This window comes from Acartia tonsa, chromosome 2 (genome assembly GCF_053477335.1).
Source record: "Acartia tonsa isolate MP-2025a chromosome 2, ASM5347733v1, whole genome shotgun sequence".
Taxonomy (NCBI): Eukaryota; Metazoa; Arthropoda; class Copepoda; order Calanoida; family Acartiidae; genus Acartia; species Acartia tonsa.
Window position 1 is genome coordinate 40,095,253 of NC_137261.1, and position 72,089 is coordinate 40,167,341.

The 72,089-nt window shown below is 33.6% G+C and overlaps 1 protein-coding gene across 1 annotated transcript; it reads right to left on the minus strand.

The window, feature by feature from the left end:
- Positions 1-16,583: 16,583 nt before the first annotated feature.
- Positions 16,584-54,801, minus strand: LOC145312551 (uncharacterized). The gene is made up of 2 exons (XM_080151805.1): positions 53,712-54,801; positions 16,584-16,705 (listed from the first exon to the last, which is right to left on the minus strand). The coding sequence occupies exons 1-2, from the start codon at positions 54,799-54,801 to the stop codon at positions 16,584-16,586; spliced, it is 1,212 nt and encodes a 403-aa protein (XP_080007931.1).
- Between the last annotated feature and the right edge of the window lie 17,288 nt (positions 54,802-72,089).

Genomic DNA, 72,089 nt, shown 5'->3' on the forward strand with positions numbered 1-72,089 from the left:
ATACATTTATTGTCAGAAACAGCTCAATATTAAATGTTTTTGTCTAATTTACCTATCCTTTTATTCCCGGTGTTATATAACAAGTGTCTATAGAAGGCACCGGCTAGAAACATTAGAACAATGCCTAAATCATTTTATTGCCTGTCCTTTTTAGCAACATAACAAAGCTTCTCTATAACTATCTTAAAATTCGTCAAATTTTTTTTCAAAAACCTTGTTTTATGATCTAAAATATGATGTAGCACGTTTTTTTATCTGAAGCAAAAATTATCTAGGAATCTCAAGGGATAATGTTGATGAACAAAATTAACCCTTCTGCAAATTACAATTAATGTTTGAAAAGTTTGGACACTACAAGATTGAAGTAACCAATGCGGATTTAATAAAAGTACTCAAAGATTTTAAGCCATAGAATGAGAGTGCGTATTTTTAGCACTTTTGGTACCAGAGTTGTTTACAGTCTTATGGTCCCTACCTTCCTAAAGATATCAGAAATAGTTTAATTGGATCATCTTCCTATGGACCTAATTGTTCTTGATTTCCATACATGTAAATCTGTTACATATTTATGTCCATTTCAGAATGAATGAGATTAGGAAAACCATTATTTTACACAGAAACATCACATAAACAATAATAATAATGATAATAAGCATGGGGTGCACGCGCACGCACACAAAAATAGACAAGGGGTGGTGTCCTAGTGGGCTTAAGGGGGGGAGGGGGCGGAAACATCATGAAAATCAACAATTTTTGCATTTTTCTGTCTTTGTATTATTTAATGAATAAGGAGATAGAGAGAGAGAAACTTAGCAAAATAAGAGAGAGAAAAGGGAAATTTAGAAACACAGAAAGAAAGGAAGGAAAAAGGGGGGATAGGAAGGGAGATGGGGAGTAACTAACTAATGGTCAACTAATTGGAAAGGTTGATATCCAACTGTGCTCACTATAAGATACTTTAATGCAGAGTATTTGTGAAAGTATTCCAGAAAAAATGTGCAAAATCACTACCATAATATTTTTTACTTCAGAGTAAAGAAGACAAGAATGACAACATCCATAAAAGCGAAGCTATATAATTAGAAGGCAGGACAAATGAACAGAATGTCAGAACTTAATAAGCAGAACAATAATTTGTAGTTCTAGACAAAATTGTATGTAAATTTGCTGCGAAATTGAATACATACAGGATATAGTAAAAGGATATACTTTCATTTATAGGATTTGATTATAGAGTTGCCTTGCTAAAAATATTGTACCTTGTTCTACTAGGAATCATCATTTCAAAAATCAGATGAATAGAATAATTATATCATACAAAAAGTTGTTGTCCAAAAAGTAAAAAATCATCATAATAATCATCATACTTTTAGAATAACTTTGTGTATGAGAAGGAGAGTTCTCTAATAAAGTTTTGATTAACAAAAGTTTAAGGAATTGATTTAATCTGGTTTTCTGCTCTACTGGTCATCAATACTAAATATCTATCCCCGAGGACAGGGAAACATTTGACCAAAAATATTAGAGCAACAGGTTTGATTCTCACCTATTTCTGACAAAATTATTCCCTTCGAAGTCAGTAAAAATGTTTTACTTTATGGATACGAAAACTCAATGGTTTATTTAAACCTTATAATTATAGTAAAAGTGGTTATAGCCGTCATGCCATTAAGCAATTGTCATCATGGGCATTTTTTTTGTGTCTCGCATTGATCCAGTATGTTTAACTCAATGTTTGTAAAAGTCCCTGTTTTCCCTGGTCTCGAATTGAGCATGCTTGTCTTTATCCCTGATATAACCAAAGTTTTTCAAGAGAGATATTGGTATCAGTATCAACGTTTATTTGGGGTCAAAATTATGAAGAAAATGAGGAAGGGGGGGGGGAGGCGGGGGGCAAACAAAGACCATCTATCAGTTTGATAATAATCAGGGATATAGGGAGAGGTTAGGTAATAAATATTATATTTTATTTTCCTGAGCTGGATCTTTAAATCATTTCAATGGTGCGCCAAATCGGGGTGAGCCAACTTTCCACCAATGAGAGCACAGCATTTTACGAAATGTCGCGCTGTGATTGGCTGAAATTCGGCGCACCCTGATTTGGCGCACCATTGAAATGATTTAAAGATCCAGCTCTGTAAAGTATACAATTAATAATGGCTAACCAATTGCAAATGTTTACCTCATACTGTTACTCTTGTTGTCACGTGCCTAACATAGCAGCTTTAAGAACTATTAATTTGTTATACAATGGGGGAATAGCAGGGAGGGGGGGGGGGCATTCGTCTGTTTATTGCACTAGTACCAACAGTTTTATAATAACGTTTTTTTATTCGTTAACTTAGCAATTTTAAAAACTTTATATGAATTTTGATTGGTCAGTTCATTAAAGTGATTGTCAAAACGATTAAACAAATAATTGTATTCTATGTAAGCTGTAATTATGTGTATTATTATGGGGTATGTACATTAATTTATCGACCATTGTCTTATCCCTTAAGACCCTTGGGGGAATAGAGTATCTAAGGTTAAAAACAGTTCTCCATCCCTTTATTTAAGGATAATACTGTATAATGTGGCCAGGATTCTTAATCATATTATACCAGCCTTTATAAATTAAGCACTGTCTTTGGTGGGACAATCTTTAGTTTACAATTATAGAAAAGGTGCACTTCGCCAGGGATCTAAAGGGATAAGACAATGGCCGATAAATTGATGCACATCCACAATGTTAATACACATAATTACTCTTCTGTATATTACAATTACTGGTTGGAACGTTTGAACACTCAACTTAATGAATCAACCAATCAAAATTCACTGAAGTCCCCTCTCTCTCTGAAAAAATATGGAGGAAATTTAAATCTTTATTTTGTCAAATCGTTTGAGGAATCTTATTACAATTAAATTCATAAAATACATAAGGTTACCTTTAACATAAACTATTATTTCTAATAAATCTAGATATCGAAGTATCCCTTTAATAAGAAGGCTAGTATATTGTATAAATTATAAAATGTATGAAATGAAATGAATCAAATTAATTTATTCCAACCATTTGTCATAAACCTTTTCATTACAAACATTTACTGTATTATATTATGAAAAGATTTTATTTCTGCATTCAAATTTGTTAAAATAGGAAGCAGTTTTGTTTTATAAAAATAAAAGTAAGTTTAAAATGCTAGATTCTTCTTGATTATGGCTGATTTTTGGAATTTATCGAAATTGCATCTATCCTTATAACTTTTAACTTTTAAGGCCCAAAACAATTGTATCTTTCTGTAAAACTATACATGGAAAATTTATATCCATTTAAGATGCTGTTATTGTTGCAGTACTTATGTTAAAGATAATTCTAAGGTACAATCGTTTTTTTTGCTTTTCTTTCAAGTGGGTAGCCTTCCGATTTTGCAAAATAAAATACTAACGCATCTTTTTCAATGAGATGAAAGATTTATTTATACGCACTAACTTAAGTTTTTGATTATGAGGATTTATTTTCAAATTCTTAAAAAAACTTCCTTGCAAATATAATTTTTCTACCTAGCACTTGAATTTATCTCTAGTACCTGCTGCTGCTTAGGGGTGTTCTAGAGAGGGAGGGTACAGCGGGTACATCAAAGCAAAAATGTTCCCTGATGGTGTAAAAATGTCCAGGTCCATGATTTACTCAATATTTGACTCAAGCCTCATGTGATATAGACAAACAGCATAAGCTAATGATAGAGTAAACTTAATGTTCAATTCAAAATGCAAACAGATTTTCAAGTATTTATTATATTGGATTAAATGCAGTTTTTGAGTAAATAAGATTATATATTGATACTATATTTAGAAATGATTAAATATGTTAATAAGTCAAAACTACTGATTATTCAAAGCTGGATAGTTCTGAAGTAGCAGGATGTCTGTCTGTATATCAGGACACCAAACAACAGGATGACTGTCTGTTTAATTAATACAACGTATTAATTAACTATGCACTTTGAAGGGGTAGAATATCTGCCTATGCAAACTATCTAAAGTAGTAGGATGTCTGTAAATAGCTGTATTGGTCTTAATAAAGACTCGAACCCAAACCAGATAATGTTCTGCGTTAGGACTCTCAATATCAACTGACTTAAATATATTTTCTCTTTATTCTTTCTGAGAGCAATTAAAGAGCAATTAAGAGTAACAATTAACATATGGTCTGCAAACTTAAATATATGACATCACAACATAAATATATGACATTTACCCCCTTCTGAAACCATCCAGCTAAGCATGGTTTCACCATCCATCAGGTTGATCCAATAAACTAGGATCAATGTCTTCACTGGGTGAACCTACATCGAAATTAACCCCGGCCTCCAGTCCTTCCTCTCCTTCACCCACTGGAGGAGGAGTGTTCAGCGCCCCTCCACCAACCTCAGCCGAAACGCCCACTGTTGCCGCTATGACAGCATTACTCGCTGCAGCAGTTACAGGCCCTCCTACAGCCATCATCACAGCATCATTTACCGCTGAGGCGGTATCATTCGCAACAGCCACCTCTGCAGCAACCGCTGGCCCATCTGCCGACATTGCCACTTCCATCTCAACGCCACCAGTGACCTGAACACCTCCCGAGACCATCATCACTCCGTTGCCAGCCCCAGCACCGTCAGAAGTTCCAGCCTGCTGCAACTGCCAATATGACGCCGCCGGTAAGTCATTGTTTATTCTGCGCCGGATCTCGCTAAGCTCACTAAAAATATTGGACAGGTGCCTTTGCACTTCAGCCTCTTTTTTCGCCATCTCAGTAATAGCCTCTTGAACCTTAGTTCCCTGTCCTGCCAAAACACTTTCCACTTGTTGGCTCACCTGCTGTCCCAACTTGGCTGAACTACTTTCCCAATTATCAGTCATTGCTGTCTGTACACTTTGTACCATATAAGAAGTCTTTTGCTGTGCAGTAGTAGCCACCATTTGCTGCATCTCTGTATCTACCTTCCTTATACAGTCCATTAGATCCCTCTTATGCGAGGCCAACATATCTTTAATCCGATTATGACTGTCCGTCTGCCAAAGTTTCTGTGCAGTGTTCAAACTTTTGACTGATTCTCTTACAGCTTCACGAATTTTTTCCTCAATCATAGGCTTTAGAGTCACAGCAACAGAATTACTGATTTTACCTATATCTTCATCACAGAGCGGCGCCAAGCCACGTTTGTCATTCTTGCGCTCAGCCTTATTTCTCTCAACCTCAGCACGTAAATCTGGTAACTCCCTCTTTTGTTTAGGCCCAAGAGAATCTGCCCCAGCAGGCCGCTTGACCACGCCCCTTCTGGAAGTACCTTCCCCAGCATCATTATAAGCATTGCTGGCTCCCCTTCTGGAAGTACCTTCCCCAGCATCATCATAAGCCTTGCTGGCTCCCTTAGACCTGACCGACCCAGCAGCCTGATTTGGCACAAACTTACCAAATCTACGCCGTCCATCACCAGAACCAGTATCTGCCACCTTTTCAGGCTTGTCCGTAGTAGGCTCAGTCCAACTGTCTATCTCCGAACCACTCTGATCACTGGGCAGACGATCCCTGGAATCAAGCTCAACTTCAAGACTCACGTTGCCAACATCGTCCTCATCATCATATCCAGGCTCATACCTGGGGGATTCTACATCATACTGCCTCCTGTCATCTCTTCTATACACAACATGCCGCCGATTAGATCTGCCAGCTTCCAACATCTCAACAGACGGTTCACGCTCCTCCCGCCGAGGTGGGGCAGACGGCCGCTGATACCGCCTTTCGTTTCCATCTCCATTTCCTGATAATAATCAATAATTAAATATTAACATTTTAATATTTTAATATTTTAACATTTTTCATATATAAGACGACATTCAAAACGAAATACTTTACATAAATTATATTTATCAGGGATGCCAAATTTTAATTACTGTTTTCCCGATAACGCGAAAATTTGACGCAATTACACAGTCTGCCTAGACAACCAACACACAGCAATCCAATAACCACCCCAGCAGCACCCATCACCGCCATAACAAAATGCTGCCAACTATTAGTCAACCAATCAATTGAGGAATTATACAAATGTACAAACCAATCTTCTGTCACCTCTACAACAAACGCATTTGAATTAGCAGCCAATTCCGAAAGTTTAGCCTCTTCCACAGACTCCAACACCTGTCCTTTCTCTCCCTTATCCAGCAGATACTCAAAATTCAATGGTACCTTCAACCAACTATCCTCCAACCGTTTAGTCTGAACCAGCTGCATTCCTGCCCCCTTATTGCCTAGATATAATCCAGGTTTAACTCTCACGAATACTGGATTTTTCCTACACTCGACAACCATCAACAAGGAAACATTTTTAACCAATCTTGTGAATGGTTCTACAGCAACAATTCTATCATCCATAAACAGAGAAAAATGACCAAGATAACACGGCAAATCTGCTCCTATAGTCACATTCAACCATCTTTTTTTACATACAGACACAAGCTCCATCTCCCCCAGATGTTGTACCAACAAATTTCCGACTTGCTTGATGTTGGAATGAAACAAATTATTCTCCCAACACCCCTGTTCTGCCTGTAAAATCCTTTCCACTTGATGATAGGAAGAAGTTAACTGTAATAATAAAGCACCATCCTCCTCTTTTTTTCGCATCCAAGGAAAGAAATTCTTTTTAGCAGTTGTAATCCACAAAACTACATCAGGAACGTTGGTATGAAAATAATGCAAATCAGTCAGAAAGTCAGAAAACTCCACTTTTTTCCCCAGTTTTAATCCCAACGAAAACTGTGGAGAAATCGCCAACCAACTTTGGCCACCCTGATTATTAGCATCATCCGCCATATTAGAAAATGTAAACAAAGTTAAATTCACAATTTCAACAGTCCGAAAATAACTAAAATAACGTCTATCTTCCTATGATCTATTGTGAACTATCACTCGATCAAGCCCAAGCCGCAGATCAGACTCCAGACAGTGTGCCCCAATGAACTGGTCCTCAAGAAAACAACTGTTATCAGGTAACATTGAAATTTGTATATTTTTCAAATAACTTGTAATCTGAACTTCTTGAAAAGTATTAGGCACAAAGGTATTATTTAAATAAATACCATCTCCTCTGCACTGAGGGTCAATCCCATACGTCATCATATCATCATACAGGATGCTACCATTTATGAAATAAGTCAGTGACCGGTCATAAAACGCTACAGGCAACCGTCGTCCATCTATGTCTAACACCCTCTGTTCCTCCATCCTTTTACAATCTTCACTAGAAATTAACTCATCACTACTAACAACAGCTGGTGCCCCTAAATGTAGATGGCTATATTTGCCGCAATACCAGGTGTGAACCGTTCTGTCGACGTGACATTGTACCGCGGGCAAAAATCTCACTCCAACTTTTTTTAACAGATGACCGCTGACTGTTCCATTAAACTCATGCTGACCAAATACTGTACATTCTGAAGCCCTCAACTCAGGACCGTCGCCAACACACTCCTTTACTTGCACAGATATCACATCAGCACCACAAGGTAACAAACACAATCCCCAAATTAAAAAATATTCACCTGATTTAAATTTATTATTATGACCAGACATTATTAGCTGATAACTGTTCACCAATTCACCCGCAAATATCAACTGATTTAGCCTTTCATTGCAGGGCAACTTTCTACCTACTAGCTTTGTCAGCACATATTTGTTATTAAAATAATCAAATAACAATTCATGAACTCTTATTATAATATATTTTTTTTAAAATATTTATATGTATTTTAATAATATTTTTTTTTTCTCAAAAATAATTATTATCAGCTCTCCTTTCCCTACTTTCTCCGTCCTCGAGTTCCTATCTGAACATGTACCACAGGACCCCCTACCTGAGATCTTAACCTCCTCCCAGTGTCCCATAAATATTTCGCCACCCGTGATCCACTTTTCTTAATTGTAACTAATTTTTCAGGTGAAGATTGTGGCGGCGCCGTAGTCAAAAACGATTGTTCCGATGGAAGCTCAACCTCGTCAAAATTACCCTCAGCTACAGGAGCAGGCACCACAGATTCATCTGTCACTCCCACCTCTACTCCTTCACCTACAGGTATAATTTCTCTATTCTCATTCTCTGAAACTCTGTCATTATCAACCTCAACCTCACTCTCCTTCTCCTGAATCTCGTCACTCTGTCTTTCCTCTGCCAACTCAAAACCATCATTTTCAGATGACAAATACACAACATCTTCACTCTCTCTCTCCTCTACAGTTTCTTTCTCTACAGGCATATTGTCAACCTCCAAAAATATCTCATCGGACGGACAAATTTCAGGTAAAGGAAAAACGTTAAAATTAACCTCCTCCCCTAGAACTTCCGTTCGAGCATGAATTTTTCGAATTTTATCCCTAGCTACAACCTGATTTTTCTTGATGGGATTATTCCCAAAAGGTGCCAACTCATACAATGCATCCGAAAATTTCTTAACCACAATAAAAGGCCCTCCATAGAAAGACTGTAATTTCTTGGACACGTCAGTTTTTACAATATTAAAGAAAGCATAACAAACATCTGTAACTCTTAATGCTTCCCTCTGTACTCTGTGTTTATTTTGAACCTCTAAATATAACTTGGATTTTGTAGAAATTCTCTTAATTACATCCTCCATATTTTTCAGAAATTCCAAATACGACCGCGAGGATGAAGATTCAGCAGACGGAACTGGTGATAGGAAATCGAGAGGAATACGTGGCTGCCGACCAAAAACCAGAAAAAATGGAGAATATCCAGTTCTAGTACTCTTGGAACAGTTAATCACTAACGTAGCCAAAGGTAATTTTTTAGCCCAGTCCTTTGTTCCATGATTTTCATCTACTTTCAAAGCAGCATACAAACTTTGATTTTGCCTCTCTACAGGATTCGAATTTGGATTTCTGGGGGGAATTAGAACAGTATCCACCCCCAATCCTTTCATCACGCCTTTAAACACATTGCTTGTAAAATTTGTACCTCTATCCGATCTCAAAGCTCTAAATAAACCATAGGTAGGTACAAAATTTTCCAATATAGCCTTTACAGTTGTTTCAGTTTTAGCATCAACCAACGGACATGTAAAAACATATCTAGAAAATAGACAAACCATGATTAGGACAAATTTAACCGTCTGTCCCTGATGATAACATGGAGTCCAAGGTCCAACCAGATCTACGGACATATTAGCAAACAAATTTAACCGTCTGTCCCTGATGATAACATGGAGTCCAAGGTCCAACCAGATCTACGGACATATTAGCAAAAACTTCACTACTTTGAACAGAATGAGTTATAGGTGAAACATGTTTAGGATTACTTCCAGCCTTTTTCAAACATGTAATACAACTTCGTATTCTCGATTCCACAAACTTGTTCACGCCAGGCATAAAAAATCTCTCATTTATTTTACGTATTGTCTCCTGCACACCTCTATGTCCAGAACCATATCCACCATGAGCTGAATCAAATATATCATTGTATAAAGAAAGAGGCACTACAGGCCTCTCGACGAAACCCCCTTCGGCCAAAGGCTGTCTGAAAATTACAACCCCCTCTAGCACATACATGTGGCCAATAAGATTGTACAATAGTTCTTTTCTGCCCGATAACTCCGCCCTCTCATAAGACGACAACTGTCTCCTTTCCAATATCCATAACCTTATTTCATTTAGGATCTCGTCCTGCTGAAGACTACTTTGCCAGACAAACTCAACATCCGCCTCATCCTCTGCAGAATGTACCTGCATAATAGAGTAGATTTGATCCAGAAATGGTGAATCATCCAGGTAAGGATCCAAAATTTTATTATCTGTCTCTCTACACTCCTGACAATCCTTCAGTCGATGATTCTTACAATCTAACTCAGTTCTCGACAAATAATCTACGTTCACATGCTTAGTCCCCTGTCGATGGATAACTGTAAAGTCAAAACTTTGCAAGAAAGTTATCCATCGATAGGTGACACCGTTTATTGATCCTTTAGCCCAACGTTTATAATGCACCAGTGAAATACTGTCTGTCCGAACCAAAAACTCACGAAACCTACAAAAGTGTAAAAAATTCTTTAATGCATATACTAATGCACCTAATTCTCCTTTATAGGAAGGATAATTTTGTTCTGCAGCATTACACTTCTTACTACAGACACCAAACACTCTCTCCACACCATCCTGTTCTTGCGAAATAATCCCTGCAAAATACTGAGAACTATAATCTACATCCACAATAAAAAGATTAGGATTATCCCATTGAGGATAGCCTTTACACATTTCAGTCTTGAACATTTCCATAAATTCAGTCCATACTCTGTTCAACTCTTCTGTCCACTTTATTATAGTGTCATTCCTGTGACTATCCAACATGCACGACCTCTTGGCATAATCAGCAAAATATCCTCTGTAATAATTAGTAAATCCCAAAAATTTCTGCAACTCCTTCCCTGTTCTAGGCTTGCCCCAATCCTTAATCCGTTCCAGATATGCAGGATTCATTTTCAATCCATCGGCACTAATAATATGTCCCAAATAATGGCATTCTCTAGTCAATAAATCACACTTATCTAAATTTAATTTCAGGTTGACCTGCCGAAGAACTTGAAACAGTGCCTGCAGATGCTCTACATGTTCCTCTGGACTTGATGAAAACACGATCAGATCGTCCAAGTAGCTGATACAGAATCCATACATACCTGGCAAGATAGACAGCACCTTATCCATCAGAGCACAGAACAGGCTGGGTGCATTACACAACCCAAATGGCAACCTGTTAAACAAATACATCCTGTTTGCTGCACTAAAAGCTGTTAACGGTTTAGAGTCATCATCCATAGTCATCGAATGGTAGGCAGCTGTCAAATCAAGAGTACTGAACACCTTGCCAGAACCCAGCTTCGTCAAATTATCCGAGATCAGTGGCAGCGGCCACGCCACCCGCTTAGTCACGTTGTTGAGGTTGCGGAAATCGATGACAAACCTCAACTTAGCCTCTGCTCCAGGTGCAGCCTTCTTTTTCACAGCAAAGATAGGACTGGACCAATCCGAGAAACCCTCCTCAATAATGTCAGCATCCAGCCATTTGGTCAACTGTTCCTTCAATTTAGCATCGTACTCTGGATTCAAAGGAATATTTCTGGCCTTCACAGGTTCAGCTCCAGGTAACAATTCTATATTATATGTCATTAATCTACAATCACCAATATCTGAATCATTCATTGAAAAGATATCAAAATTTTCCAAACAAATTTTAATAATCCTGGGTTTCAATTCTGGATTTTCCTTAATCATCTGGTTTTCATCTAACTTCAATTTTTGAATAATAAACTGTACCCGTTCATGCATTTTTTGCCCCGACAACTTTTCTGGCTTATCCAATTCATTAATTGTTTTATTACAGGTAACATCTTGATTATCCATGATGAAACAATGCCCCATCTTCACATTTCTCAGCAAGGTAATAGGTTTTATTGACGCATTAACCACATTAACCACACAGGACCCATCTTTCCGTGGCTGATACACCCCCTCAATAATCATAATCCCATTGCCACTTGTCATCTTAGAAGAATTAGGGGACACGTACCAAAGCCCATCATTCTTTAATCCAGTCACATGCACCACAGCGGTAGATCCTCCAGGATAAAAAATAGTTTTATCCAGCAACTTCACATTATACTTCGTTGAATATAACTCTCCAAACCCACCCCCCTCCTTTATCCCTGGCAAGGTAGGTTTAGATGGAATTTCAGAATTCATTCGTCCGGACAAAATAGGAATTTTCTGTATCTCTGCCACCACCTGTTTCTGTAAACAGGAATTAATAGGAACAGATTCCCCACAAAATTCAAACTTATCTTCATCCAAACAAATATTAATTTTATTCTTTTTCAGGAAATCAGATCCAAGATTTACCAACCTACTCGTCACCTCAGGTACATAAAATATCTCCGTAAACACAGCTTGAGTTCCAGCAAATCTAAATTTCAACTCAACATATCCAATAATATTAACTTTCTTTAAATCTACTGAATATGCTGATAATTTAGCAGGACAAAACTCAACTCCATGTTTATCAAGAATTTCTCTAGATATCAAAGAATTAAAATTATTTCCTGTATCAATAATTCCTAACTCCTTCACCGGAATATCAGCCCCAGGCACAAGAAATTCTAAATCCGCACAAATAGGCATTTTCGTTATCTTCAAAAACTTCACAATCTCTTGAAAACACTAGTCATTATAATTAATATATCCATATATTTTAGATATACATCATTCCACTACACAGCAGTCAGCCCCTCATCTGTCACCAGCCGCCAACATACTGTTCAATTTATGAAATCCTGTACATCTCCCAAACTACCAGCATCACACAGCTACACTCCAAGTTTTTTTTTATACAGGTAAGTACCTCTCGAAGTATTCAACCTTGCATAGGTACTTATCAAAAAATAATATATAGTAGATATATATATATATATATAAATATATATATATAATGTTTTCATTAACACGATCACACCTTGACTGACGAATAAACAAGACAGTAATGCTTTATAAAGTTGAAAGCAATAATGTAAATACAAAACAGCAAAATTAACTATTTACAGTACTATAGCCTATATAATGAATATGAATAAAAGAACGATCTATAAATTTCATCCTAGAATGAGATTTATACTTCAAATCAATCATATCCATTACATAGGATATTGCTGGAAATTGTTTCTGGCTATGTCAGCAATCATAGCCTCATACTGTTTCTCATCTCTGCTCTTTTCAGAATCCACAACAGGCCCCACCTGATTGACTGTCTTCTTCAGAAACTGCTCAGGTATTACCCTATTATTAGGCACTCCAGGACCCTCTTTCTTTTCGCTACCGGATGAGAAAAACTTAGCTTTGGTCTTTCCTATGCGAGAATCAGGAGCTGGCGGCTTGCCATCTCTCTTCTGCCAGCAACTAGCCACTACATGACCTTTTTTCCCACAATACCAACAAATCATAGTTTTAGCCTTCGAATTCAGAGCCCCAATCACGTTCTCAACCTGATCCCAAGGAATATCATCATCCCCTTCAATCCACGCATTATTATCGCCAATCTCAGTCCTGCCCTCCATATCAGATACATGCACTTCACTGATTACAGGCCTAGCTTTCACCTCCCTAGAATCCTCTAGCCTCAACCCTTCCATAGCCTGAGAATAACAGGACGTTACATTTTCAGGTGATACGTGTCCAGAACGAGCCCAGCTTACATAATGCTGACCTCTGCGAATCAAATAAGTCAAGAAAGCACTGTAATCTTCCAGGTAATGCATAGATTCAATGAAATTAGCCATATCTCTAGCTAAATCAGAAAACAGCAAATTCTTAGCCACATTATTATAGAAATCACGCCAAGATTGTCTAGAAATTTGACCAGGATGCATAAGCCTAAACAGACGCAATTTAGCATTGAAAAACACATCCACATTCTGACCACTCTTTTGTTTCAGGGCGTAAAAGAATTCGGTAGCCGACTCTGTATCAGCAAAGGGTATCACCAACCTTCTTATCAACAGGTAATAACCTAAAGCACTTAAGGAAGCATTAGCCTCCGGCGTAATCAACCTCCCCATCTTCTTCCCTTTGCACTCAAAAATCCTATTGTACAGGATGTCCTTGAAAAGCATAGGATCCTCCAACTTTGCGAACCTAGCAACCCTCCATAAGGATAAGAAATAATCCTCAAAATCAATGTTTCCATCCCAAAATGGAGCATCCCGCACAAAATCACTATCCCACTTGACTCCTCTTACAAGACAAAACTCCTTAAACTGCTCCTCTACAGTCTGTTGGCTTACACTACCGCCGGCCACCTTTTTATAGGCCTTAAGCACGTCAGCCCTTTCCTCAATTAAAGGAAATATATCCAACAATTGATTTTCATATTCGGTCAGACAACTCTCACGAACATTCATCCAATTTCCATTCCCAACAGGACCTAAAAACTCAATCTGCGAAAACTTCAAATGTCCAGGAGCACTTTTCCCTCTTTTAGCCTCAAAATTTGTAGAATCCAATTTAGCCTCCACACTCAAACGATTAATGAAAGATGTATTAAACGAATCATCCCCCGTCGCCTTGACTGCAGATACACTAGCCCCCATACTTGTTTCATACAAAAAACCGCTAATATCCCCATCCACTGGCAATTGCGCCACCTTTTTCTTAATAGTAGCCAAATCAACATCATAACCTAACTTCTTATGCTCATCAGAGTTCTTAAACTCTTTCACCTTATTCTCCAGCCGTTTATTCGCCGCCGTTAACTTATCCACCTGATCTTTGACAGTCGTATGCTCCTGCAACATTGCCCTAACATATTTTTTTATGCTTTCAGGCACAACGTCATTCTCCACCTCGCCCAACGCCAACTCCACATTCGCATTGGCACCTGCACCAGCATCCTCAGCCGCAGCATCCTCCTCCTCCCAATGTTCGGGAGTTCCATCATCATCCTGACTGTCATTCTCCCGAGGACGTTTAGGCGGCCGTCCACGCTTGCCTTCAGTTTTACCCCGCTCTCCTTTTTCTCCATCAGCCATATCCGAGCACTGGAACTAGATCCGCCGTGAAATTTAGATCAAAAGAGTTAAAGAATGAAATTCCACAGAAACCTGAAATATAAATCAAGTTAGAAATATAAAAACTAAAACAAAACTGTGAAAAATCCGAGATAAAAAAATATCTCAAAAAGTGAGTGACTTCAAATTAAACACCACTTCCCCCACCCTTAACTCAGCAGCAGGTCTAAATAACACGTAGCACAATAAGACTGCGCCAAATGTGATATAGACAAACAGCATAAGCTAATGATAGAGTAAACTTAATGTTCAATTCAAAATGCAAACAGATTTTCAAGTATTTATTATATTGGATTAAATGCAGTTTTTGAGTAAATAAGATTATATATTGATACTATATTTAGAAATGATTAAATATGTTAATAAGTCAAAACTACTGATTATTCAAAGCTGGATAGTTCTGAAGTAGCAGGATGTCTGTCTGTATATCAGGACACCAAACAACAGGATGACTGTCTGTTTAATTAATACAACGTATTAATTAACTATGCACTTTGAAGGGGTAGAATATCTGCCTATGCAAACTATCTAAAGTAGTAGGATGTCTGTAAATAGCTGTATTGGTCTTAATAAAGACTCGAACCCAAACCAGATAATGTTCTGCGTTAGGACTCTCAATATCAACTGACTTAAATATATTTTCTCTTTATTCTTTCTGAGAGCAATTAAAGAGCAATTAAGAGTAACAATTAACATATGGTCTGCAAACTTAAATATATGACATCACAACATAAATATATGACACTCACTTTGGGTTCATTCCTTAAAAAGTTGAAAAATCTAAACTCATTTTGAATGCCTGTTGTTATTTCGATTTGAAACTTTAAAGTAAAAGAATAAAGGGGGCATAAGCTATATGTAACTCTGACTACAGGCCGAGGACCTTGTCTTGTTTTTGTAATGGTTCTTCAAAATCAGCCAACAGCGTTGGAAATATACATACAGCTTAATGCCTACAAAAGAACAGAAAGTATTTTGCTAGTAGACGAAAGGGGTCTCCATCACTTATGTAAGGTATTTGTCTGGATTATACATTTATTATTGAAATAAACACAGACATGGTTCACACAAAATAAATTACACTATTTTAGATTTTTAAACGTATTTAAGAATTAGACCGTAAAGACAGTTTGTCTCTAAATCTGCATTATAACCATTAGTAAATTCATCTTTGCAACGGCCAGCACTGCACAGGTTATGAAAGTACCAAACAATGCATATAAATTATTTGAATATGTGCAATAATATTATTTTTTGTATGCTCAAGTTGAAATATATATCTATCTATCTAACCAGTTATCAAAAATTGAAAATTCTAAAAATATTTAAGAATCAGACCCTATATTGAGAAAGACTGTAGATCTGTAATATAGATTGTCCTTACATAGTAACCTGACCAATAAACATTCAAATTTAAATTCACTGAATATTAAACACATCCGCTAGTTGTTAGGGAGGTTATGTGTTCTAGCCCCGGTGTATATACTATATAGACAGGCAAAACATCTAGATAGAATAATAAATAGATTTACATTCATAAGAATTATAATGTATATTAAATGTTATTTGATTTTTAAAAATTCTTGCAAATAATTAAGTTCCTGATTTTGATTCTATTTCTTGTATTATTTTATACACAGTTTTTTTTGTTGAAATAAGGACAACTAACTGGCCCAAGTGGTGGGGACCTTTTGCGCCGCTACCAAATAGCTTTCTGTTGTTTTGTAGTGAGTTGGCTGTGTCAATACTTCCGATGCTATTAGCTGATATTCAAAGACCCAATTGAAAGTCGGCACAAGGTAACACCCCATGGACTGAGTTACATATAGCTTGGGCCACCTCTATTATTTTTTTAAAAATGATACATACTAAGTTAACTATAAAGAAACGGGTTGATTCCCTTGGAAATTAAGCAGATTCTTGGCCATCTAGGAAATATTTTTACATCTGATCCCTTGCAGCTCTGGATTTTTATCGTGAGAGCGAACTTGCTGGTCTCCTAGGGAGCTGGAATGTCCTGACCCATGTTCTACACCGTGTTCGCCAACACCTTTAGGGTGTTTCTTTAGATATAGCCAAAATTTAGAAAAATTTATTCACTCTATAAGTCTGTCAATCGATAGAAACTTATTTTTACTTTACCGTGATTAAATTTAAACCAGTCTATAACTTATGTGAAGCTTCTATAAAAAGAAGAACTCAATCGGTTCATTATTTATAGAAATCTTAAGCTACAGAAAAAAACCTTACTACTTTTTATAATAGGATCAAGAAAACTTAGTCATCATTTTTTTTTTCTTTTAAAAAAAAATTGTTGGTTGGTTGGTGAAAACATTCATATGACTAACTTGGTTGTTAAAGTTATTGAGTATTAGGTATTAGTTTTATGTTTATTTATAGTGTAGTTGCTAAATAATTAGGTTCTGTCCGACTGTCCAACAGAATAATTCTAGCTCACCGTGTTAGATTAGTAAGATAAATATGAAATTAATGAAATACCTTGGCCTATATTTAAGCAAAAATTAAAATTAAAGAATTTAAATAGTTGGAACCTTCATGCAAGTGACTTGCAATCAAAGGATTAGTTGTTGTTACTTTATTTAATTCCCTATGCGTTTTTTGGGAATCTCCAGGAAAATAGCATAAATCCATCACATGACCAAAAGGTATAAATCCTGAAAAGCAAAACCTTATAAGTTTATGGCTTGCAAAAAATTATTCACGCACGAACGGACAAACGAAATGAAATATATCATTCAACTTTCTAGTGCAGATTTTAATTTCCTTTACTTAGGTGATTTTTGTCAAAGGGAAAAATAATGGTATTTTAAATTTGCACTAAAAATTTATTGGCTGAATTCTTACGCCTAAGGTGTGAATCAGTTACCCGTTGAACTTTAAGAGTCCATACAATGTAACTGAGTTTTCTGTTTGAAAATAGCACATTGAATATGGAAATCTGAAAAAAAAAAAAAAAATAGGATAACTATTGAGGAAGGGTGCATTAGACAGTATATTTTACCGATTTAAAAGTTATATTGAAACGTTCTTTCATTTTTGACTTTGAAGCTTTTTTTGTACTTTTATTAAAACTTGATTGTTCGGTTTAAACTACTACTGTCCATATTTTTTAACCAATAATTTAATCTATTAATTTAATTCTGTAAATCATCATTGGTATTATCTAATCTATTATTCTATCCCTGAAAAGGCGCTCAATTAAAAAATTTAAGGATGCTGTCTAAAATGGTGCAAAAAATGGGGACAAATTTCAAATTGTTTTGGCGTGTGACGTCATACCCCCATCTCTTTTCTAGGGGGTTTCTTTCCTCCTTCCCTTTTCTTTCCCCTCACTTGTGACGTAAATAAACACCCCCGTCAAATCAATTTGAAATTTGTCCCCATTTTTTTCACCATTTTAGACAGCATCAATTTAAGCTAGTATGCAATTATTATTTTCATTAAAATTATTACTAATAAATATATCATATATATACGTATAGCTACTTTACTAAAAACTATAAAATATTTGCTTAATCAAGGAAACATTGTTTGCAGCCTATGAGCAAATGGAAATGTTAGAATTATCTACAACCTAAAGGTGGGAAATTTTAAAGGGTTAGACTGTTAGACACCCACCCCCAGAGTGAGACAGAGGCGGGGGGTCAAACACGTCTCCTCGTAATCAAAGTTGTTGCCCCGTGGGGGTGATCAGTGCCCCGTAGAGCGGGGTAATTTAGTGTATGATATAAATCAATGGTTCTGATTGTTGTAAGTGTTAGTTATATCTACATACATCCATAGAATTCATTTGTTAACATGTTCAAAACCATTTGTTCCACCTTTAGATGTATTAGAAAGGGTTTCATTTGTAATTTTTGTTTGTTTTATCATTAGTTTTGCAGGTAATGAATACATCTAAATTATACGTAATAAATAGATTTTGTTTAATAGATCATTTTCATGTGAATGACAAAAGTTCTAATGGATGTAGAATATACGTGGATTTTATAATTGGGGGGAAATTTTTGTCCATTCAGCTGGCTAACATAGAAATAGTTTATTGGTCAGTTCGTTCAACCAGTTGTAGAGGAGGGGGAAGGCGATATGTTCGAATCTCGGCTAAACACCGCATCTTAACTAAAAACGTTAGAAACTTCTACTATGTCAGGTGCGCGACATTAATAGTTAGAGAAGGGGGAATGCCTTGGCTCAATACAGGCGCAAAACTCATTACTATGCACAGTTAGGACATCTCAGACAAAGGACGTGCAATCAAATGGTTGGTTGTCTGATGGATGTTATTCAACCTAATAACCCGGGTGTATGGACAGAAAAGGACACATTTGGCTCCCCTTGGTTATCCTGGGTTGCTGAACCAACAAATCTTTAGATTATGATTTTTGTCTCTAAGCTTTGCAAATTAATTAATATCATTATTTGTCTTATGCCTTAAGATCCCTGAAATTCAAGCGCCTGACAAAGAAGCAGTAGGCATGCATTTATATTTGAAACACTTGTTTCTGAGTTATAAGTGGAATAGTATCTTCTCTCTCTCTCTCTCTCTCTCTCTCTCTCTCTCTCTCTCTCTCTCTCTCTCTCTTTCTCTCTCTCTCCCTCTCTCTCTCTCTCTTTGGTATCTAAGATTGGCCAAGAGATGGTGTCACCGATTAGATTCCATACCAGAGTAATTCTATATATTGTCCTTTACACTTCAACTGGACTGTATAAATCAAACCCCCCTATTCTGGGAAACCTAGATAAATCCAATAAAAATGAGGGATAATAGACTGGTGATAGATAATGTACATACACGATTATGATAAACAAAATTATCCATTCTGTGGATAAAAGTTATTATTAGGATAGTATTAACGCTACTGGTTTGTACCAAGCAATCTATTCATGCAAAGCTGTTAATCCTTTTAGGTATCTTCTTTCATTTCTGAAACTATCATTTCTTAATGGATATAAAATACATGGATATTGTGAGAAATTCTCCTGAAAAAATGTTTCTCCTAGCTGGATAATATAACAATACCTTCCTCCCCCCCCCCCTTACCACTTATGTCTTTACCTCATCATCTCACCTGACCATAGAGGGAAGCATTGAGGACTATGTTAGCAACATAAATTGAAGACAAAAACTTCCCTGTCACAATATTCATTCATTTCTTATTTTGCTAAAGTAAATTTATTCTTTTATTTAAGGCTTTTATATGGTTCATAAAAAATCACTAGGAAATTGTTTTTGTGATTCTATAATTCTAATTCCTTACCCCACACCTTACTACATTCCTTTTCCCACCTTACTTACAATATTATATTATAAAACAGAATACAATAATCATAGAATGTCATAATAAGTTGTTAAAGATTAGCAGCTGGGCCCCTAGCACCTAGGGCTTTGTATTCGAAGGAAAGGGAAGGCCAAATAAAGTCTAAAACCAACCTTAGACTGGAATAAAAAAATTAAATAGCCTAATACAACCCCAGGACCTATTTGAAGATTTCTTAAAATGGAGAACTCAATTGGTTCCGTACTAAAAAAACCTTACTACTGCAAATATTAAAAAAATGTTTTAAAAAATAACCTGTGTTTATAAACATACTTTGAATATTAGGATAAAAATATCATTCATCATTGGCTAATTTTGGAATAAGTCAATGGATTATTATAAACGAGCAAAATTTTTTGCAATTGATTAGAGCTGGAAATTGACTGTAAATTATGCTTAATAAACTGGTTTTTATTGAATCTTGATTGATTGGTACAAACTTGGATCAAGCTAATCCAAAAATAAATGGGGATGTATATTGTATATCAATTTATCGGTCATTGTCCTATCCCTAAACATCCATGTAGATAATTAGTACAAATTTGCCTTACGATGTGATTGGTTGGTTCATCTGAAAATCATAAAATTGAGCTTTCTATGTAATTGTTTAAATACCAGAGCAAAGTATGCTTAACATTTTATCTATCAATGTTTCAGAAATGACCTGCAAGCTATTTACCACCTTTACGTTTACATATAAACAGAGATTTAAAGGGATAAGACAATGGACGATAAACTGATGTATACCCATTTATAACGATTAGCAAAGTTAGCCATTCTGAAGATAAAAAAATGTTGCTTTTATTTGTTTATATTTAAGATTACTAATAATTTAAAAAATATATTTTTTCTTATTTTCTCAAGAGTAATACTTTCATTGACAAAAACTTGTAAAATGTTACCTATGTAATTTCTATCTAATTTTCTTATCCATGGACATGGATAGTTCAAACAAAAAGCAGTTTAATATATTCGCTAGCTATCATAATGGATTTATTATTACTTGGATCTTACACCAGATTATCAAGAACTTAAATAAAGTGAAACTTGTAGCTGGTTAAACTATCGATACCTCCCATCCCATCCCCTTCCATTCCTATTTGATGACCAATGACAAATAAATAATGTCGATGTTAGCAACTTAACTTGACGACAACTTTTTCCTTGTAATAATATAAGGCCAATAGCGTCTGAAATATTAACACAGCCAAGTCGCCAAAAAAGAGCATAAAGCAATTTGCTAGCAGAAGAAAAAAGGTTCGCACCAATGTAACCAGTTATTTGTCTGAATCTATACTTAAACATTTAGAAACTATTTTCTTTTGAATCTAAATCGGTTTAATAAAATGTATTTTTTTTTCAGAAAAGCTTTCCTTGTTTGTATCTGTATCTATATGACGGATGGTATTAATCATGTATAACAAAAGCCATAGCAATAAAATAATAAAAATTCAGCCTGGAACCACAGTCAAACTTGGGATTTGTTATTTTATCGACAAGACTGTAGTAATTAGGTCGTCAGTAAGGATCTTGATAGTACACATAAGACAAAGGTTAATTGATAAACACCTCTAATTAGAATTTAGAAAATAAACCTTCTTAAAGCATTAAAGCCATCCTAACAAGATTCAATCAAATTCTCTAAATATTCTCTAAAACCTACAAATGAAAAAACGTGTTTATAAAAACTTGGGTACTAGTATAATCTAAAGTCAAATGTTTTACATCTTTCTTGGTAGTCGGGCAAGTTTAAAACAGCAGTCATAAATCGAAAAAATACAATTATCTCAATATTGAATGTCAACAAAATACCCCTAAGTTTAACAGGGAACTTTGGAGCATCCGGGTCAATTGGAAAAGTATTAAATCGTGCCTGGTAATAAAGATGTAAGGTAGGTTCTAGTCCAGGGATCTAAAGGGATAAGACAATGGCCGATAAATTGATGTACATCCTCAATGAACTTACACAAAGTTACCCCTGCTGTAGATTACAATTGGTGGTTGAAACGTTTGGATACTCAACTTTAAGAATCAACTAATCAAAATTCAATAAAAAAAAGGTTGTTAAGAACTTTGATACTAGTTTAAAAAACAGCCTAATATCCCTTTCCTCCCTGGTTCTAGCTACAGTTTTATTTTTATCTCACTGAAACAATGACATCCAACACAAGCAAAACTTTAGAGAAAGAAACAAAAACTTACACAAATAAAAATACATTTTAGCGAGGATATAAGCCATACCATTGCAATTTTAGAATTAATATAAAACATAAAAAAATGTTATCTTTTTAATTTATTCGGTCAGAGATAAAGAGATAAGTTAAATGGTTAAGATATGCTATATTTTTCATTTAAAACAAACAACAGTCTCTTTTATGGTTAAAATAAAGCAATCCTATCTCATCTTTTTTAAAATTCATTTGTACATCATTCAATTAAATCGAACAATTTTGATATTCATTCGATTTTTTCTTATGTAATGGGGAAAACAAAAATCAATTAATATTTATTCCTATTCAGTTGTTTAAAGCCTGCCCTGTATACCTGTATACCATCCTTCCTTTTATCCCTGGTTATGACATTGCTGTCAAAGAGTATTTTTCTTGGTAAAAAACCTATCACTATTTCACTGCACGGAGGTTCTGAAAGATATTTTCTTGGTAGTGTGTCTTCAATCTCGCAAATTTATTGATCCTCAGAACCACTTACCATTACAACAGCAAAAACTGTACCTTAACCTTTTTCTAAATCTCATAATTTAACCCATCGTTTTTATTTGGATATTTGTTTAGGGGTTTTCTTTCCCACTTCTCCTCCTTTTTAGACAAATCTTTATGACGTCACGCTTGACATTTTCAAGCACTCCTCCAGATGGGAAAATATGCAGCATTGCAGAGACACATGCCTTGGTGCATTGCATATTTAATTCGTGAAAACCCTGGCTGTTGTAAGTAATATTATAAAAATAAAGGAGCACTCGCAATGCAAATTTAAAAATAGTTTTCTTTATATCACTCGAAATGTGTGTATCCTTTGAAACATTTCCAAATATATTGTACTTGGTTGTACTTTTCAGGTATGCTTTATAGATATCTTGTGGTGGTTTTAAGCCATTTTCTGAGCTCCCCCGCTTTCCCCTTAAAGCTACTGAAGTTACTAGTATTTTTAAAGCCACGGTAAACGTTTTTTTATGTTTACAAAATGATCTGTATAAATTGTTTAATTATTGCAATAGCTTTTATATATATATTAATTTTATTAATAAAATGAAATAGTAGAGAGAACTTTTAAGCCTTGCCTATAGTATTCATAAAACTGCGAATCAAATTCACTATCTCAAAGAGAAAAAATCATTCAATATTATTAAAACTTTATCTCAAGGACAAATGCCCATGGAAAATTTTTATTAAATATTAAAGTTTCTTTTAGATAGAATAAAAACAATATACCAATTTCCTGTAAATAATACATTTTCCTTAAATTAGTTACTTTATAAAAATGAACAAAAGTAGAATGAATGATTATTTCATCTAGAGCCTTTGAATATGAAAAGATTGTTGTTTGAATAAAATCATGAAGGAAGGGGACAATAAAATAGTTTGACGCAATAGTGTTTTATATTCTGCTACAAAAAACATCTCTACGTCGCTTTCAACCTTGTCCTGGGGTAATACTCGGCTTCTAAAAGCAAGTACATACTAGTTACAGGTTGGTTTCAGGCTGTTTTTTTTTATATCTGCAGTTTTTTTCCTCGTGGGAATTGTCCGTGATTTAATTGGTTGTATATTATTGTAAAGCTTATCAAATTGTAGGCTCAAGAGGTTGGAACACATATTCCAGTATAACTACAAAACAGATTTATATCGCTGGATAAGAACGGTTCTCAGCCGAAAATCATAAAAAATAATACCAGTTTTCACGATTCTATAAGTAACTATTCCAAAATTTCAATGTTAAAATGTTTTAAAATGTTTAATTTTAGATTATATATCTAATTTGTTAGTAGCGAGTCTTTTCTACAACCACACCTTTAGCTGCAAGGAAGTGACTAGTTACGGCTGCGGCAAAAGGAGACTATGGGTGGCTTTCGCTTTGAGTAAGCCGCGCTGCTGATATTGACTGTGGCTTAGTCTATCGAGCCCTGTTTTTTCCAATTCTTCCTTCTCAAGCTCTCTCAACAGCTTCATTATTGGACTTAATACTTCAGCAAGACATTTACTTACGCAAAACCATATAAAGATATTTAAATGTTGTAATATTAGTACCTGTTTCTTTAAATGCACTTACAATTCATGACTTATCTTTATCACGGCTAAATTAGTTTATAGCGCGCATGTGTGTGTGTGTGTACGTGTGTATGTGTGTGTGTGTGTGTGTGCAAGTTCAAGATTTGTATTTTCAATTAAGGATAAAGATTACATATAATTTTTTTTTTATCTATTTAGAACATATTTACATGTGTTACCATTGAGCCTTTAGAAGTTTGCAATTATAAAAATGGGTTAGTATTTTGGGGGGATTTAACAATAACATTGGTTAAACTAATTTTTATAAATAATTATGACCTTTCCTTTTTGTATTATTTACAATTATATTATAACTATTTTACATGTGCTATATAGCAACCTAACCGCTTCAAGACTGGCGTGCACAGGTTTTCATTAGGTGACCAGACGAATATGTGGACTTTGAGAATATGAATGTCCATTAATATTTCGGAAATAATGAAACTAAAAGCTAGGGAAGAAGTAGCTTATAGTTCAGTTCAGTTCAGGCGCGTCTCTCTTTTGGACTGTGGAGTCCAGAGAATACGGCCACCCTGCTCCTCCATGAATTCCTTTTTTTGGCAAGTGCTTCAGCTTCTCCCCATGTTAATTCCAAATTAAAGAGGTCCTTTTCAGTGCTTCGCCTCCAGGTCATTTTTGGTTGTCCCCGTTTACGTTTACCAGTGCACATAGGGGCAACAAGGGGCAACAATTCACCACCCCCAAATCAAGTTTTAAACATTCTATGAGTATTATCATACCCAATGTACATCAGATTTTAAAGGAATCGTAAAAATACGCTTTTTAAGTAAGCATTCTAATGCATGGAAGTCAAGAAATGCAAAAATTTTCTTACAGAAAAAGGCATACTTTTTGTGTTTCACCAACAATTTTAAAAGTATTATAAAATCTCTTAGAATTAACGTAATTGGACAAAATAACTTCTGACGAGTCATGTATTACATATATTTTGACAGTATAAAAGAAAAAAACACAAATTGAAGAAATTAGTCCTAAATAATTCTAGTTGAAGTCAAGATTTTAGTTTTTATTTGTTTGTTTTTTAATCAACATTTAAGAAGAAAGTAAGAGGAAACATGTTTTCACCGGTTGCCACTGGCTAAAAAAACGATATTTGATTACCCAAAGACATATTTTAATCGCCAGTACTGGTTTCATTTACCCCCCCGCGCCCCCGTAGGGGTTTTTAGTCCGTTTTCTGAACGTGGGTGCACGAAAAGCTTGTAAGAAAAGGCGTTTAAATGCGCTTTTAAAGTCAAAACTTAAGATATAATTCCAATAAATAAAAGACACAAAAACATTGGGAAATATTTATTCTGACTTAGAATTAAAGTTAATAATAAATATTTTCAAGTTCTATTGCACTAAATGATGGGGGGGGAGGGGGGGGGGGCTAAACCTAAATCTAAACCTCTTTATGTTTGATGTTTTAATGTAACTAAATAATCGTTTCTATAGATTATTACAAATATCAGGGATCTAAAGGGATAAGACAAAGGTCAATAAATTGTTGTACATCCCCAATGATAATAAACAAAACTACCCCTTGTGTAGATTAAAGTTAGTAGTTAAAACGTTTGAACACACAACTGTAAAACGTTGGGGACTAGTGTTATAAACAGCCCAATGTCCCCTACCTCACTGCGGAAAGGTAAAAATAATATGCAAATAACGTGAGGTTCTTATAATCATTCTAAATTGGAATTAGCAAGTAGTCTTCTGTCTGTCTATTGGTAATGCTTTGTTTTTAAATTATGTAGTTACAGGGTATTCATGTTTAAAGTCAGCAGTTTTATTTAGAAAGGGAGGGTACTGTTAATTACACTAGTCCCCAAACTTCAAAGTTTTATAATAACGTTTTTATATTCGTTAGCATAAGAATTTCAGGAAATTTAATTGATTTTTTATTGGTTGGTTCATTAAGATGAGTGTCAAAACTTTTCAACCACTAATTGTCATCTACAGACAAATAATTTTGTAATATAATTTATTAAATATGTATTTATTAAATATGTATCAATATTGGGGATGTACATATTAATCGGTTATTGTTTTGACCCTTAGAGACCTAGGTGTTAATATATAATACAAAGTAGCTTGATGTCTGTTTGTCTGTCCGCCCATCCCTTAAGATCTCGCTAACCACTAAACTGATTAGATTATACTCTTCAAGGAATATATCTACTGGTCCTGTGGTTGTTTAAAGATCTTTTTCAAAAATAAAAATCCCCCTCAATTTTTTCATATTTCTATAATTAGGGTCGGTCCGTCCGTACGTCTGGTACAGTTAGCTCTTTTACTTAACTTAAACAGGCTAGAATTGTCCTATCGATCTCAAACTTTTCATGCTGATTTCTACAACAGTTAGGTACGACTTAGAAAGCACAGCAACTCTATAATCGTTACCAGAAAGTCCGTACATCCATTTATAACAAGCTGATTTTTACTTTTTTGACAACAAATAATGGTTTTGAATGTTAAAAATATCCTTTTCATCTGATTTTTTGAATACTGATTCCTATTTCAACGTCTATTGTTATAAGCGAAGCATCTCTATAATCAAGTCCTAAAAACGTCAGTATGTCCTTAAACAGTAACATGTATTTAATCAGTTTTAATTACAATTTTGTATAGACATGCATTAATATTCAGTTCTAACACTTCACAAGTGTTAATGTTCGTTTGTCCTTCCATTTCAGAGCTTCGCTTCTTTCATGGATGTTGTCATTCTTGTTTAATTACCTCTTGGGGCAAATCCCCTAGAGGCTAGGGGCGAAGCCGCTAGTGTACATATAAACAGTAAACAAGAATCATAATATCATTATAAATATAGATATTAGTTAATAAAAATTTATGTTAATCATGCCCACATTTATAATGGATTTATTAAACATAAAAATAAAGTGAAACTTGTAGCTTGCTAAAATAAGGATCCCCATCCACCCCCATTTACACCATCCCCTCCCCTCCTACTGAAATGAATTCCATGACCCCAAATTTGACACTTTGAACACTAAAATCGGACTACAATTAACCTAGTTACACTTTAAAGGGCCCAAAAAGCTAGTGATAGGGTAGCTGCGCTACTAAAAAATTCTCATATTGCTCTGATAACCAAAACCCCTAATTAGACATTTTAAACACGAAATTCAAGATAGTTGATGGATAGATAGATGGATAGATAGATGAATAGGTAGATGAATAGATATATGGATAGATAGATGGATAAGTAAATGGATAGACAGATGGATAGATGAATGGATAGATAGAGGGATAGATTGATGGATGGATAAATTGATATTTGATGGATAAAGAGATGAATAGTTGATGGATAGATAGATGGATCGATATATAGATGGATAGAGAGATGGATAGAGAGATGGATAGAGAGATGGATAGATAGATGGATAGATAGATGGATAGACAGATGGATAGATAGATGGATAGATAGATGGATAGATAGATGGATAGATAGATGGATAGATAGATGGATAGATAGATGGATAGATAAATGGATAGATAGATGGATAGATAGATGGATAGACAGATGGATAGATATATGGATAGACAGATGTATAGATAGATGGATAGATAGATGGATAGATAGATGGATAGATAGATGGATAGATAGATGGATAGATAGATGGATAGATAGATGGATAGACAGATGGATAGATATATGGATAGATAGATGGATAGATTGATGGATAGATAGATGGATAGGGTAAGGGGGGGCTATTTTCGGGAGGGGTTAATCTGGTAATTTTCTATCTACCTTCATAAAATGACCCTTATCTCCATGTTCCTTTCAAATGATAGAAAAAAATATAAAAGCAAATTTGTTTGTTGTTAAATTACCTACAAAAAAGTATAAAATTAAATTTTTGTGAGATGAATTTTAAGGTTACTAAATAATTTAATCCCCTTTTTGGTTGATTTGCCCCAATGTGCAGTGGTGGGGTTCCATTTTAAGCACTTTTTTTGAAACCTATTTTGTTCCATTCTAAGCACATGTCCTAGCCACCTTAGTTTTTTAAATTTCACTTCTGCTTCAATACTATTGCACTTGGTCTTAGCATACAGCTCAATGTTTGATATTTTGTTTGGCCAGAATATTTTGCAAATTCTTCTTAGGCAGCTATTGTGAAATGCATTAAGTTGATTTGTTTCAGTTTTCACAGTTCTCCAGCATTCCGCTCCATAGAGAAGAACTGATTTCACATTACTGTTGTAAAGTCTGATTTTTGTAGCTTATAGTGCCTAATAAAAATGACGCCATACAATACAAATGACCAATGATAGGTCAGTATACATTTTACCATTGGTCAATTGGTCATTTTCATTAGGAACTTTAAGGCTTAAGCTGCTTCGCTATTACCCCCCCCCCCCCCCCTCCTAATCTATTATCAATTAACTAACTACCTTCACCCATCTTGTATACGCTGTTGTCGCTCGGACAATGTCCATCCTAAATCTTAGTTTCCTGTTCAACCAACTTTGCACTCTAGGCTTCATTTTCTGACCTCGGTTGGAAGGATGAATATACTTTTCCTGTCTTAAATAAATGGGAGGGAGAGATTGAATCAAACTTTTAATTTCAGATTTGAAAAAGAAAAAAAACTCAGGGATAAGGGATAGGAAACCTGGCCATTAATTAGGTCCCGGCCTAGATTCTAAAGGGATATTGCAACTATTACAAATTCCTATCAAACTGGCGGACGCTCCCAAGTAGCTATCGCTCTAAACCAATAAGAATCGGCCTGTTTTTAACAACCAATCACCAATTGGAGGAAATTTTAGAAGCAGACAATTCTAGAAAAAATAATGATTTCGTCTGCTACTAAAAAATAAATATAAATGGTGTTAGATCACATTAGCTTAATTATTAAATCTGCTTAGAGTTAAACATTAAAAAGGGCCATATAGAAAAAACAAAAATAACGGGATTATTTTTTGGAAAGAAGGTAGCTACGAATTTTCATTTGGTAGTTTTTAAATTAGATGTTGTTTTTGAATTTTAAAAATTTAATACGGAATTGATACAACACCTTAACCCTAATATATGTACAATACAACACAGTACAAATATATCACTACATAATAGTATCCAAAGAACTTGATAGAATGTTACCCAAGTGCATATTAATTTATTTATTTTGAATTTTAATTAGCAATGAAATTTTCAAATAAAATTTTTACTCATTAATAAAAATGCAAATAATACAAACTAAAATCTGTCTGAGGGAAATCCAACAATAGCTTTCTGACAGTTCAAATTACCAAAGTAAAAGATAAAAAAATTTTGGGAGAGAAAAAACTTCATTTTAACAAAAGCCATTAATATATAAGTTTATAAAAAGTTATGTTTTTTACTTTAAACTAGCTACCTGAATTTGATTCTATACTTTATCTACACACACCCACACACACACAGCTTTTATAACGAACCACTGCGCCATCTCAAAACTGGTTTATTAGGCTAGAAATAGGCCTAGGCTTGAAATAGGCCTGAAATAATATTTTCCTACGTTTCCCATCCCTTATCCCTGAAAAAACTAAATTGATTTTTTTTTGTTTTCAAGGGCGAATTCTCTTTTTAGGGTGCTGGACCCGATAACCTCCCAAAGCTTCAATGAAAAGGAGAGCCATATCGGTCAAGTAGTTAACAAAATCTTTTGCTACAGACACACAGGCAAACACACGGACAGACATGTTACTTTTATGTAAGTTGTGTAAAGTTAGAAAATAAAAATTTTTTTAAAGTAAAGTTTTAATTTTAGGATTATTTTATATAAGAATATTTATAGTATGGAAAATATGGCTATAAAATAACATATATGTTTATCGAATCTTAATATATTCAACCTCCAGATTGAAAACACATTTATTTTTGACACTTTTGTAGAATTTTGGTTGAAAAACTATTGTGAACTACATTCATTCGATGTGCTCACGTATTTTACATGTTAAATTTCCTAGCAAAAATTTTTGCCCAGACTTATCAGTGCAAAGTTGTAAGGAAGGAATGGGACTTTGGACTGTAAAATATACTAGTTCTCAAGGTTTTATTAACACATTTGTTTATTATAATTGGGATGTATATCAATTTATCCTCGAAGTTGTTCATCAAGCATTTTCATAAGGTATGCATTTAATTCATTTATATATGGAAATCTTAAATGGTAAAGTAGTTGTCCTTCTACTATTATGTTACTTAGAATCTCTAAAATGACCGGACTGATTTTAAGAAAGCTTGGTAATTTTAACAGGCTGTATGTCACAACAATAACACATGGTGAAATATAGGAAATCGATCCTGTAAAAATATTGTCGTCCATTTTACAATTCATGGTTCCGTTCTAGGCAAATACATAATTCCCACAAATCTTAGGACTCATGGATAAAGGATATGCAAAGTCAAAGTTCCATTATTTAAGGGTTTGAAAAAAACATCAATGCAAATTGGTATGATGAACTGAGGTTCATTAGAATTACTTTTAAAAAATACCTCTTCTGTAAAACTGATAGTTAAAATCAACTAGTGAAGATTTAAGGAAAGTTCCTAAAGTTTTTAAGCCAACTAATTACAGAATTTGTTTATAAAACTTTGGGTACCTGTATAATTTCCAGTCCAATGTCTTCTTTGCTTGACATATTTTCTCCTAGAAATAAAACCCCGTCAGGACCTAAACAACTGAATAAACTTTTCCTTCCTGAATGAATTAAAGTAATGCAATAAAGTGGGAGAAGACATTAAGTAACTGTATGTTCCCACCCCGTGGACCCTGTGCCGACTTTCCTTTGGGTCTTTGAATATCAGCCAATAGCGTCGGAAATATGAACGGAGCCAAGTCGCTACAAAATTGCAGAAAGCAATTTGCTAGCAGACGAAAAGCGCCCCCCAGTACTGGATCCAGGTAGTTGTCTATCTCAGAGATTTATTCTATTGAGACTCTATATTTTTTCAGACTTTTTACTTTTAACAGTGTACCTGAAATTTAACCGGCCATGGATATTATATTTAACCATCCATCTTGGGACATCTGATATTTGTACAATATTTCCCACATATTCAGGTTTGCAGTTACAGTTTGAAAATTTTGATGGGAAAATGTTTATTGTGATTTTAAAATGTTTTGTGAATGACCGATTTTAATAAAATTTATGGATCATTTGACCGTAAATTAAGTAACATTGCACAAGTTTCAGCCACAAATAAAAAGTCATTACTTTGTTGTTTATAAGATTCAACCTCTTATTTTATTGTAAATTAACGGCTGCTCATGTAGAATCAATGGTATCTGTATTTAAAGGGGCCAAAAAGGGCTGAAAATAGCTTAAAACCATCCCAAGACTTCAATCTGAAAATGAAATAGCATATATCCATCGAGGGACCTAAGTGAATCTTACCTAAAATACAGAACCTTATCAGTTCAGTGCTGCTTCGGACAAAATACCAGTACTACCTTATATAAAAGGATTAATATTGGTAGCCACATATACAGCTGTAAATCTATATTGGCTCCACTGTCATGTAAATCAACCTAAATGGCAAAACTAGAAATGCTACGGCTGTCAGCATAGCCGATTGATTAAGATTATTTAAATTATCAGTCATTCAAACAATAATTTGAAAGTTTTATGGCTAAATTCATTAACAGTCGTATCTTGTCACAAACTGCCAGACTCAAGTAATTTGCTTTCAAATATTTCAGTCGCCAAAGCTGCCAAAGTCGTTTATATGTAATCTTAAAATGCTTTAGTTTGCCACAAATATATATTTGAAACACAACCTTGAATAATAAATGCTTAAAATTAAACTCTTTCTTAACAACCTAAAAAGCATCCAAATTTTCTAAGCTTTAAAATCACAAAGCCAAAAAGTCCAAAAAGAATTTTAACAAACTAAAGCCAACCCAAAAAATCTTTTTACAAAAATAAAACAATTTTATTTGAAATTTTGTGAATACAAACTTAATGATTTTTTACAACATACAATGACAAAATGTAATGTTCTATGTGTGTGTGTGTGTGTGTGTGTGGTGTGTGTGTATGTGTGGGGAGGGGTTGGGGAATGTCTTTACGAGTTGTAACATGGTGTGAAAAAAGCATAGTTTCTAAAATTTGTAGAGTAGAAAGGATGGCAACATCCATAAAAGCGAAGATAAAATAATCCAAACAAGATAACAAGCAGATATCTCAATGAAATATAGTTTTTGTTTGATCTAAACTGGTTGCATAGGCGTCCAAGGGGGGGGTGGTAATGGGCCATTTGGCACCCCCAAAATTTTGTGAACAATACCCCCCCCCAAAAAAAATTACCCCTACCTTGGGGGTGCCTACGGTATTTACCCCCCCCAAACCATTTTGGGGGGGGTAATTACCCCCCCCCCCCCAAAATAAATGTTCTTTAAAAAAATTTTTTGGGGGGGGTATTTATCCCCCCCAAATTGAATGTTCTTTAAAAAAAAATTTTACTGATAGTTTATTTTAGGATAGGTTATATTGGTTTAAGTGATTGCCCCACATGGTTAAGCAATTGGCCCCCCGCAGGGGCTAGAAATAGGAGAGAAGCTTGTGTGAAAAAAACGAAGAAACGCCCCTTAAAGAGCGTTGCCACAAAAGGGACTATACCCCAATATAGTCCAACCAGTTAAAACAGTTCTTAACCATGATAACAAAAAATTTAATAGTTTGATCATGTTTTATTTGCTTGGGCCTTTATAAGGGCTAAAACCATCCCGGGGATCTATGATGTAATTGTAAAGCACTGAAGATTCCATAAAATAGATACCTAACTAAATTAAATATTTCATTAAATAATGAAAAAGAATTTCTATAGGCGATTTCTTTTGGGAGGATGTCAGGGTGTCTCAAAACTAGTTATAAAACTTACCAGGACCTAAAAGACGCTTCACTTTAAAGTATAATCATATTGGTTCATTGGTTAGTGAGTTAATTATTGTATTTTTATGTTCTAAAGAATGAGATACTACTATATATTTGAATAGTAGTGGCGCCCTTAGCATCTAAGAACTCGTGTTTTCTAAAGGGTAAAAAGGGAGGAGAAAAATAGCCTAAAACCACTCAAAGGATTGACCTATAATAGTGTGGAACCATCATGGGATCTATGTGAAGCTTTCCTAAAAAGGAGAACTCAGTATTAAAAGTAATGAAATCTGAAGCTATAGTCAAATAAACCTTACTTACTACTTTATGTTATAGGATAGTACTTATTAACTTAATAGATTAGGTAGCTGCTTTTTTTACATAATTAAATTACCCCCCCCAAAAATTTTACCCCCGGGGTTAATTAGTTTGGGGGGGGTAATTACCCCCCCCCCCAACAGATTTGGGGGGAGTATTTACCCCCCCCCCCCAACAGACTTTAGGGGGAGTAATTACCCCCCCCCAATCAAATTTTACCCCCGGGGTAAAAATTTGGGGGGGGGTAAAAAAAAATTTCGGCGCGCTTCGCGCGCCATTTTACCCCCCCCAAACACGAATTACCCCCCCCCAAAAAAAAAGCTTGGTTGAATGAGTTACGGTGCTTAATCATCGCAGGAATGATTACCTTAAAAATCTTATGGTAGATATAATGTTAATTGTATAAAGTTTCGTGTCTTAAAAGAAATTTCAAGTAATGTAGTAGTCCTATGCTTTAAAGAGTACAATTCTATGACTATTTTGGTAGTAAAAGAAAAGAAAATCTGTTTTTTGGAATTGAAATTTAACATTTTAGAAAATACTTATCAAAATTTATTTTAAATTATACAAATGATAAATTAAAATTATAAAAACTGTAGTGACTTTTTTGTCACAAGTCTTTCTTAAAGAATTCTTAGTTAGATGTTTGAAATTTACGCTAAGAGCTGTATTTACGTTACAGATTGACATACAAACCCCAAGTGCAGAAGAGCCTTATTTTCAAAAAGGTATTTTAACGATAGTAAGACCCAGTCGTAAGGTTATATACACAATATACATATCTAGTGAGCTTGGTTCATTTGTTATCTAAAAAAATACTTGATCAGGGCTGTTTATTTCTTACTACAATTTCTTTGCTATAAAAAATATTGAACTGACAAAAATATCTACAAAAAGAAAACGTGGAAATTTTAAAATTATGGAAAATACCCAACCCTGTAAACTTGTCGCCAAAGTGTCTGGTCGGACCAACAAGAAACCCTAAATTTTAGACAAGGGGGCGTCTTATAGTTGGGGGCGGGGCGCTCAAACATCATTAATTAATTTTTAATAGCTTTACCTTCATTTACTATTTTTAGAAGATTAAACTTTAAATATTTTGTTTATCAAATTCTTTACAAATCAAAATTTATTTTTAATTAAGCAATTATTTTTAGGTTTGGATTTTTAAAATCTTGTAAAGTATTTGATTTAAAAATTATGTTAATTAACATTTTTAAGATTTTAACGTATGGCATATGGGAAAGTTAAAGAGTTGCTTTTCCTCTCTTTTTTTAACAATACTGAGTATTTTTGTGGCATCCGAGTAAAAAAAAGAGTATTTTTGTCTTTTACTGACCTTTTTCTTTAACTGTCACAAAAAAAGTTTTCTTAAGCAGAATTTATTACTATTTTGAGTAGAGTAGCATTACTATAATTCGAAAATTCCGTCAGTAACATTGTTTTGTTCTATTTTTTACAGATATGTGTTTGAAATTATTAGTGAAGATTCCCTTAACAATATTGTTTTCCGTCTGTTTCATTACTCTGCAGGGCTGTTTATTAAACTAGTCCCCAAAATTTTATAATACTTTTTCTTATTCGTTGGATTAAAAACTTTAGGGAATATCAATGAATTTTGATTGGGTAGTTCATTAGTTTAAATGTTTCAACCAATAATTGTAATCTACAGAAGTGGTGATTTTGTATATCATCATTAGGGATGTACATCAATTAATCGGCTATTGTCTTATCCCTTTAGATTCATGATTACACTATATTATGGGTATGAAATTCTACGAGAGAAATGAGATTTGCTTGCCTTCTGTTTAGACTGTAAATTCACATAATCAATTACCATCTACTTTAGTCCCTATATTTCAATGTTTTCTTATGCTTTTACCTACCTATGAAGGTTGTCATCCTTGTTTCTCTTGTTGTGTTTAAGTGAATGTTAGAAAGAATGAATAAAAATACAGGCTAATGAAGGGAATAGAGGCATAATAGATGAATGGATAGATAGATAGATGATTGGATTGATACATATATGTTCTAATGGATAAATAGATGAATGGATAGATAGACAGATAATTGGATTGATACATAGATGTTTGAAGGGATGTAGTGATAGATGACTGGATGGATGTATAGATAAATATATGATTGGATTGATACATGGATTTATGAATAGATAGATAGATAGATGAATGGATGAATAGATAGATGAATGGATGGATTGAAAGATGAATGGATTAATAGATAGATAGATAAATGTATGGATGTGGATTATGGATATAATGGAGGAATGACTAGATAATTACATGAATGGATGCAAAGATAAATATAAAAGTATAAATAAATGTTATTTATTGTGTTTTGATTAAAGTGATACATAAATTAAAATTTAAAATGTTCTTCAACTAGTGATTTGAAATAAATAAAGACTTTTTGAATAAACTGTTAGATGAACAGATATTTCATTAGAAAGTTTAAAATTACATGTAAGAAAATTAATAGCGAAATGGATAAATAGAAAAAAAGAATGCATTTTTTTTATGTTATTATTAGTGGAAAATAGATAGATTTATTTATGATAAATTTTGAAATAAAACACAATTAAACTTTCTATTTACAAAAATGCTATTTTTCATAATATTTAGGTGAACCATAATTAAAATTTTATTAGTTTAATGTATTTTAATAAAATACAATATTAAAAATATTAATTTTGAGAAACTTTTGATTGTTTAAAGAATCGTGCTAAAGTTAAAATAAGAATACAATAATATTTTCTATTGTAGGAACTATAATGATAAAAAAACAAAGCAATAACAATATTCTTTGTTATAAAGTTAAGTTATCCTAAAATGAACCCTGCTAGACACACAGACAGACTTCAGGGCGACCTGTCAAGTCTTAGAGACATTCAGTCTGGTTAATCCTGCATTCCAAGAGGGGTGGGGGGTAATGGTTTGAGTGGTTATTTAGAGGGGGGGGGGGGGAGATTAAAGATTGATAATACCTCAAGGGGCTTAACCCTGAAGAAAATTGGGAGGAGGAATTTAATTGTTTTATGTTGGGGCAAGGGTTAATCAATTGTGTACGGGCACCAAACTGTCTCATATTTTGAAGCGTAGCTTCTCTATAATGTTGGTTGGTATGTCTGTCTGTCTGCTAACATTACAATATATATGCATATAATTAGACTTATTCTACCATGTAAAGTATTCATATTCAACGAAATACTGTTTTCTTTACAAGATTTTAATGTACATCTAGATAACTTGGTATAGCTGTGATACTAATGGACGCATTTGTTCTAGTTTAGATACAAGCAGTGACACTTTACATGAAGGTTTTTTTTGCCAGAAGTTTTATACTGGTTTATATAAAATAGAATAGAATTAAAAATTTTATAGAATCATATGATAAACATTATTTAATCCTATTTTATAAAGTAGTAAGGTTTTTGTTGTTGTAGGTAGCTTAAGATTTCGATTACCACTGAACATATAGATTTCTCCATTTTAGGGAAGCTTCACATAGGTCTCGGGGTGGTTTTAAGCTATTTTAATTTTAGATTTAGGTCTTAAGTTGGTTTAGGATATTTTTTTTGTCTTCTGTACCCCTTCGATTACATTACAGAGCATCTAGATGCTAGTGGCGCTTCCGCTAGTATATTTAAAAATATTTGCTTAAAATATTAAGGCAATCAAAACCTTTCTGATTTTAGCTTAATGAAGAATGATGGTTATTTTAGTCCTTGGGGGTGGAAGTAAGGAGGGGGGGGGGGGAATAAAATGGAAGCATGAATAAATGAGAAGGTTGGCCGTGACCAATGTTGAACAAAGCTTATGTCCCAAAATGAATCTGGTTGACCGACAGGGGGATCATCAGCTGAACACCTGCCGCAAGTAACCCCCCCCCCCCCACCCCCTTCAAAAAAACCCTATCCTCCTTCCCCCTATTTTACCTAAAATTCACAAAAATTCTTTTCTCTTTAATACTGACAGAGCAACCGCTCTTTTATCCTGACACCTTCAAATCCCCCCCCCCCTCCCCCAATAGTTTACCTTTTAAATAACCACCTATCAAATTCGACACCTCCTCCCCACCAGAGCCCCTCCCCCCACTTTTCCGCCATTAATTCTCTGTGGCACAAAGGCTAATCCTTTTTCTAAATATATCCATTGTATTACTGCTTATTGTCCTGTTTCTATTTCAATATTAGTTTCCTTTCTTTACAAAACACAAGAAAATACACTCCACTGGAGGATTTTTTTTTTGTAAAATACAATGAATTTTGTTTAGTGGGAGGTTTCTGTTTATTTAGTCCTTTTTTGTTTTAGTATTGTTTCTTTTAATAAGAAAAACATACAAGAAATTATGGAAAAGTTCATGCTTTTGTAACTTTAATTTGATAATTTACAATTTACAAATATTATGAATTTTGACGAAAACTATAAATATTCTTTTAAATGAATAATGTTACAAATATAAATTTTTAGCAAGATTTAAATATATCAAATCCATGTAAATAGAATATTATGTTTGAAATCCATTTTTTGATTTTCTGAAAATTTCTTACAATTGAATTTTAAGCTATAACCAAAAGATTCATTTTGCTATCCTTTAAATGTTATTTTATTTAACGTTGTTTTTTGACCAACAGAGAAGTAAGACGTAAAATAATTTTTCTACCTGAATCTACTTTTTACTTTTTGGGTTTATCATCCTTGCTTAATTTGGTTTGATATTATCCTTGTTTAATCATATATTTGGTTTAATATAATCCTTGTTTAATCATATATTTGGTTTAATACCATCCTTGTTTAATCATATATTTGATTTAATATCATCCTTGTTTAATCAACCTTTTGGTTTGATATAAACCTTGTTTAATCATCTCTTTGGTTTAATATCATCCATGTTCAATCGTTTTGGTTTAATAACATCCTTGCTTAATCATAAATTTCGTTTAATAACATCCTTGTTTAATCATATATTTGGTTTAATATCATCCTTGTTTTATCATATATTTGGTTTAATATCATCCTTGTTTAATCATATATTTGGTTTAATATCATCCTTGTTTAATCATCTTTTTGGTTTAATATCATCCTTGTTTAATCATATATTTGGTTTAATATCATCCTTGTTTAATAATCTTTTTGATTTAATATCATCCTTGTTTAATAGTCTTTTTGGATTTGTATCATCCTTGTATTTTGTATGAATATGCATTGCAATCTCATTCAATTTGGCAATAGATTATATCATATAGATTAGTACCAGAGTAGGATACAAAACAAGGATGACAATATCTATCAGAGCAAAGAGTCTGAAGAATTAACAAAAATTCTTTTAATGTGGAGAGTTCTATAAATTGCGGTTGCGCCCTTAACACCTATTTAAAAGGGAATGAAGGGTACATAATAAATATCATAAAACCATTTCAAAACTTAAATTTAAAATGAAATTGTTCAAGACCATCCAGAAACCTATGTGAATCTTCCCTGAAATGAAGACAAAATATCATACCACTTTATAAGACGTATGAACAATAATATGCCCCAATTATTGCAGGCTGCGCTTATGAAAACATAATATGCGTATTTAAGTGTGCATGTGTATGTGTGTGTGTATGTGTGTGTGTGTGTGTGTGTGTGTGCACTGGTTAGGATATCTGTCAATCAAGTTAATACCTCTGTCACAAAGGACCCAGAGACAAAAGTTAATCTTTATCTGTCCATGCAAGCTGGTTAGATACCCTGTTAGATCTGGTAGCACTGTGATGACTTACAATTATATAGAATATGTTTTGCGTGGTCTTGACTGAAATACCATTGACTCCATAAACAGCTATTTGGTGCTTTACCTTAAAGTGCTCATCGAACACTGAACTCTCCCTTTTGAATAAAATGAAAAAAAGGTGGGGGTGGGGGTATTTTTTCATATGCCTTGCCTATCCCTTGTGAGGGTCTCTAACCATGTGAGGCCCATACTTGCGGGGCTACCCAATACACAACATAATCTAACCTAACCTGACCTAAGGTAATAGGCCTTATTTTCTATTTTTTCAAAATTTTTGATAGGGGGTTTCTGTGCTCAACAAAACACTTTAAATGAAATTACCAGCCAATTTGTCTAGTATTTTAATTTATATTATGATCCATATTATGAAACTTGTCTACTATGAACTATTATTCTAATAATAACACATTTTTTAGACATAATCTTATGTTGATATAATAACAGTATGTAAGTTTAACAGGTATAAAGGAATGGATGGACGGATGGATGAATGACATTACATCTGCTATAAATAATATCAAAGTTAAAAAAGGACACTCATTTAGTCTGCCGTGTCATTCAAATAACCGTAACTCTTGGAGATTCCTTTAATATAAGGTGTGATGCGTATTAGTGGTAAATATAATCCGATTCACCGCATAATTTTATCAATATGATTATTAATTTTGATATGATATGATAAATATAATAGATATGTATTATATATAGTGTCCAATAAAAAATGACGTCATACAATACAAATGACCAATGATAGGCCAGTATACAATTTAACATTGGTCAATTAGGCACATTGTATATTGGCCTATCATTGGTCATTTGTATTGTATGACGTCATTTTTTATTTGACACTATACGCTGTTAATTAATTAATAAAATTTGTTGTTATTTAATGAATTAACAAGAAGGATTTAATTAATTTAATTATTGTAGAAATTATTTTTTTCACGAAACCTTCGTGGATGTCGAAGAAAAAACGAAAATGAAAAGCACTATCTTAAAAATACATCTAAATTCATTTAATTCAGCAGAGGGGTTTTATTAAATGTTCAATTTCAGTTTAAATACCAGCAAATTGCAATACAAAATTCAAATTCCAATATTTAAATTGACCTACTAAAAATATCTTCACATTCATATTGGCTGATACATCTACGAAGAAAAGTTCTTGTAAATTATAGGTAGAGTTGCTGCACTCCTAAAAATATTCCCTATTAGCACCCTTGATCCTAGAAATCCCTGTCCAATCAGGGATACATGGATACCTCAATGAGAGTTTATTTAAGATCCTGACTTTGCAAACTATCACTTTAGTTCTTTCATTTCATGAAAAAGAAGAAGATTTTTTTTCAAACTTCGGTGAAAATAAAAAAAATTCAAAACCGATGAATATACACTGGATTAAAATCAGTTTTAAGCCATACTGAAAAATCATATATACCACGGTATTACAAACAATTTTCCACTGATAATAAAATTAAAATCATAAAATTAATAAAAGTTTTGTTAGACCGTCGAGGCTCACAAAACTGGTTTCAATATCTGCAGAAAAATGTCTATAATATGATGAGTTAGATAACTTTTTATCTCGCATTGCCTAATCCCTGAATTGCTGGTGTCCTGTTCCAACTCACACCCTGGACTTAAAGTGCACCAAGGTCTTATATTAAGTATACAAATTCAAATAAAATAAAAGGTTAAGAGAGCATATTAGTCTTATTGCGATCATTGCATTTTCTAAAAAAATGAATGGATTTATTATTACTTGGATCTTCCACTAGCTTATCATGTACTCTGATAAAAAGAAACTTGTGGCTGGCTAAAATAAAAATTCACACCCTCTCCCCCCTTACCCAATTGCTTCCTACTGTATTAACGAAATGACCAATAAATGACAGGGAAAGTAACAACCTTAAACTGGCGACAGTTTTTTTCCTAACATAATTAATTATATTTTTTCACCTATTTAAAAATATCCTATCACAACTGCAAAAAAAACAGAGTTATTTTATTCTTGAAATGGTTTCTTTGCTCTACATATATTACCATCCTTTATATAAAACCTTGATCTGCAGAGATTATCGTGGAAGAATAAGCAAACACAAAAGCAGCACAATTTGGTTTAACCATAATATTTTGCACACAAAAAAACGGAATAGAAATATGATTCTACCACATAAAAACATTAATATTTAGTTTTTTTTTCTTTGTTAACAATTCATATTATGTTTTTTCATTGATTTTTATTCAATATTAGCTTGAATAATATTTTATAAAAATCTTCATCTAGGAGTTACCTCTTAATTTCAATTTCCATCAAGATCTGAATCCGATCAATTTCCGATGGATGAGAACCAGTTCTATGCTATATTGAGCAATTATTTATCGTATCAACTACAGATAAATTTCCACGAAAGGGCGTACAAAGCAGAAATAAAGCATAAAGTTTTAAATTTTATTATTCGCAAAAAACTCTCTATAACACAATGCGATAGATAACTAATATCTAAGTTAAGAGGTTTGGTGTTTAATTAATTATCATATTAAATTTTACATACAGTTTCATAGTTTATATGAAACTAAAGCCTCGCCCCTAAATTCTATGAGAGGGAAAGGGTGGTTATGAAAAAAAGCCCAAAACCACCCAATACACATTTATTAAGCTTCCCTGAAAAGTACTAAAATTCGAACTTCCACTTTCCGAGGTCTTTAGGTTCAAACAAAAAAACTTTATACTTTATACTGTAGGATAACGTAGCTATGATATAACCTGCCTTGGTTGTAAAATAAAATACATACATATAAGTTGATTAATTTAGAGACATTTGAAGAGAAAAGGTGAAAAAAGGTATAGTATTTAATAGTAAGTATGCATGGTTTCAACAATTACTTTGTTATTTAGTTTGTATTTTCTATGATACCTGTTTTATTCTTATTTACTATCATTTTTAATTTCAATAATTTTTGGCATTAATGAATATATCGGATTTTTTAGTTAAATTAAATGATAAACTATTTTTAATTTATTTTACTTTATTACATAAATCTGATGGTTCCTTTTGTTACCCATTCATATTTATAATCTACAGCAATTGGGGGATAGATAAAAAAGTGGAAAAAAAGAAGGAAATCGGCTATAAGATTAAGGAAACCAATGTAAATTTTAAAGTTAGTTTGCTGTGTAAAAAAAACTCAATATCTGTAAACATATAATGTCTACCTTATCCCTGCAAGATTTATAAACATATTCAGAAGAACAGAGCTGTATACAACGTTTCGTAATCTAGTAGAAAAGGTGATCTTTTTATCTGCCCCCTAAATATCATTTTAGATTCATTTGGCTTGTTAGCTATACCTCATACCTGTGAATATTGACAGACGAACTGATACATTTTTATTATGGAAAATTTTCTTTCTAAAATAATATTTTTTGAAATTTACCAATCTCAATATCCCATATTATTACCTCACCCCTATGTATCTAACCCACCTTTCTTTTCCGCTGTTTAAATCTCTTTTGTAAGTTCAATTCTATTTTTTATTCTGTTCCTGGGACCGAGACACATTTTCATGTTATCTATTTCTATATATTAGTAGTTTAAACTATAAGCATATACTCGCTTAATAATTAATGAAATGGTTTTCAATCTTATAACCGGAGCGAAGCGAGGCGTGATAAAAGGAACAAGGGCCCCAGGGGCGTCCAAGCTTTTTTTTTTTTTGGGGGGGGGGTAAAAATTTTTTAAGGGGGGAGGGTAATTCGTTTTTTGGGGGGGGTAAAATGGCGCGCGAAGCGCGCCGCGAATTTTTTTACTCCCCCCAAAATTTTTACCCCGGGGTTAAAATTTGCTTGGGGGGGGGGAGGTAATTACCCCCCCTGAAATCTGTTAGCAGGGGTAAATTTAGTTTACCCCCCCAAAATTTACCCCCGGGGTAAAATTTTTGGGGGGGGTAATTTAAATTTTATTAAATATATAGTATTAAAAATGCGCGTGAAGCGCGCAAAATTTTTTTTTATTAGAGATTTTTTATTTTGGGGGGGTTATCTACCCCCCAAAAATTGTTTGGGGGGGGGTAAATACCCCCTCCTAAATGGGGGGGGGGGTAAAATGAAAAAAAAATTGGGGGGGGGGTAATCGCCCCATTACCCCCCCCCCCTTGGACGTCTATGAAGGGCCCGTAGATCAGTTATATAATGTTTAGGTACCGCTATTGCGAGATTTCAAAATGAAATTAAGATAAATCTAGAAAAATGTGTCTTTGGTCTGTTTAGCATTCCATGATTTCAGGATGGCAATTCTCAATCATTTTAAAAAGGATTATACAATTGATTCAAACTGGATGAATAATATGAAACAACAAAATAGTTATTTATCGCATCGTATTATAGACAGCTTTCCGTGAATATTAAAGTAAAAAATGTATTAGATTTTAAAGGAGTTTTGTTGGTCCCGAGAAGCCGAAGGCCCAGGCTTATTATAAACTTAGTTTTAATTTCATGATTTTTATTTTGATATTCGTAGAAATTTGTCTGTAAAACTATGCTATACATAATTTTTCATTTTGGCTGAAAACCGTTTCTTATCCAGCGGACATCAATGGGTTTCGAAGCCATTCTGACAAAAAATTTTAAAAATGAGATATATATCCATATTTAAAAATCTCCTGGCTGGGTATGCGTCTTTTAGTTGTTAAACGAAATATATAAAAAAAAACATTTATTCAATTTTAACTCAGTGTGCAAATCATAATTTACCCGTTTGACCCATTGAAACTGCCTCTTCCCAAATTCCATCAGGATTAGATGTATTTACCTTATTTTTAAAGGCCATACCGTCCCGGCCAGGGGGACAAAAGAACGTTGAGACGGAAAGGAGAATAATAGAAAAGCTTCCGCGCGCACAGCTTTACATTTTACTAAATGCGTCTTTACATAAGAATTTGAAAAGCTGGGTTTTAAAAATTTAAATCTTTTTTTATATAGTTTTTATTTAAGAGAAAAATAATTCAAATCATACCAAAAAACAGCTAACTTTTAACTTATAATCTAACATAAAAAATATAAATATACATGTTTTAAGTCACAAAGCTGCTCTAAAAATCAAATGTCTGTCGGGTTATGCAAATTTGTAGTTTATGAAATTATTTCATTTCCATAATTTTCTTGTGAAAATTCCCCTAAACAATATAAATTTGTCACCGTTATTATTGTCTGCTTTTTAGCAATTTTATTTTTTATGATGCTATTTAGGAAAATGTTTTATTTAATTAATGATTTTATTAAAACCTGACTTGTTATTTTAAGGCCAGGCTGATTGACCGACGGAAAACTAGATGGTGTGTGCTATGCAATTCAAAAACAACTCTTTGTTCAAGTGATTGAAGTGTTTTTGATCATATTTTGAATATTATTTTTAGTTTATTTATGAATTTTGAAATGTTTACCTATATGTGACAACCATTAAATAGGATTCTTTATTTCTAAAGGAAGTATGTAAATAATGTATGGGAATTTTATTTTTCCAAATATGCATTGTTTTTTACATTCAAAACATTTCATAAAAAAAATCTTTATATTATCGTAGACAATCTGTGTTGATTCTGATGCAACTTTAATAACAATAAGTTTTTACTGTGCTAATTTGTATCAACCAATCAACAGTTTATAAGGGTCCTTAAAAGTTTTAAGCGTAGGAAAAGAAGAACTATTTAGATTCGTAGAAACAAATTAATTCATTGGGAATAATGATATTTTTTATCTGGCAGAAATTTTTCTCTCTTAAAGTACTATTAAATCTCCAAATATTCCTTGTCAAAGTTTGATAAAGATATCAGAACATTCCTATAAATATAATTTAGTACGCATGTGACACGCTTAATCATACAACCATAGGAGCTCAATTCTTTTACATTTAGTTCTATTTTAAAAACTTCATTTCTATGTGTGATATAAAGTTTTAAAAATGAAATATAACATTTCTATCAGTTGCGCCACTAACATCAAGTGCAAACCCTTGAAGAAAGGGAAGGAGAGGGCAGAGAAATTGCCTAAAACCTTTACAAGACATTAATTTAGGTATAAAATAGCCTAAAAGTATCCATGAACCTATGTTAAGCTTCCATAAAACGAAAAATGACACTAGGGGCGTAGCCTCAAATAGAATAGATACGAATGTAAAGTTTAATTTCTGAAAACTAAAATGTACAACAAAACTGAACTACCAAATTAAAAATGAAATAAAAAAGAATTAAAATTTTTTCCTTAAATGCAAATATTAAAATATCATAATAATATAAATTTGCATCCAGGGGGGTTTCTCCCCCCTTCCCCCTATCAAATTCCAGCATCCCCCAGGGAGAGAGGTTAGGCACAAACAATAGACCACGGGAAAGAAGGTGTTAAAATCACAGCAGGACTATTTTTTTGGGAGGGGGTTGAGGGGCAAGAATAGAAGTAAAATACTAAATAGTTTTGGGGGGTGGAAAGGGTATGGGGGGAAAATTCCAAAAACTCAAAATTTGTGTAATGTCCAACAGAAATTCACACAAAAACTAGAATTCCAAAGGAACCATATTTTCTATTTCTGCCAACATTACATAGTTTTGAAAGTCACAAGAATGACAACATTTTTAGTAGCGACGACTTATTCCAATTTTGTACAATATTCTAAACAACTACGCAGTAAATCAAAGTTTCACTTTGCTTTTAATATCATATGAAAATGGTACCCTATTTTATAATGTAGTATTAGTTTTGTCTGAAGTTTAAGAACTCAACAACTACTAAGTTGATTGGCTTCTCTATTTCAGGTAAGTTTCACATAGATTCTGTGGTGGTTTTAGGCTATTTTATTTTCACATAAATACAATATTTTATATGGCAAATAAAGTAATCGACATTTAAATATTATTTTTTAGAGCTATAGACGAATATACCCTTCCAGAAGAAAAGCCAAACAATTTAAAGTAGAAGAGCTTCAAATAGAGAAGAAAGCATCATTTGTTCCGCTTTTAAATGACATTAAAGTACGTTGGGTTCTAAAAATGTTTGTATATTTCCTACGTTTGCATTTTTAAAAATGGTATTTATTTATGATTTTGTTTTTTGTTCATATTATGTTAAAACTTCAATTTTTTTCCAGTTTGGCTTCAAAACCGAGTAATATCCTCTTGATTAGAACCAGTTGTCAGCCATACTGAAAAATTATGCAAAGCATCGTATTTCAGATAATTTTCCACAAATATTAAAATAAAAATCATAAAATTGATACCAGTTTTGTTAGATCGGACCCTTGAACCCAAAATTGAAAACAAAATTGATTTTAATCTTTAGAAACTTTGATGAAAAGGAGAACTATATCTGTCAAGAGAATATCTGAAGCTACAGACATACACACAGAAAGACGTCTATTTACTTTTATAATAATTTAATCAATATTTTTAACAATTTATTTAGTTATTAAATTCAAATTTTTTAAGTATACGGCTAGGGAGGAGGGAAGATGAAGAATTAATTGTACATAATCTATGAATAAACACAAGAACAACATGATTAAAATAACTAATATCTGTCCCTCTTCTGTGGCTACAACAATGAGGTCTTTATATTTATGTGAGAATTGGCATAGTTCACTTTTATTTACTATATTAGCTATCATGGATTCAGGGATTGGGCAATGAAATACAAATTAAATTTATTTGATAATACTATTGATTTTGTAGTTATACTGTAAATAATTTAATGTCTCAAAGGACAATTTATTATATGTACATTCACCTTCCATCTTTTTTTCAATTGGACCAAAATCTTAATGAATTCTCAAATATTATAGCATTTTTAATCAAAATCATTAGTGCTTCCAAAAAAGTTAAAAGTTAATTAAATTTTTTTGTATTTAGAAAAAAATCAGAAAACTTTAAAATTCATTTTCTCCGAATACAACCTCTATTCTATTTAGTCCGAAATTAAAGGCTATTGTGTCAAATTGGCTTTTTTTACTTTTGTAAAGTTTATGTCACTTAACTCCATATCATCAGAGTGTAAAGTATTGTCAAAAAAGCTGAAAAATGGATAGACTTTACTTAATGGGAGAAGCTTTAAAAAGGATTTAAAATTCTCTTATTCTTTATTCTTTTTAAAAAATCCCTATAATATATTTCACTTAGTGCTTTTTGTCATTTAAACTCTTTCTTCTATGTAAAGTTTTTTTTCTGTTTTTTTGGTTGTTAGCTGCGCTACTAATGTACAAAGTATGATACTTGTTTCATATTATTTGACTATCCCTTTTTCCTATTAACATTTAAAATGTTGGAGTCTATATTGGAATTGGCATTAGTCAACAAGGGTTAACAAGCAACAAATTAGGAAAAAAAAGTTTTGGGCGGTTTCCCTCTGGGGTTTTGTAGGATAAAAAATTACATCCTTACTAAGAGTAGGGGTTTCAGTGCTCGATGACAACTTTGAGGGAAAGCACAAGTTTTTTCATCTTTATTTTCAGCAGATATACTTCAAATTTTATTATAATTAACGAATTTAAATTGATTAGGTTAAAATTTTTAGTAAGAGAAAATACCATTGAGACAAAATGTTTTATGATACTTTTCCGGCAACGACTTTCTTGAAGAAAGAAGTAAAATAGTTTTCTTCAGGAAAAACAGGACAAAAGCAATCACAAAGATTTTTTTATTTGTTGTAAAGTTTTAACTAATAAAATATTCAAGTTATTGTAAACTTTTCAGTATATGTGAAAATGAAAATTGATAGATTCAAAACACAAAGACTTGTAACCTCGGGGGGCGTCTTTTGTATATTTTTCTCTCTTTATATTACCATATATTTTTCTGTAAGGCAATTTTATTATGCTTGCATTCAAAACTAGCGCACAAATGACTTTATCTTGGAAATAATCTACGTGAAAAAAATGGTCATAGTACCTCTATTCGTTAATGAGTCACACATACCCACATTGAAAATAAACTGAAAATAACAGGGATCTTGGTATTATGAGATAATACAATTGGCGATAAATTGTATATACAAATAATTATGATAAAAAAGTTATAGTAGATTGAAATTATTGATGGAAAAGCTGCTATTTTGTAGCAACTTATCAAGATTAAATAAAATCCCCAAAGTTTTTGAGCTTACAAATTAGAGAATTTGTATAGAAAAACATGAGGATTCAATCCTAAACCTGTGGGGTCTATAACTAGACCTAACCTAACCTACTACAATAAAGACATGAATCTCAGAATATATTTACTACCCCACTTAGATTTTTTTAAAGAAGGAGGGTGATTATATTTGCTCTGCTAGTAGCTAAGAATAATATTGCTAGAACTTCTTTTGACCAACTATCTAGGCCGCTTTATAAAAGATAAAAATCTTAATTGAGATGCATTTTAATGATAATAAACTAAGTTTATGTTTAAATTTTAAACTTGTAGTATGCTTTAAAAACATTCTGCAGTTAAACTTATAAACTTAAATACATGAATTAGAAGTTAACAAGGATGACAACATCCATAAGTAGCGAAGCACAAAATTTTGTGGATGGGACTGACGGTCATTGTTGTTTTCTTCAAACGACGGGAAATTTAATTTTGATATCTTTAACTAAAAAAAATTTTGAAAATCGATTAATAAAAACCAAAGATATGGGGGAAAATGTAAAAAATATAAAAATAGCCAAAAACCTGCAAAAAGACAGTCTGACCGTCATTGTTGATTTCTTCAAATGACCGGAAATTTAATTTTGATATCTTTAACTGAAAAAATGTTGAAAATCGGTCCATAAACACCAAAGATATGGGGAAAAATGTAAAAAATATAAAAATAGCCAAAAACCTGCAAAATGGCAGTCTGACCGTCATTGTTGGTTCTCCAAACGACGGAAAATTTAATTTTGATACATCTAACTGAAAATTTTTTTGAAAATCGGACCATATGCACCAAAGATATGAGGAAAATATGGAAAATAAAAAAATAGCCTAAAACCTGCTAAAAAGCCGTCCGACCGCCATTGATGTTTTATAGTTAATTGTGCTCCTTAATGATGGGAATGTTGTCAAAAAATTTCAGCTTTCTATCTTTTATAGGAGCTGAGTAAATCCCATTTCCCCCATAGCGTTACGGACGGACTGACGGACGGACTGACGGACGGACTGACGGACGGACAAAGTGAATTATAGAGTAGCTTCGCTACTAAAAAGTTATAATTATTATCAGGATCTTTAGGAATAAGACAATGGACGATAAATTGATTTATATCCCCAATTATAATCAACAAAATTATAAAAATTCTACAAATAAAAATTATTGATTGAAGAGTTTGGACAATGCTAGTTTTACCGTACCCTAAAATAGCTATCAACATTCCCAGAAGTTAGGCGGTTAGCGAGATCCTGCGGTACAAACTGACAAACAGATAAACACATAGAGATCCTGTAACTTTTACGTAATGATTTGTTTATCTTTGTATTAGTTACAAAACAATAAATAAACCTTTACATTAAATTAATTTATCTTTAATTCCTTTATCCCTGACAGCAAACAATTTCAACAAACTCTCCATTAATTAATGCATCCCTACATTCCTGATAACTAACAGAAAACCAAAACTTTCATTATTTATCGTTTATTTACTTATGCCCTTTTTACTTAAAACATTAAAGTAAAAGAATAGAGGGGGCATGAGCCATAGGCGTCCAAGGGGGGGGGGTAATGGGCCATTTGGCACCCCCAAAATTTTGTGAACAATACCCCCCCCAAAAAAGAATTACCCCTACCTTGGGGGTGCCGTAGGCACCCCCAACGATTTTGGGGGGGGTATTTACCCCCCCCAAACCATTTTGGGGTGGTAATTACCCCCCCCAAAATAAGTTTATTTTAGGATAGGTTATATTGGTTTAGGTGATTGCCCCACATGGTTAAGCAATTGGACCCCCGCAGGGGCTAGAAATAGGAGAGAAGCTTGTGTGAAAAAAACGAAGAAACGCCCCTTAAGGAGCGTTGCCACAAAAGGGACTATACCCCAATATAGTCCAACCAGTTAAAACAGTTCTTAACCATGATAACAAAAAATTTAATAGTTTGATCATGTTTTATTTGCTTGGGCCTTTATAAGGGCTAAAATAATTAAATATTTCATTAAATAATGAAAAAGAATTTCTATAGGCGATTTCTTTTGGGAGGATGTCAGGGTGTCTCAAAACTAGTTATAAAACTTACCAGGACCTATAAGACGCTTCACTTTAAAGTATAATCATATTGGTTCATTGGTTAGTGAGTTAATTATTGTATTTTTATGTTCTAAAGAATGAGATACTAATACTATATATTTGAATAGTAGTGGCGCCCTTAGCATCTAAGAACTCGTGTTTTCTAAAGGGTAAAAAGGGAGGAGAAAAATAGCCTAAAACCACTCAAAGGATTTACATATAATAGTGTGGAACCATCATGGGATCTATGTGAAGCTTTCCTAAAAAGGGAACTCAGTATTAAAAGTAATGAAATCTGAAGCTATAGTCAAATAAACCTTACTTACTACTTTATGTTATAGGATAGTACTTATTAACTTAATAGATTAGGTAGGTGCTTTTTTTACATAATTAAATTACCCCCCCCAAAAATTTTACCCCCGGGGTAAATTAGTTTGGGGGGGGTAATTACCCCCCCCAACAGATTTGGGGGGAGTATTTACCCCCCCCAACAGACTTTAGGGGGGGTAATTACCCCCCCCAATCAAATTTTACCCCCGGGGTAAAAATTTTTGGGGGGGTAAATAAAATTTTCGGCGCGCTTCGCGCGCCATTTTACCCCCCCCAAACACGAATTACCCCCCCCCCTAAAATTTTTACCCCCCCCAAAAAAAAAAGCTTGGACGCCCCTGGGCCATGAGCTATATGTAACTGTACCCAACGGTTTAGTACCCTGTTTGATATTGTCTTTGAAATCAGCTAATAGCGTCGGAAATATAAACACAGCCAGAGCAATTTGCTAGGAGACGAAAAGGGTCTCAACCATTTGGGCAATGTAGTTGTCTGGATTATGCAACTATACATTTATTTTTATAACTAACAAACAATAGGACAAAGTATCCCTTATTTTATTTATGTAACAGTGAGACTGAAATACAAAAATATCCTCTATTTACCTCTCCCTATATTTGTGGCAACTAACCAGCTTATACCTTCAACAAAAATAATACGAAAAAATCAAATCACAAAACTTATACCTGATTTTCAGTTGTCGTTGGGAGTATTCCAACTAAGTTGTAACAGGAGGTAACACTTGGTGGAATTAACGATCTTTTTATCTGACCCCCAAATATTATTTAAAATTTATTTAGCTTGTTGGCTATACCTTATTCCTGGCAACTAACACACAACAACAAACTATCCATTCATGTGGAAATTTTCATTAACGATTTACAAAAGATGAGGGGATCATCCCCCCCCCCCGCCCCCCCTCCTCTACACACATTATCACCACTCCTAGCCCTGTTGAATTATGAGGCAATGTGTTGAAATAGTTTATGTCGATTTTAAGATGTTTTACCTTTAATGAAAGTTTATTAAACAACTATTTTACTCAATTGACGAATTGGATATAATGACCTGTTTTAATAATTGATTATAGAAATCAAATAACGCACGTTTGACAACGAGAATAAGACCTAAAGTCATATGTCGATATATAACAAAAGAACAAAAGTTTAACAGTAGATAAAGAATCTATCTTCCTGAAACCATAGTCCACAGGTCTTGCGAAGACTGCAGTTTTTATAAACCTGCAAAAAAAAAACGTTTATGTCTATAAAAATAGTCGTATATTTGAAGGGTGTGATCGTTTGATACAAATAAAATGTTACTTATAACCTTACACTTTTCATTTTTTTTTATTACAAATTGTTATAGTTTTAACCATCCATTTAATATAAAACTATATTGGGGGAAGGATCTAAATACCTTTATGTCCTCATCCCAAGGACCTTTTGTACCGACTCTCAATTGATTCTTTGAAAACCAACCAATAGTGTCGGGAATATTAACACAGCTAAGTAGCAGAAAGCAATTTGCTAGCAGACGAAAAAGGTCATTGGAAAAGGGGGAAGGTAGTTATCTGTATATACATTTATACTGTAGATCTGTTCGTTTAAGAAATGAAAAGGCTATATAAATGCTAAATTAACATCATTGTTAGAGCTCTTCTTTGACTAATATTCACAATATTTGTGTATATACTATAGAGTATTATACACACTAGTATACATGTTGAATAATTCAATATTTGTCAAATCTATTTACAATCGGGTAGATGAATATATTACATCATTTAGTATTTTAGCTAATTTTGATAATACGATATTTTATATGTCAAAGATGGTAATTGAAATAAAAATAAAGTTAAACAATTCAGTTTAATCATTTTTTCACCTTGGCCTTTTTTGAATTTCAGAGAGAAAAGATATTATAAGGGATAAGACAATTGCCGATAGATTGATTTTAAATTACCTCTTGTGCAAATTCGTGTATCACCGTATTACAGACAACTTTCCACGAATATTAAAAAAAAACATAAAGTTAATACAATACTGGTTTTAATCTTATAATTTTTCATTTTAATATCATTGAAAATCTACTATAATACGGTCGACAAATAAGTATTAACGAAAGAAAATATTTTCATCCACCCGACTGTATTTAGTCCTTCAATCTGTGGAGGTCTTTGTCCAAGTTTTAGCATAATAATAACATATTGTCAAATTTTTAACATTCATCAAATTCCTCATATATACGTCAGAAAAGTAATTAAATTTGTAAAGGTACACTGTAATGTTTGTTTATTTAATTATTTCAAATTATTAATTAATGTCTTATGTTTATTACATTTTTTATGTCGTTTTCTTACATTACTTCAAGGTTTTATCACACGAAAAAATTGAAGATTTTTGAAATGACATTTTATCTTCTGTTATGCATGGTTTTGCACTATTCGGTACAGAAAACACTATATTTTGTTTCAATAGAGAAACACTTTAGCTGATTAAAATGTAAAATAATTTTTTCGTATTTCTGTATTATCCCCCAAAAGTCAGTAATTTCTTCTTTTTTTATCAGGTATCAGGTATCAGAATGTAGCAGGCCTCAGGAACTTGGGCGGCTTCGCCATCTTGTCCAAGGCAGGGACCAAACTTGTGCTACGCACTTGTCCACAGACCCATCTGCTTTGTTACCACTGTTCTTGGCTAGCAAACCTAAATAGTATATGTTAGCCTTCTCTTGTTGTGACATGATGTCCCATGTCCGCCTATAATATATGTTTCTCTAAACTTGTGGTTTAAACTCTAAATTTTCCTGTTTTTTTTTATAAATTTCAATATGTGCTTAAGACTCAAGGTATGGAAGTCTTTGGTCCGTATGGTGTTGTTACCAAATAGCTCCAGCCTGAGCTTGTTGTATCTGGGGCAGTAGCCGATGAGGTGTTCGATGGTTTCCTCATGGAATCCACACTGTTGGCAGCCTGGGTTGTCTGCCAGGTTCATTCTAAATAAGTGTTTATTAGTGTTAGCATGGCCAGTCAGGATCTGGCATGCATACATGACAAAAGTCCTGTTTTTGTTCTGGATGAGTTTCCAGACATTGTTTCTGGCTTCTTTCAGAAACATTCGTGTTTGTCTGCAGAATCTTGGGTCAGCAGGACTCATCCACTTCTGTTGATGAGCCCTGTCGGCCCATTCTTTGATTATACCATTGATGTATGATATAGGAATGGGTGCATGTGGTTCTGGATAGATTACCTGTTTGTTGTTCATTGCGGAGCCAAGCTTGGCTAGGCGATCCGCAATTTCATTACCTTTGTGACCTACATGTGCTGGGATCCAGATAAGTTCCACCATATTTTTCTTACCTAGTCTGTTTAGTGCCTGTTTGGCTCTCGCCACGCAGGTGCTGTCCACTATATACTTACTTGCAGCTTTGATAGCTGCCTGGCTGTCAATATGTACTTTAATATTTTTACCTATGGGGTTGATTTCTAGTAGATGTTGTGCCGCAGCTTCCATTGCCAGGATTTCCGCTTGGAACACTGTGGCAATCTTACCTAGGTGCCTGTATCCCTGTTGTTTGATATTGATACCTTTGGTTGTGTAGCCAAAACCACTACCTGATTTGGTTTTTGACCCGTCTGTGTAGACATGAATGGTGCTGTCATTTGATGGAGTGAGCTTAAACTGATATTTGTTCAGCTCATCTTTTGTTTTTATGATACTAATAAAATTACACTCACCCCTTTGCTTGTTGATGAGCTTGTCTGTTGGCAGTGATAGTTCTGGGAGTTCTTTTGCCAATTTTAGAACTCTGTTGGTGTGGTTTTCAGGTTTTGTGACCTCTCCTTCCGTGTGTGACCAGTTACCATTCCTCGTCAACCTTAGGTAACTTTTCAGTGATAGAGCCTTAATATGAATTTCTATAGGATGTAGATCTAAAATAATTTCCATGGCCTGTGTGGCTGTGGTTTTCATTGCATTAAGAGAGGCAAGGCACCCCCTGCGCTGGACCTTTTCTAGTTTTTTAATGTGTGTGGTTTTGTAGGCACTGTTTAGCCAAACTAGACATCCATATGTAAGGATGGGTCTGACTAGACTGGTGTACATCCACCTACACACTTTGGGTCTTAGCCCCCAATTTTTACCAAGCATTCAGAGCAGGAAACCCATCCGGCGCAGGTACTTCCATGGGGGCTGCCGCTGTCTCGACGCCACCCCCAGGAAATGACAATGGGAATTTGATGGATAAAACCATCATTTCCCCCGACAGAAGTACGGACGATTTTGGCCAGTTTCTGGATACATTTTCAGAAACTCTGAATGATGGAGCCGGCTGCAACACTGACAAAGGGGAAGGGGAGGGTTGGCAAGTGGAAAAGAAAAGGAAGAGGGGCAAGGGGGGGAAAACAAAGAAAGGGGAAAAACAGGTTGTCAGTGGTGCAGCTGTAGCCAGCAATCAGGGCAGAAAAGAGAAGGGTCAAAAGGGACGAGATGTCCTTCTCCAAGGCGGCCAGAGTCGAGGGCCTGCAGGTGGATGTCAGGGCGGTGCCGGACAATGATGATGCCGGCGCCGATGCTGACCTCCACACGCTGGACCAAGATGACTGGGACACCATTGAGGCGGAGCTGGAGATGGCCCTAATGAGTGAGGGCCTCGACAAAAATCTCGAGGCCATTGACATGGGAAAGGACATCTTGGGGAGGGGGCGCAGGAACCATGGCTTCTGGGTCAAGTGCCGCAACCAGGCCACAGTTGATTTCCTGCTCAGGACAATCCGGCAAGCCGGAGTGCCCGAGGGCAGGGAAAAGCTGGGGTACAAGTATGCGGCATACGGCCCAGGGGAGATGCCGTTCGTGTGCCTCTCCGTCAAGAACCTCAAGAGGTTGGCCTGGAAAGAAAGGTCCTTAATGGAAAGCTTTCTCAGGTTATATAATCCATTTTTAAGGGAAAAACATCTGAAGGTGGTCAAGGGATGCTTGAACAAGGATGAGGAGCTTCCAGAGGGTGCTAAATTTTTTAGCATTGTCGTGGAAGTAGCCGAGGACGCCCTGGACAGCATCCTTGACCAAGGCAGCCAGCTGAAGACCAGCATATACACGTACTCCGACGTCTGGGGTAAAGCTCTGGAGGATTGGAGTGAGAGGAAGAAGGAAGGTTTCCCACCCCTCCAGGAGGGAGCCTCCATGCAGGAGAAAAACTAAGTATTTTTCTATTTAGTATATTTATATAAATTTTTTTTTCCCCCTTAAATAATTTTTATAAATAATGACGCCACCTACTCAAACTAGACTAAAATTTAGTCAAATAAACTTACATAAAGCAATCGCAGCTACAGCAGTACATGACAATTACTTAAGCTTAGGCTTAAATAGTAACAACATTGACTTTACCTATGCAGGATTTGTCTCTCTGATACAAGAGCCAAATTTTAATCATAAAAGTTTTAAAATTACTGGTTTCTCAAAAAAACATAAGCTTTTTTGCGGTAAGCCTAATACTAAGAACAGGGCAGGGATTTTAGTTTCAAAAAACCTTAATTGCTGGCAGATTAATCAGTTCTGTTCTCCGGATATGTGCTCAGTGGGCATGCATTTGGAGGATGGGACTACCTTAGTTATTTCTAGTGTATACATGGAATATCACCAGGGACCTGGAGCACCACCACCACCCCCGGAACTGCTGAAAGAGCTCACAACTTTCTGCAGGACCAAAGGATGGTCCCTACTAATTGGCAGCGATTCAAACTGCCATAGTACAGCTTTTGGCAGCTCAAATGACAACCGAAGGGGCGTAGAGCTCATGGAATGGTTGTCCTCCACAAACTTACACATTCTTAATAAAGGTAATGATTACACTTTTTCCGATTGTAGGAGACAAGAGGTAATTGATATCACAATAGGTGACACTAAAGTCTTAGACAAAGTAGTAAACTGGCAGGTATCTAGTGATGAAACAATGTCAGATCACCGTAGAATTGAATTTGACCTTATTGTAAGTAAAAACATAGCTGACCCAAATATGGACAACTCGTACAGAAATGTAAAAAAAACAGACTGGTCTCTCTTTGGTCAAAATTTGAACAAAGAAATTTCAGGTATTAATATAAATAGTGAAAACATAGACATACTAACGGATAGATTAGAAAATGCTATTATCAACTCCTATAACTCTAGCTGCAATTAAGAAAGAATATGTAGATTTCAATCTTTTTAAAAGCGAAGCTTTTCTATAACTAGGGTCGGTCCGTCCGTCCGTCCGTACGTCCGTCCGTCCGAGATAGATAGCTTTTATTCGTTAATTTAGGCATGTTAGAATTGTCCTATCGATTTCAAACTTTGCATGATGATTCCTGTAGTAGTTAGGTACGATTTAGAAAGCGTAGCAACTCTATAATCATTACCAGAATGTCCGTACGTCCATTTTAAACATGTTGAATTTTTTACTTTTTTAAATAGCTTTTTTCGTTAATTTAGGCATGTTAAAATTGTCCTATCGATTTCAAATTTTGCATGGTGATTCCTGTAATAGTTAGGTACGAATTAGAAAGCGTAGCAACTCTATAATCATTACCAGAATGTCCGTACGTCCATTTTAAACATGTTGATTTTTTTTACATTTTTAACAACAAATTTGTATGTGACCTAATTATCCGATTGGTCTGATTTTTGGTATACAGATTCCTGGGACAACAAAGTACAATATTATAAGCGAAGCAACTCTGTAATCAAGTCCTAAAAATGTAAGTATGTCTATAATCATTATCCTGTATCAAGTAGTTTTTCAACAAATTTACTTACAATTTTGCTTTGACTCTTATACATTCGCATTCTGATTATTCAGTTCTGACATTATACAAGTGTTAATGTCCGTTTTCCTACCGTTTCAGAGCTTCGCTTTTATGGATGTTGTCATCCTTGTTTATTTGTGTTTAAACTTTAAACATTTTCGTCCTGTTTATTTTAATACTAGAGAGTTCTCTATTGGCACTTTAAATGTTTTTTTTTTATATTTAAAATATGTCTATGTTGCGTTTGACGTTTACGCTGAACTCTCTTTCTAAAATAAAGAAACGTAAAAGAATTTAGATTTTTTGAGATTTCTCTTGGGAGGGGGGTGGTACCCTCCCCAAAACATTGTTAAAAACCTTCCCGGGACCTAGGAGAATATACCCTGATAAGAAGAACACGATCGGTTCAGCGGTTAGCGAGATCCTTCGGTACAGACACACAGACAGACAAACAGACAAACATCCTGTTACTTTAGTATAAGGATATAAATTTTGGTATTTTTAGTCCTAATATTGAGACATTACTTACAAAGTGAAAGTAAAAAAGTATTTTCAATTTAAATAACAACGTCAACCCCTTTCTCTTGAGGTTAAACCATTAATTTTCAAATTAGAAAAACCACCATAGCCTATTTTTAAAAGAAAAGTAAAGAAGTAAAGCGACAGAGAAGGGTATAATTATCTAGCCTTTAGTTCTAACTTTTAACCCTTTTAAATATTTTGCATTGCCTACAGCTTTAATGACTTCTTCATAGACAGTGATATCTTTATTTAGAGTATTCTTCTTTTATAAAGTAGCTATTGTCAACAAATCACTTTATATTAATTTTTTTAGATGACTTATTTAATTAAATGAAATATCTAACATTAAAGATCAATTAAATTACAGCCATCCAAAACAGAACCTAGTAAAAGTATCTGACTATGATTATGACGTAAAAAAATAGCCAATGAGAGGCCAGTATACACTGTAATTGACCGATGGTAAAATTTATAGTGGCCTCTCATTGGCTATTTTTTTACGTCATAATCAGAGTCAGACATTTTAACTTTCTCGAAAACACAATATCTGTACGTACGGATGAAGCTTAGACTGATTAGGCTTTGTTTTTCAATGAATATACATACAGTAGTTTATGGATATTTTTTTCTGGGGTTAGACACCCCCATTTTGAAAATTGCTACCTCGCCCCTCCCTAAAAAAAATAAATAATGATGATACTTTTGGGGTGACTTATTTCCAACCATTTTGAGATCAACATGAACATCCCTTTTTTAATAGTCCATTTGTATGGGGATCTTAATATACATAGTGGATAATGTGATTGTCGTTAATTAAGGTTGCTAATATATCACTTATTGGTCAATTACTTCATCCATTAGGAGGGGAGGGGACGGGGTAAAGAGGGTGGACAAAGGTTATCGTTATTATAGCCAGCTATAAGTTTCACTCAATTAGACTACATGATAATCTGGTGTAAGATCTAATACTAATTTATCTATGGTATTGCCACCCAAAGCAAATAGAACAGTTACGTCAGGGACAGGAATATGAAAAAGAAAAAAAAGAAAAAAAATTATTGGGGAAATGTGTATTTTTTATCTGAAAGTTTTATAAACTCATATCATATTATGTATTAAAATTTTATCCATATTAAAGGAAAAGTTAAACTCTTTAAAGTGTCTATAAAAAATGACGTCATAAAATACAAATGACCAATGATAGGCTAATATACAAACCAAATTACCAATGGCAGGACAGTATACAGTTTAATTGACCAATTGAAGGTCAGTATGACGTAAATAGTTTTCTTCAGTTGGCATATCTTTGTCTGTGAGTTACGTGCTGCAGCTCAATTGGTCTGAGTTAAGTGTTAATTAAGTACATATATCGGTCACTCTTATGTCAGAAGGTTAGGAGAAAAACGTTAGGTATTAAAAAGCAATTTTAAAGACAATTGATAGATTAGCCAATAGTATAATTTTTAACCAAGAAAAAAGGAGGAAAATTTCAAAATGTAGCGAAGAACAGAAAAATCACTCAAAGTAAGTTTAGAGTAGCTTTCTCATTGGTCTTCTTTAAAAAGTTGCCAGTCTCATATACAGCTAAGTAAAAAGAATAACATAATAATATGTATTAGAGAACGACGGTCATTTAGTACCATAGAGTAGCTCTGATATTAACTTTATAGATAGACACAAAATAAGAGATCTAAATGGATAATCCAATGGCCGATAAATTGAAGAACATCCCCAATGATCCAACAAAAAATTACCCCTCCTGTACATTAAAATTAGTGGTTGAAACGTTCGGACATATATTTAATGAACCAACAAATCGAAATTCAATAAAAGAAAACATTATTATAAACTTTGGGGACTAGTATGATAATCAGCCCATTTCCCCCTCCCTCCCTGACACAAAATACTATAGATTGTGTTTCCCAGATATCCCATTTTAAAGTTTTTAATAATTATTTCTCGCATAGTATTATAAACAGCTTTCCGCGGATAAAGAAAGTACAATTATAAGATTAAAACCAGTTTTTTTAGCCCCGAGGTGCCGAAGGCACGGGGTAAAAAAGCTGGTTTTAATCTTATAATTGTACATTTTTATATTCGTAGAAAGCTGGTTACAATACGATGCTAGATATAGTTTTTTCGTATGGATGAGAACCGGTTCCTATCCACCGGATTCGAATGAATACGAGAAATGTGTTTATATTTCTCAGCTCCTGTAATGTCCTACGATAGTCCTTTGACCCAAATCCATTTTTCTCTTCAGTTTTAACGTCAATTTTATTTGAACTGTAAAGAAAAGAAACTATTTTAATGTAATTGGGTAAAAGGGAGCGTTCAAATATCTGTTCTATAAAAGGGCTTTAATAGGACATTATGATTATTTCAAATGATCAGGAGATTTTTTATTATAGTTTAAATGGTTATTTTTTTAAATTAAAAGAGATCAAAGTGCCAGAGAATTTTTAGTTATTAAATGATGAATACATACATTACGGTAACCACGGGATTGAACCCACACGGGATTGAACCCAACGGGATTGAACCCACGGAATTGAACCCACACGGGATTGAACCCAACGGGATTGAACCCACACGGGATTGAACCCACGGGATTGAACCCATGGAATTGAACCCGCACGGGATTGAACCCAATGGAATTGAACCCACAAAGGTGTAGGTTTCCCCCAATTTTTTTTCTTCAATTTTTTGGGGGGTTTAAGTCTCCTCTTCCAATTTTTTTTCCTTAAATTTTTGGGTGGTGTAAGTCTTCCCCCAAATTATTTATTTTTTCTTTTTTAATTTTTTGGGGGTTGTAAGTCTCCCCCTCCATTTTTTTGTTCAATTTTTTGGCGGGTTTAAGTCTCTGCACCCAATTTTTTTTTTTGGGGGGGGGGGGTGTAAGTCTCCCCCTCCAAATTTTTTATTTTTTTTCAATTTTTTGAGGGGTTTAAACTCTCCTCCCAAATTATTTTTTTCTTGATTTTTTGGGGGTTGAGAAAAAAAAATTTGGTGGGGGAGGCTCTCAACCCCCAAAAATTTCAGAAAAAAAAATTGGAAGAGGAGACTTAAACCCCCAAAAAAGTGAAGAAAAAAAAATGGGGGAAACCTACACCTTTGTGGGTTCAATCCCATTGGGTTCAATCCCGTGCGGGTTCAATCCCGTGTGGGTTCAATCCCGTTGGGTTCAATCCCATTGGGTTCAATCCCGTGCGGGTTCAATTCCGTGGGTTCAATCCCGTTGGGTTCAATCCCGTTTGGGTTCAATCCCGATGGAACCATACATTACTGGTTTAGGACACAATTAAAGGGTGAGCAAAAAAAAATGCGTAGATTTTTAAAATTCAAATTGCGCGGCTTGTGTAAATAGTAGAAAAATGTTACGGATACCGTTAGATCCGCTATGAACTGTATTTTTTTGTAAATATAAAAACGATTCCTGTGCTACGCATTGGTAAGGAGCTACGCGTTAAAATGTCCCAATTGACGTAAAACTTGACTTGCGAGTATAAATAGAAATATAAAAATAGAAGCATATTCTTACCCTTTTTTCGTCAAATCTAAGAAGGAACATTTCTAGCAGACAAAAGTATTGTTTACTTTCGACTCAAGCTGATGTGGATTCTTAAAAAATGATAGACTCGTTACTCGATAGTGAGGCAAAATTATTTTTGTGAAAAATCATCCAAAAGCACATAAAAAATCTACAAAAATTAAACAAAATCATATGTTAATAACCCTTTTAAGAATTTATTTAATTTTTGTAAGTTTACTTATGCGATTTTGGAGGATTTTTCACAAAAATAATTTTGCCTCACCAGCGAGTAGCCAGCCTAACTTTTTTTTAAGAATCCACCTCTTTCTCACTCAGACGAAATTTTTGAGCAAGTAAGTTTGATGTGTACATAATTTCAACCAATGAAATTTGATGTAGGTTCCGATGCGATCATCCTATTGGCTTAATCAGACATTCCCTCTCTTTCTTAGTACCTTTATTCGAGTATGTTACTAAATTTTAGAGAATAGTGTGTGCAAAAATAACTGCGTAGATTTTTAAAATTCAAATTGCGCCGCTTGTGTTAATAGTAGAAAAATGTTACGCATACTGTTAGAACCATTATGAACTCTATTTTTTGGAAATATAAAAACGGTGCCTGTGCTACAAATAATATAGGAACAAGGTGGTAAAACGTTCCAAATTTTACTCGCAAGTCAAGTTTAAAGTCAGTTGGGACATTTTACCTCTTAGCTCCCTAACTATATTCAGCAGAGGAATCGTTTTTATATTTCCAAAAAAATACACTTCATAGCGGTTTTGATGGTATGCGTAACATTTTTCTACTATTAATACAAGCCGCGCAATTTGAACTTTAAAAATCTACGCATTTTTTTTGCTCACCCTTTAGATACTGTTTGTCCGTTTGCTATAAATAGCTCTGATTGCTAAATCAGGCATTTTAGAAAATTCCTATCGAGCTTAATCTTTTCATGTTGTTTCCTGAACAATGAGGTGCAATTTAGAAAGTGTGAAAACTCTAAAATTTTTATCAACAAGTCTTAATGTTGACCAATTTTTGTAGGGATGATACCTAGAACAATTATAGCACTGAGGTAGTTTCTCTTTATTCAGGTACGTCTTAAAATGTTAGTATGTCGACTTAAATTTTCTTTATTTAAGGCATTTAATGTCATATCTACATAGTTTTTTTGTTTAGATTTCTAAATAAAATTTTCAACTATGTTGTCACGCTATGTTTGTCCGCTCGATTGTGGAGCTTTGGTTTAATGGATGATGTTATCCTTGTTTTAGGATTTCGCCTAACATTGCGATAACACCAACAAATGTATTATTTTAGTTGTTTCCGTTTAGGATGTATTAAAACGAGCAAACTTTTTTTTAGAGCTGAAAGAAAATATTTTCTTATTGTGTTAAATGGGATGTGCACAATATTCTTATGCTATGCTAACATAGTCTAGAAGTAAAAGTTGCTCTATCAAATTCAATCAGTTTTAGCACCGCTAAAAGTCTTTTTTCTTCAATATTAACAGTTTAGAAAGAGCAGTTGTTGTAACTTTGAATTTTAATAATTTAAAAAGAAATAGGATCAAGAAATATTTTAAAATTGCGTTTATTACTAGCAAAACTTTTATAAGTAACATTTTGGAAATAAAAAGATAATAATAATTTATAAAAATTTGTTAAATCAAATGCTTTACCAATGTCAAATTGTATCATAAGACACTTAATTATCAATTTTAATTTCTCAGGAGTGGTGCAATTTATTTACCCCTGAAATCTTGTTGGGAGGTTGAAGTGTAAAAACTCGTAAATTTTTTTTTCAATGCTGTATGTAAAACATACAGCATCCTAAAAGTAATCGAAATAATTCAATGATGTACATTGTACACGTGTCTATAGGCTTATTTTCAACCTTATTTTGGTTGCGCTTTTTAATATAGATTCTTGAATATGTTAACTATGTGCAAACCATAACCAACATTAAACGGTCTCTAAACTAATCTAATTAATTCAAAGATGTTCAAAATTTACATAAAAGTTGAGTTTAAACTGTGGGATAGCTTGCCTAGAATACCTATTACGCATTTCAAACCCCCCCAAAAATATCCCCCTGTCTTTTAAAAAGCGAAGCTTTTCTATAATTAGGGTCGGTCCGTCCGTCCGTCCGAGATAGATAGCTTTTATTCGTTAATTTAGGCATGTTAAAATTGTCCTAGCGATTTCAAACTTCCTGTAGTAGAAAGGTACGATTTAGAAAGCGTAGCAACTCAATAATCATTACCAGAATGTCCGTACGTCCATTTTAAACATGTTGATTTTTCTACTTTTTTAACAGCAATTTTTTATGTGATCTAATTATCCGTTTGATCTGATTTTTGGTATATTGATTCCTGGGACAACAAACTGAAAGAACAATATTATAAGCGAAGCAACTCTATAATCAGGTCCTAAAAATGTAAGTCCATAAACATTATCCTGTATCAAGCAGTTTTTCAACAAATTTACTTACAATTTTGCTTCGACTCTTATACAATTATAATCTGATTATTCAGTTCTGACACTATACCAGTGTTAATGTCCGTCTGTCCTACCGTTTTAGTGCTACGCTTTTATGGATGTTCTCATCCTTGTTTAGTAGCGAAGCAACTCTATTTAAAGTCTTTTGTCTCTTCGTTTCTCCGAATATCTAATTCTTCATATTAATAAGAAACCATCATGTATCATTAACAATGTCATATTGGAAATATCAGACCAAGGACGTTCTTTTTTAATTTTTTTTTTTGGGGGGGGGGAGGGACTTAATTTTTTTTCGGGATATGAAAACTTATAAATTTTTAAGCATCAATTTGTCTTCTGGACAAGGTTCAAGGCTCTATCGAAGGTTTGTTTAAAAAATCCCAAAAAAGACTTTTTAGTAATGACATGAATATCTATTCTACATATTTTCTCATAGATGACAACAAAAGTATTTTGTATTGTATTATTTATTATGTAATTAATACTAATAATACAATATTGTAACCAGAAAAATCAGGAATAGAAGGACAAGAAAATTGTATATATAAACTAAGATTTCTAGTATTTCTATAAATGTGTCCAGTAGGATCTCAAAAACAGTTGTAATGATTGTTTTACTAACCCACGGATTGTTAAGTTTCGGTCTAGGGTAATTTCAAGCTTTCTCGCGGGCAACTCTCCTCCCACCCAAAAAACCTCTTTTCATAAAAAAAAGTTAAAGCAAAAATAAAAGATGTATTAAGTTGAAGGTACATTCATGTCTTTTCTTGGGTCGAAGAATTGGAGCCCGAAAAATTTAAGTTGCAAGTTTATTGAAAACTTGTAGACAGGAAAAATCAAATACCTTCTCCAAATAAAAAGCCTGAAGCAGCTAATAGAGCCTATTAAAAATATAATACAATACAAAAGACCAATGATAGGCCAGTAAATATTAATATTGACCAATGGTAAAATGTATACTGGCCTATCATTGGTCCTTTGTATTGCATGACGTCATTTTTTATTAGGCACTATAAGCCGCTTTAAATGCCGTCTCTTTTTCCACTATCAAAGAAAAGCCACACAATCAAAAGACTAAAAGAGAATAATTTCCTGTCCTTTGATGCCTGCAGCAATAGTGGACATAGAATGCGTGGATATATTGACAGGCGAAAATTTGTCGTCAATCTAGGTTGCTTATATGAACCACAGTTCGTTCCTGCAGTAAGAGGGAACGGGATAGAGTACAGTGGGTGGATATGTGGAGTATCGTTATTTTAGCCAGCTGTAACATTACTTTAATAGAGTACATGAAAATCTAGTGCAACATCCAAGTAATAATATATCGATTACAGCCATAATGTTTAGATGAAAACTCGTATTCCCGGGGTTTTACATACATTACCATATCCGTCACAAATTGATGGATAAACAAAGATAGCACACTCACATACATACATGCATACTTACATACAAGGATAATTTAGAAAAGTGTTGAAACATGATTTAATGGTGAAACTAAAGAATTGGCTTTTTACTGCTTTGGTTTGTATCAAGTATATTGTTTTAAGAAATGGATCTGATATAATTGTAATGTATTTCAATTACGTTAAAGGTTTGGCAATCTTCATTTGTAAAGCTTCGCTTTTATTTTATGTTGTTAATTTGTTTCTTTGCTTTCAAATTTTAAGTATTAATTTTTAAAGAAAAACTAAATCTAAAATATCTGTGTTTTTTACTTGGAGAGGAAATAAAAAGTAAATTCCAATAGGCTAATCTCAAGCAATATAATCTAGGTTCATCCCTTAATTATCAATTCGTAATAAAGTAACCTTTCCTTCAGGCTAATTTTCTTTCTTTCTAACCTTATTGTGTTGATTCCTAACGCTCACACACACACGCAGATATCCTAGCAAACAGTGCATAAACAGTAAGGTGTACACATAATAAATATAAAACATCTAGATTCCTAAATTAACCCACTAAAACGGAAGCGATGGAATAGTCTGGCCATATTATTGGTTAAGAAAGTGTATTAATTTCATTCGTATAATGAGTCAGCTAATAGTTTTCGAGAAATTTTACCATAAAAAAATTCGTCTAGCAATCCCATTTTAATTTTGACTGATTATTGTTTCTGATAGCCCATCTATGATTATAAATCTATTATAAACATCCATTATGATTATGAATACAGAAACCCAACTATAAGAGAAACCAATATATGATTACAATAGGGGGACATCATGGTCATAGTTATATTATTATTCATCTATACATAGTTTAATATGTATAGTAGCGGGTATCAACATTCCCATATTTACAAACTAGCGGTCACGTCTCTAGATTCAGGTTTTTTTTTATTTTTCGCGATTTCTCCACCCTTTCCCCCTCAAAAAAAATAAACCTTCCCAGGACCCCTGATAAGCTACCCTGGAATGGATAATCATATCGGTTCAGCGGTTAGTGAGATCCTTTGGTACAAACAGACAAACATCCTGTTATTTAATTATTGAGTTTTCTTGGAGAAAAAAAACATTGATCTACAGTGCATAAAATGTAAACAGATTAAAATTATTGGTTAAAAAGTTTGAACATGCTAGTTTGTAACAACCAATCAAGATTAATTAATCTATATTTGTGATCCATGAATGGGAGAGCATGTTTATAAAACTTTGGGTACCCTTTTATTTTCTAGTCAATTGTCCCTTTCTTCCAAGATTTAAGAAACATCACGCAAAAGTTCAGTATTTTTTAAACGCTCTAATGCATATTTAGGACACTGCACTGTGGGGAAGGTATTTCTAATAGCTAAAATTATTTATCCAATTCTAAATAACACATATTATACATTATCTAACCCAAAATAAAAAAAAATCAGATATTAGTCCAAACTTGAAACTTATGCTATGAATAAAAGATTTAAACTGAATTATTTCAACCCAATCCTACCAAACATAACCAAAAACTAAAAAAAACTGTATTTTAGGTATAAAATATAAATATTGCATATTCCATGAATTTTTAAGCATTCTGATGATATACAATATGACTGGTTTTAGTCCAATATTTAGCATGAAATGAAAGTGGTCTGACATCCTATTATATAAAGAATTATTTTTTTGTCCTAAGCTTAAGATCTTATATTAACTACTAAACCGATTAGGTAAGCTTCACATAGATCATATAGTGGATAATCTTATATTCGTTTTATATTCCTAATACCTAACCAAAAACTATTTAGGTTGTAAGGGGAAACAGTTATGGAAGGGACAATGTAGTAATATGGTGTATGTGTGTGTGTTTGTATCTTTGTGTGTGTATGTGTGTGTGTGCTTGTGCCATATCCTACTGTGAGAACTTGTCACAGGAATGGGGCAACTTTTAATATTTTTTTCTGGAAATATTTTACCTTCTATATATTTTTCTAGATAGATCTAATTTTCTCAAATTAGCTTAGGTATGTCTCTATAGATATTTCATATTAAATTGAACTTTTTAACACTTACAAAATTGAAGTATGCTCTGAAATGGTTTCAAACTAAGGTTTTCCTTTGATGATTGCATTTTTTTGAGGTTATTCGTTGTGTAAATAAATAAAAGAATTAAAAATCTAAATCTACTTTGAATACCTCTAAAATTATCTTCTAAAATTGTACACTAAAAGTTGCGTCAGTTCTGGCAAGTGACAACAGGACACAAGCACCCCCCACCGCCGTCAACCATTTCAAAAATTTTACTTTACACTTTTTTCACATTTACTGAATGTTAATTTAATTGAGCCTGTCCATTTGAGTGAATAGGTGAAAGGGAAATGGAATGACCCTTGTATAGAGTCGCCGCGCCCACTGGCAATTTCAAAGGTTTTGTATACAGGTTGCGAAATTGTTTACTTTTCAATCATTTATCTGCTTAGTATACAATTTGTTGGCTATATCATTAAAAAAGATACACTCCAGGAAATTTAGGTTAGGTTTTTAATTTGTGATTTGGCTTTTGAGAAAGGTTGGCCCTCCCAACATTTTCCAAATGGCTAAAAACCCGCCCTTTTACCAAACATGTCGAATGAAAAGCACAGGATAATTCACTCAGTACATACATTCAGTTACTTTTAAACCATTCCAAGACTTAAATCTAAGAATAAAATAACCTAAAAGGCTAAAACCATATGGGGACCTAAGTGAATCATCCCTTAAAACTTAATCAGTTCAGTAGTAATTGGGATTTCAACCTTCAGACAAAAAACCTTACTACTTTATATAATATGATTAGTTTTAAACAATTAGAGCATGTTATTCTGTACAAATGTTGAAAAAACAATTCATACATTCACAATAACTCCTCTTGTAGAGCAACATATGATAAACCTTGATAAACAACCCTGAAATCAAACAGTGAGAATCGACAGGTTACATTGAAAAGGAATTAAGCAGTTCTAAATTAAGTATGTACAATTGTGTGGGGATAATTTAAAAAAAAAAGAAAATAAGAAAAACTATATATTGTAGCTATTTATTCCTCCTCAAGTAAAAAAATAATCATCATAGTGTTGACAAACGTACGTATAATTGTATTAATTTGGCGCTTTTCATAGCACGGCCTTTATACATATATGTTATTTTATGTTATGATCCACGGAATTCAAATTGCCTGATTTAGCAGCAGTAAGTATAATTTTTACGTCTTTATTTTTAGTCTGGAGAATGCAAGATTCGAATCTGACAATCAAAAATGTGTTGAACTATACTTAATAAACATTTTTACACAACATTAACACAAATCTTATACAATTGAAATCAATTAAAATACTTGAAAACATGTCTCTATATACAGGCTCAAACTAAAAAGAAAAATGAACATTTCGACCCTGCCAAATTGAAATTTGCTTCTTTTTTATTTAAACTAATGAAATGTAACATTTTTGTGACTCGAAGGTATTTTAAGTAAAATAAATGTTAATAAATTGTCCTTAAATGTTCCATTAACATAAAGATTTTTAAAACTTTCTAAAACATAACCTTGTAACTCATAGAATTTAACAAAATGTTTTGTAGGTTGAATTTACCAAGAGGGAGAGGACATTGAATTATGCTGGTAAGTTTCAAAAATTGACTTGTTATTCGTTGGCTGACAACTATAGTAAATCGTCATGGGTTGGGACATACAATCAGTGTCCAAACATTTCAACAAATTATTTTAATCTAATCTAATTTACATCTTGATCATAATCTATAGTCTTATCATTTAAGATCCCTGAATATTTCCTAACCACATAAAACAATTAATTATGGTTTTAATTTGACTATCATTGACGTATCCTTATTACAAATAACTTACCGATTAAAATTTATCTTCCATTGGTCATAATTATTTTCCCTGAATTTTTTAATCTAACCCCCCCCCGCCAAAAAAATTTTAGAAGATGCCCTAAACCTATATTCTCTAAAAGTCAATCAACCATTAGTAAACATTACCAATATAATATGTAATTTATCTGTCTTTGTTTAACCCTGCATTTCTCACCTACAAGTTTCATGTATTTTATCTGTACCTATATTCATGGAAGGTACTGACTCTTTAGTTAAATCACACGACTATCTTCCATTTATATATCCCTGCATCCCTGGAAGGTACTAACTTGTAAACTCTTTAGGTAGGCATTACTGATAACACACCGATACAGATCATAGGAATGTGTCAAATATTTATCAGGGAAAAAGTAACAATTAACTGAACATTTTGATAGTTTATGTTCATTCAGGTATAAATTAAAATAAGACGCTATGAACATCTTTATTGAATGAATTCTATAAATGTTCAATCTATATGGTTCTTATTTACAAGTAAGCTGAAATAAGTTCCAGAAGCCCCCCCCCCCCCAAACATTCAAAGAAAAGTAATTAAACTTGTTGCATTTAAATCTTTTTGTCTTACCGTATATCCTTGAATATTTCCGTAAAAAAATATTTACATGAAGAAAATATGTGGAAGATGACATAATATGAAATATTATGGTTACTAGAGTTGGGTGTTGGAGACAATGTTTCTTTTCTTAAATATACAAATGGGAAAATTGCTGCCAATTCAGGTTGCTAACATGAAACTCATTTATTGGTCAGTTCGTTCATCCAGTAGGAGGAGATGGGAAGGGATAAAGAGGGGACTATTTTAGCCAGCTGCATGTTTCACTTTATAAGAGAACTTAAAAATCTGGTGTAAGATCCAAGTAATAATAAATCCATTAATATTATTTCAAAGATGATTTCTTTAAAATAGCTTGCAAAATTTAAATTAGCTCGATTTATTGCTTGTCCGTTAAGATTTCACTAACAACTGAACCGATTAAGTTTTTCATTTTAAGAATGCTTCAAGTAAGTCTCGATTTATCAATTGAAGTTTGATGGTCGAAATCTAAGGCTATTTTTCTGCCACCTTCATCCCCTCGAATACAAGGCATAGAGGCTTTTGTGTTGCACAAAATTTCAGTGTCTAAACTTTTCCGCCAATAATTATTATTTTTGGACTAATATGTTTACCAAACATGAGGATGTAGGTCAATTTATCGTCCATTGTCTTATCTCTTAAATTCCCTGACAGAATTTTATTTTGAAATATTATGGTAAGTATGTGGACACGCTGTGGATATTTAGTATATCTGATCAAATATTTGGGGCTTTCCCTCAAATTGCCTCGTGAGAATAGAACCCCCGCCCCCTTATTTCAAAATATATTATTATTGAATATAAGGGGATAGTTGTCCAAACATTACACAGGACACATTACAATCTTTCCTGATTTTGTATTACTTTTGCGGAACATGATTCCAGTTACGTCATATTTTTCTTTCCCGAAAAAGGGAAGGGGGGAAGAAAATCTCTTCAAAAGAGATGGGGAAAACGCCCTTTTCTCCCATCTCTTTTTTTCTTCCCCTCTTCCCTTTTTCGGGAAAGATAAATATGACGTAACTGGAATCATGTTCCGCAAAAGTAATACAAAATCGGGAAAGATTGTAATGTGTCTTACACAGGGACAACTAACCCTACAAGGCCTACGACTGGGGTGCCCTAACCTTGTACCCTATGTAACCTAATCTAACCTGACCAATAGTAAAATAGCTAACTCATGAAATCTACCCAACCTCTCTTATTTTTAATATTTCAAACAAAAAAAAAGGGCGGGGGCTCTGTGCTTGACTAGGCACTTTGAGGGAAACCACCGAATATATTAACTTTTGCTAGTCATATTTCTTGAAGAAAATATGTTTAAATTGATATGTATCTGGAATATTTAAATAATAGCTTCTGGTTATCTTAGATTTCAACATACCTTTAAAAAAAAATCCCTATATAAAAGTTACAGGATGTTTGTCTGTGCCGAAGGTCTTGGGAAAGTTTATGACTATTTTGGGGTGTACCACCATCCTCCCAAAAGAAATTTCCATTTAAAAATGACCCACAAAATTTAAAAAAAAAACATTTTCTTAAATAAATATTGAAAATTGAGAAGGGTGACTTCCCCCTCCCTCTACCTCAAGGGCCAAAACAGGCCTCTAGGGGTGTAGCCACTATTCAATAGAATAGTAATTAGTTAATTATGTATATAAATATGATGTAGAATATCATTCATTATGTTAACTATCTGTTTGGATGGTTTGAGGCTATATTTCTCTCCTCCTTATCATAAGATAAAATTACAAATATACATAGAATACCTAAATAATGTTACATGTTATATGCCTTGATCCATATAGTCAAGACAACATTCCTATTCACGCCTTTAGTTAAACATTAGGTCAATTTTTAACTAAAATGTTTTTTTTTAAATTTAATATAATATTAATATATAATTATTGTGTCTTTTTCTCAAATTTTAAATTGTTTAAATAAGATATTAAAGTAATTAAACTAATTTTGCTTCAAGAATTTTACTGCTTTTGGGCA

What these genes read in the sequence shown, in the direction of transcription:
- LOC145312551 (XM_080151805.1), bottom strand. Translation starts at nt 54,801, where the DNA reads ATGAAAACCACAGCCACACAGGCCATGGAAATTATTTTAGATCTACAT. An exon ending in GCTCAGGCTGGAGCTATTTG is followed by an intron (nt 16,706 to 53,711) that starts GTAACAACACCA and finishes AACACCCTAAAG; the next exon opens with GTGTTGGCGAACACGGTGTA.